The sequence below is a fragment of the Peromyscus leucopus genome, chromosome 8a (assembly GCF_004664715.2).
Source record: "Peromyscus leucopus breed LL Stock chromosome 8a, UCI_PerLeu_2.1, whole genome shotgun sequence".
Taxonomy (NCBI): Eukaryota; Metazoa; Chordata; class Mammalia; order Rodentia; family Cricetidae; genus Peromyscus; species Peromyscus leucopus.
The window spans coordinates 36,472,449-36,544,537 of NC_051085.1; the positions used below are offsets into that span (position 1 = coordinate 36,472,449).

At 37.9% G+C, this 72,089-nt stretch overlaps 2 protein-coding genes across 4 annotated transcripts; both read right to left on the reverse strand.

Moving 5' to 3' along the window:
• Nucleotides 1-1,967: 1,967 nt before the first annotated feature.
• Vta1 (vesicle trafficking 1) lies at nucleotides 1,968-60,213 on the reverse strand. 3 transcript variants are annotated; one of them, XM_028861526.2, is made up of 9 exons: nucleotides 60,035-60,094; nucleotides 55,266-55,367; nucleotides 39,356-39,450; nucleotides 37,268-37,395; nucleotides 36,456-36,531; nucleotides 24,512-24,620; nucleotides 16,715-16,891; nucleotides 9,526-9,603; nucleotides 1,968-2,534 (listed from the first exon to the last, which is right to left on the reverse strand). In XM_028861526.2, the coding sequence occupies exons 3-9, from the start codon at nucleotides 39,434-39,436 to the stop codon at nucleotides 2,389-2,391; spliced, it is 795 nt and encodes a 264-aa protein (XP_028717359.1). In that variant the 5' UTR covers nucleotides 39,437-39,450; nucleotides 55,266-55,367; nucleotides 60,035-60,094; the 3' UTR covers nucleotides 1,968-2,388. The 3 variants fall into 3 exon arrangements, with proteins under 3 accessions (XP_028717359.1, XP_028717353.1, XP_037056373.1); XM_028861520.2 differs by lacking the exon at nucleotides 55,266-55,367 and having other exon boundaries at nucleotides 60,035-60,212; XM_037200478.1 differs by lacking the exons at nucleotides 9,526-9,603; nucleotides 55,266-55,367 and having other exon boundaries at nucleotides 60,035-60,213.
• A 6,879-nt stretch (nucleotides 60,214-67,092) lies between these two features.
• Nucleotides 67,093-68,830, reverse strand: Gje1 (gap junction protein epsilon 1). Its single transcript, XM_037200438.1, has 2 exons — nucleotides 68,483-68,830; nucleotides 67,093-68,017 (listed from the first exon to the last, which is right to left on the reverse strand). The coding sequence occupies exons 1-2, from the start codon at nucleotides 68,816-68,818 to the stop codon at nucleotides 67,622-67,624; spliced, it is 732 nt and encodes a 243-aa protein (XP_037056333.1). The 5' UTR covers nucleotides 68,819-68,830; the 3' UTR covers nucleotides 67,093-67,621.
• Between the last annotated feature and the right edge of the window lie 3,259 nt (nucleotides 68,831-72,089).

Here is a 72,089-nt window from a genome sequence, read left to right on the forward strand (position 1 = left end):
CAATGAGGGAGAAATGGCTGAGATCTACATGAACAGCCTGGACATGAGTGGGAACAATGAACAGCGAGGGTCGAGGGAAAGAGAGCGGGAGATCCCACCTGGATCAAGAACAGAGAGGGAGAACAAGGAATAGGAGACCATGGTAAATGAAGACCACATGAGAAAAGGAAGAAACAAAGTGTTAAAGAGGCCCACAGAAATCCACAAAGATACCCCCACAAAAGACTGCTGGGAATGGTCGAGAGATAGCTGGGACTGACCTACTCTGGTGATGGGATGGCCAAACACCCTAATAGTTGTGCCATAAACCCCATCCAAGGACGGAGGAATCTGGATGCAGACATCTACGGCTAGGCCCCGGGTGGAGCACTGGGAGTCTAATTAGTGAGAAAGAGGAGGGTTTATATGAGCGAGAATTGTTGAAACCAAGGTTGGATAAAGCACAGGGACAAATAGCCAAACGAATGGAAACACATGAACTATGAACCAAAGGCTGAGGGGCCCCCAACTGGATCAGGCCCTCTGAATAGGTGAGACAGTTGATTGGCTTGATCTGCTTGGGAGGCATCTAGGCAGTGGTACCAGGTCCTGGGCTCGCTGCATGAGATAGCTGTTTGGAATCTGGGACTGATACAGGGACGCTTGGCTCAATCTTACAGAGAGGGGCTCTGGCTTGTACCAGTGTCCTTCTGTCACCTGGGAGTGAAACAGGAAGTGACAGTTTTACTTCCAATGTGCAAACATGTCTATGTTTTCATTAAAATTTGCTACATTATATTTTTGCCTGTTGAGAAGACCAATCATGCCAGAATTTTTTAACTCTGATGTTCAATAGAACCATACCAGAGCACTGGTTACCAGACGTAAATGCTGAGCCAGGGTAATGTTTACTTCATGAGAGATGTATTTCGTGGATTCTTTGTGATGATGTTGACAGTTGAGTCACTGTGTCTATCCATTCTACAAACTGTGCACAGTATGTACTACTGTGGAGGAAAACTGACACCAACAAGAACGAGTTGGTGATTCTTCTTCTCTCAAGCAGGTTAGAAGAGATTTTCAGTCCATTTTTTTTTCTTAAAGGGCTAGACAGTAAACATTCAGACTTACAAGCTATATAACTCGCAATTGTGAAAGCCATCAAGACAAAATATTAATGAATGGGTATGGTGTTATTCAAATAAGAGCTTGTATGACAGGGTTATATAACCTGCTGTCCTGTGTTAAACACATACTATGTGCCATGTCCTGATGTCCCTCTGTTAATAGAGTCTGTGGGCCATGTCCTGATGTCCCTCTGTTAAGAGAGTCTATGGGCCATGTCCTGCCCTCCCCTGTGATAAATGAGTCTATGTCCCCTACTTTAAAGAATTCTAATCCAAATAGCAAAATTGAAATGGACTAGATAAGTTTCAGGTGAATCAAATTCACCTTTTAATTAATAACATGTAATAAAAAAGATATTTCTATGGTGCAAATTCACAACATGGTTGCCTCTGCAATACACTGAAAAAAGTGAAAAGAACCCTTGTATCAATGTTCACAGAACGCACCTGCAGGTGGTGCAATATCAACTTAACCAGGACCCTCAAGTCCTCTGACCTGCTTTACTCCTTCTCTACAATTCCACGAGAGCAGAGAGCATCTTTAAAGCATTGTCCAGTTTGCAAGCATTTGGAGAAAATTCCTTTCTTCATTTCCTAATACATGAATCAAGTGCTACTGAAGGATACTAATCCATTGTACGTGTCATTGGGTAGGAGGAAGTCAGAGGAAGCCAGTGTCACTTTTCAGTAATAAAGTTATTTTTCTACCTCTCCACCTTGTATTTACTTCAATGACCTTGGTTTTTGCCCAATTATAGCTAAACATGAATATAAGCTGCATTTCATCTCTGTTATCATTTACCATTTGTAGATGTTCACAATTGCCTTACAAATTCTAAGGGAGTAAAAAAAGCCAGGATCTCCAATCCAGAATATTCTGGTAATCTTTATTAAAAGTTTAATTTAGAATATTATAGCAACATAATATGGTTTGTCCAAATATTACAGATTTTTCAAAAACTTCCTTTAGTGTATATAAATTAAGAAAGCTTATACCCGACATGATTTTCTACAGGGACATTTTCATTTTTTGAAGCAGGGTTCAATGCTAACATCAGCTCTTACATACTCGGAGATTACTGGACCCACTAAGTGGACAATGACAACTGGCTGAGGCAGCTGAAGAATGCTTCCCTAGGAATCGGAAGCACAAAGGAGTCATTCATTGTCTTACTCAGTGGAACTGCAGTCTTCTGTCAATCCATGCTCCTGGAAGGCTGAGGAAAGTGCGATGGACTGTTAGTTCTAGATGTTGACAGCAAATGCTTGCACACGCAGAGGTTTACTCCCTGCCCGTGGTCAGCAGCCTGAGAGCCTTCTGGAGGTTCTGCACCGCAGTGCCCACATCTTCATACTGCAGGGCACTGCCAGCGTATTTGCAGTACTTCTGAGCTCTAGCAAAATCCTCTGGGGTCAGGCGGACATCCCCTACAAGAAGCACATCCAGACACACCACAGATTACATCACACTGTGCTTACCTAAGTAGGTACCTATTCACACTCACGGTGAAGAACATATTCATGCTTATGTAGAAAGGCCAAGCTTCATTTTGCTACTTATATAAACCAGATAAATGGTAATAAAAATAATTCACATGCATACAATTTTCCATCAATAAATAACAAACCAGAAGTCTGTATTTTAGCAAATTAACTGTGAGGGGGAGAGAGACTGGCTGTGTGAAACAAGAAGAGCAGCTTAGTGTTTAGACTACACTGCTGAGGTTCTCTTCATGGAAGACCACAGACAGACTAAACCCTTTAGCCCTCATTTGAGCTGGAATATAAATACATCCTCCAATAAAAGGAGGGGGTGGGATGGCATACTCTAAGAAGAACATTATCATTTTTTAAGCATTAAAATATTCTACATTTTGCTTCATTCATATAAAAAACCTTTAGGCCATCCCCCCAAATTCTTATCATTAAAACACACAACTAAACATGAAAATAGTCATTACAAAACAATTCTCCAAAATTTAGTTCCAGCAGTTTCCTACTTACAGATGAGTAATATGCAAGAATACAACTAAATAATTTCGGTAAAAATACGTTATTCACTTAATCTAAGATACAATGTCTTTATATATGTGTATTTCTATGGTAAGAAAACACAGTGTTTTGTCTTTGGAAAAGAGATAAACAAATGGGCGTTTATTCACTTACTATTTTACTGTGGAAAATGTTGAGAATGGCAGCCTGACTAGAAGGCAGAAGCACAGGAAAATGAGCAGGCAGCACACTCAAATTGTTTTTAAGACTATACTGATACACAGATTCCTTTTAAGTGGTCTTAAATTTTTGCTTTTTGCCATTGATGGAAATAGCAAAATATGACAGTATCTTGTAAAGAGGTGGCAACTGTAGGTAGGCTGATACTAAATCCTAAGAATCTTCTCATCTTCCAAAGCAAGCACTGATACACTACATGTATTTCAGTGTGATTTTGTACAAGACTCCTAGTGGTGTGCAGCTCAGCGGCTCACTGAGTAAGTTGGCAAAGGCCACCTTCAGTGCCAGTGCCTTTATTTCTGAATTCTCAATACAGTTCACGAACAGTTAAACACTAATTAAGTCCCAGATTTTAAGATAGTGTGTTTACAAATTTACATACAGTAAACATGCAGGGTGCTACATGGAATAAGCCTTCAAATAATCATTGAATTAGTACAAGATTAAAGTGCTGTGGATATCGTTCTGTATAAATAAAACGCTGATTGGCCAGTGGCCAGGCAGGAAGTATAGGCGGGACAAAGAGAGAGGAGAATTCTAGGAAGTGGAAGGCTGAGTCAGGGAGACACTGCCAGCCGCATGACAAGCAACATGTAAAGATGTCGGTAAGCCACGAGCAATGTGGCAAGGTATAGATTTATAGAAATGGGTTAATTTAAGATATAAGAACAGTTAGCAAGAAGCCTGCCACAGCCATACAGTTTGTAAGCAATATAAGCATCTGTGTGTTTATAAGTGGGCTGTCAGACTGCCGGGGCTTGGTGGGACCTGGAGAGAAGCTCTCTAGCACATTAAAGTAATTAGACATTCTCACTTAACAAATTTTTTTAATTTCTTTGAATTTCTCTCTTACTTTACAAGTAACACAAATCAACAAATGAGTAAAACTACAATTGCATACGAAATATTCAAGCATAATTGACTACCATCTTCTAGTAGTTTAGTAAGTTGTTATTTACCACATCAACCAAACTTAAAGACATCAACTTCACTTCTGTTCACAATTTTGTCACATGCACTTCACTATTACGCTTTGCTTAAAAACATCTCCTAGATTCTCAATGGTTTTTCAAAATAACCGAGGCTCTGCCCACTTGGATAGACACCCTTAGAGCAGAACGCTGTGTAGACCCAGTGCACTTACTACTGCCCACTTGGGCTAGGACAGTCTCTTTCTCCTTCCATTGTAGTCAATGTTAATGCAAAGGCAAGTACCTGATAAACACCATACATGTTGGGAAAGAAGCTTCAATGCCCAGAACCTCATCTTTTCTACATTGAAGTTAGTTCTGTTTCTGATGCATCACTTACTCATTAGTAGGAGAAGTACATAAATAAATAGTTTTATTTTCATAAACTAAACTTAATCACTAACAATGAAACTATTTTAAAGTACAAACATCTTAGGTTTTTATGAAGTCATCTCAATATTAATAAAGTATAAATGAAATATCACTACCAAAAATGACATATAAAGCTTATGGACACACATAATTCATATATAAAAGATAGTAATTGAATGATAACAATCAATATGTAGAGTCAAGTCATCTCAATATTAATAAAGTATAAATGAAATATCACTACCAAAAATGACATATAAAGCTTATGGACACACATAATTCATATATAAAAGATAGTAATTGAATGATAACAATCAATATGTAGAGTCATATTCAAAATGTAATTTCTAGACACATAGAGCTGTTAGGCTTATTTTCAACACTTTAAAGAACTTAACTGAACCATGCAAAATAATTACTTTTGTCACACACCAGGCTTTCCTTCATTTAAGAAATATAATTAAGTCACCCATAATGAAATATAAGAACTTACCTTTTATTATGAATTAAACTCTGTCCCCTACTTAGGATTCTATGAAAACATAAAATTTCAATAGCGAAGGTAGAAGAAAGAAGAAAGGAGGCAGTTTAATTCGGTGTACCTAATCTTATACTCAGTGTCATACAAATGGTCTTACTGAACCAAGTAAAAGCGGTTTTCTCTACGGAGCACAGGTGAGAAAGCGCCACATGGTCCAGGTAGTGATGTCTAACCTGGCATCTCTCTCAGGCAGTCTGGGACTCTGTGAAGACGGCTTTGGACCAAGACCATCTTATATGAGGCTTCCACTCTTCAGAGCAGGGCCAGAACGGGCAGAGGACAGCTGCTTAGCTGCCAGTCTCTGCTGCTGTGGTAAGGACAGTGGGTCAAGCATGGCATCAAAGACATTTTCAGAGGGAAAGCGAAATCACTGAATACTACATTGACAAAAGCATCCTTCTGTCCCTAGGATTCATTTATCTAGTGTGACTACAGAGGGCAGGATGCATAACTGGAAATATTTCCAAGATGGGTCTTTCCAACTGATGTAAATTGTTCTAGAAATTAGAGGGCTTTGGCTAATATCACTGGAACCTATTCCATCATTGATTTGAACAGACCCACTCAAGACACAGGCAAACAGAAGCACAATTCTGAATTTTTATAAAAAGTCACTGTTCAAAAATGCCAATTATGGCAAGAGCAATAATGCATACTGGCACTTTTGTTGTTTTAGGTAATAACAACATTCAATATTTTTCAGATATTGTAACATGTTAAGACTCAAACAACAGAGGTAAGTTTTTATTCATATTCTAATAATATACAGGGTAAAAAAATACTTGACTTTGAAACTTTTTTCCTTTCCATTTTCCCCCCCTTGGGAGCAGTCACAAATTCATTACAACAGTATTTTATATACATTAGTATCAATGCATTTACATATTAGCACAACAGGTATGCTTCTGAAACATGGTAGTTATTAAACACTACTAAGGGGATATGTAGAGCAGGGAAAGGGCACAGGAAATACAGATGGTGGTGATGGCATGAGGAGCCAGTATAGAAATCTGTATTGCTTTTCTGAACATAGACAATTTTTAGAGTAGTTCTAAGTTCACAGCAAAATTGAGAGGCAGGCAGACTTTCTCATAATCCCTGCTGCAAACATGCGAAGCTCTTCCATTTGCAGCATCAGTAGTGATTTAAGTGATTAAACCTTCACTGACACACTGTGATCATCCTGAGGCCACTGTGTGGTTCCCTCTTGGTTTTGTGCATTCAGTGAGCTTGAACCAATGTATACAACACCTGTTACTAACAGAATCCTTCGTCACAGCAGGGAGATTCTTGTTCTCTATCCTATCCATGCCTGTTTTCCTCTCCATGACTGACAAATATCGACCTCTTCACTGCCTCCACTCTCCTGCCTCTTCTGTGTCATAGTTGGGATCACACAGTATGGAGTCCTTTTGTGTTTATTGTGTTCTTTTGTTCTCCAGGACCGGAAGCAAGCATTTTATTTAATATGAAAGCCACCAGGGAGAAGGTGCAATGACAAATTTCACCACAGAGGGAGTTCTAATTTCGGCCATCTGCTCATTCACTAAACTTTGCTCTGTCTTTAGTAAGACACGTCCCAGCTCCTGACAATGTGGGCTCACCTAAGTACACTAGCGCGGAGCTTTTAGCCTAATAAAACAAGTGACTAGTGAGCCAGTGGACTGGTTTTTCACTTAGTAATATATTCCACTTAGTAGTAGACATTTAAGTTTCCTTTCTTTTCCTTCAGTTAAAAGGCTGGACAACTCATTTGCATTTAACACAGGATGATGTTGTTTCATCTGTGTATTCTACACTTTATCCCTTTATCAAGGATAGAGATCTTAGTTGCTTCTCAGTTTTGGTAAAAATGAATAAAGATAGCACCAACACTTGGATGCAGTGTTCTGTGTGGACAGGTTCTCTACTTTGGAAAAGCACCAAGGGGTATTCTACTTTTAGGCATGTGGTCTGTTTTGGGAAATTTTTTTTTAAGTTTTTATTTTCAATTTCAATGACTTAACCCCTGCTTTATCCTAACTTAATTTAAATTTTGATTAACAAATGCTAGGTGCATCTACTAATAGGGTTCATATGTTATCTGAACACATGCAAATAGCATGCACAGACCATCACCTGCCACTTAAATGTTCAGCTTTATGTATGAGATAATACAGTGCTTGTCTTCCTATCCTGGCTTCTTTTGGTTCATGTCCTATAGTTCAATTGGTTCCATTTATTCGGCAGAAAACCATAGGATTTTACTCATCTTCATAGTTCAATAGCTTACATTTTGTTCTTACAATTTACATACTGTGCTGGCTAGTTTTATGATAACTTGATACAACAGTGTCATTATGGAAGAAGAAACCTCAACTAAAAAACTGCTCCCACCAGACTGGGCCATTGGCAAGCCTGGGGTACATCTTCTTGACAGATGGGGGAGGGCCCAGCTCACTGTGAGCGGCACTACTTCTGGGCTGCCAAGTGGTCCGGGGTGCTCTCAGAAAGCAAGCTCAGTAAGTCATGAGGAGAAGTCCAGTAAGCAGAATTCCTCCAGGGCTTTAGCTTCAGTTCTTGCCTCTAGGTCCCTTCCCTGACTTCCCTTGGCGATGGGCAATAGATAAGTGTAGTAAGAAAAGAACACTTTCCTCCCCAGTTTGATTTGGTTATGATGTTTTATCACAGCAACAGAAACCTAACCAAGACACAAATACCAGATTTTCTTTACTCGCTACTTTGCCGATGGCCATCCAGGATGATTCTATCTTAGCTACTGTGAATAGCAATATGTGAATACAGTGTACAATTCCCTTTTTAGTTTATGGATTTATTTCCTTTGAAAATATAGCGGGAAACCTGGAAGTAGGATAGCAGGATCCAAAGCTAGATCTGTTCTAGTGTCACCTCTGGACTATTATTCACAACCCACAATGACTGTCTTAACTAATCTCCTATAATAGTGTACAAAAGTTCCTTAATCTCCCTATCATTACTATTTATGTAGTTTTGATTTGCATTTCACAGATAGGTAAGGATATTAATCATTTATATATATATTTGTTGGCCATTTTAACTTCTTGCAAGTGTTTGTTTAGATCACTTAATTTTTTTTTTTTTTTTCTGAGACAGGGTTTGTGTGTGTAGCCCTGGTTGTCTTGGAACTCATTCTGTAGACCAGGCTGGCCTTGAACTCAGAGATTCACCTGCCTCTGCCTCCTGAGTGCTGGGATTACAGGCATTTGCCACCACTGCCCTACAATTTGCTAATTTTGAAATGAGTCTATTTTTGGTTACAGTTCTTAGTTTACTTAACTATTCTACATATTAGTCTTTCGTCAGTTGATGAGTTAGGAAATAATCCCCATCCTATGGGCTGTCTCTTCACGGTTCCCTGATTTACTTTGGGGTTAATACCATTTGTCAACTTCTGCCTTCATTTCCTGTCCTTTAAGAGTCATATACACATCAAGTCACTGGCCCATCAATATCTACTAGTATTTCATCTCTGCTTTTCTCCAGTAATTTCAAAGTGTGAGGTCTTGTCTTCAAAAGATTTTTGCTTGATTTCTGTTCAAGAGTTAGAAGAGGATAACATTAACCTTCTGCATGGAGATATCCAATTTCCCATCACCATTTACTCAAGAGGCTGTCTTTGGCCCCTTTGTCAAGAACAGGTTAACTGGAGATGCACAGGTCTAAGTTCATTCCCTGACATCCATTCTGTTACTCCGGTATATGGTTTATGCCAGTACCATGCTTTGTTTTTCCATGAGCAATAAGAAGACTTGAACTCTGAGTGAGAAATCAAAATATGCCTCAAAACCAACTAGAGGCAAAAAGTAGAGAGAAGTCAGAAAGGTAAAGAAGATTACACCAACCTATCATGAGTCAATCAAATACTGAACCACTGAATCGCAGATGGCTGATTTTCATCATGGTTAGCTCTTTCCTTTTTGGATAATGTAATAATGTAGTGCAGATAAGGCAAATCAAAATGACAATACATAGTGATTTTGAAATGAAGGAAAGTAACCGAGCATAAACTTTCACTGTAGTTGTGGCTAGACATCTGTGTCATTATATCTAGTACAGACCAAAGAGAAAAGAACAGCAAAGAAAAGAAAACAGAGTATCGTTGGATGTTGTTTCTCTGACCACCTTATAGGATGCTGGTTCACTTGACAATCTAGCAGACAGTGAAGAGATTCTTTTGAATATCCTCTATACTTAAATTTCTACGGTACACCCAAGGAACAGTTACAAACACCACTCCGAATAAGGAGACACAATGCAGCCTACAGAAAGCCAGATAACTCACCTTGGGAAGCTGTGTACAGGTCAGGATCGATGGCTGGAACAGTCTGTGGACTAGGTTGCACTGTATTACTCGTTACACCTGTGAATCAAAACCAGCGATAGGGAGAAAGTGCTTCATCCCCTAATAAAGTATTAGGAAAGAAGTCAAGGGTTGGGCATTACTTCACTATTTCAATATTTTCTTCATTCTGAGCCATTAATATGAACTTATTTTACAAACTGGAACAGAAAATATGCAGGAAAATATGAGTGTTGACCTTCATGACTAGTGCTTCAAATTGTTTTTTATTCTTTGAAATTAAGATATAATCACACCATTTCCCCCCTTCTCTTTTCTCCCTCCAACCAGTTTTATGTACCCCTCTTCTCTCTCTCAAATTCAATGCCTCATTTTCTTTAATTGTTGTTATACATTATATATGTATGTATTCATAAACATAGAACAGTGACCTGCTCATCCCATATCATATTACTTATATGTATATGACCAAGTGGTCACATTGCTTCTTAATTAAAGCTTGCCACATATCTTTATTTTTTTATTTTTTTTATTTTTTTGTTTTTTCGAGACAGGGTTTCTCTGTGTAGCTTTGCGCCTTTCCTGGAGCTCACTTGGTAGCCCAGGCTGGCCTCGAACTCACAGAGATCCACCTGGCTCTGCCTCCCGAGTGCTGGGATTAAAGGCGTGCGCCACCAACGCCCGGCTGCCACATATCTTTAAAGGAAGAGACTCCCTTTCCACCTTTTAATCTCTTAGCCTGATAAGTAGCCTTGAGGACAAAGTGAGACATAATTATGATTTATTTTAAGTTGGCAGAAGAGTACAGTTCATAACTGTGTGAAATGGAACATTGCAATTCTCCAGTTAATGTTTTAAAGATGGTATTTCTTATAGGTAAATGAGTGATTGTCTTGACTTCCTATTAACGCTGTCAATAACGCTTGTCAACGCTGTCATAATGAATGAATAACTAGCACTGTACACTAGATGTAGCCTATTACTCATCTAAAAAATTAGCAGAATGCACTGAAATTTTACAAAAGAAGACTACAATGATTCAGTCAGCAGGGAAAGTAAACAAAGACAAGCTGATTAATCCCAGAAGCCAAGTGATCTCTGAAAAAGCAATTCTGTATAGCATGTGTCTTGCAAATAGTAATTAGTTCTGCATAGCATACTGCTCGGTGTGCTTTGTAGTTCATACAGTTTAGCAGGTGTAATTCCAGATAAATACATACAATCCTTGCTTTCTTTTTAATGGTCCTACAACGCTCCTTTTCAATGCATAGATCATGATTTACAAAACAACTCATTACTAACAAAATCATGCTTTTACACTTTTCCTACTACACACAGTACTACAGTGGATGGACCTATCACTGCAAAGCCAGGAGACACATGAAATTTTCAGTGAACAATTCAGTGACATTTTGCTTAATTTTGGTGAGTGCTAACAAAGGATATTAAGCTAATAACATGTGACATATTTTTTTCCCACAAATATTTAAAGGCACATATAGAGTTAACAATAAAAAGAATGTTAGGAAGCTGAACATGGTGGTGCATGCCTTTAATTCCAGGACTTAGGAGGCAGAGGCAGGCAGATCTCTGAGTTCTAGGCCAGCCCGGGCGACACAATGACTGTCAGAAAGCTAGGAGTTTTGAGAGGCTGTTTGTCAAGTCTAGTGCTTTGCAGCAGTCATAGATGAAGTGCAATGGCTGTCCACATCCTTTAAGCAGGTAAGACATCCCTTCCCATGCAACTCATACTCTTCCACAGATTAAATCTTTCAATCAACTCCTTCATGGAAGCCCATACTCTCTGGCTGGCATCCTAGGATAACTTTCAAATAATGATGTGTATGTAACAAGCTGTAGTAAGAACACAGTAGGGTTCGTAGAGACTGCTTAGTTATGCAGGATTATTTCATGTGAATGTTTGAAAAGGCAGTGTGAATCTTACTAAGTTTTTGGTCAGTCATTCAGCTGCACATGCCTGAGGCACAACTGTCTGAACAGGTCTCTTCCTGTCTGCCTTGAAGCAGAGGCAGGTCTGCCCTTTTGCCGCCACCAAATACTGGATTGACGTAAACTCAAAAATACCTGGTAGGTTGGTAATGTTTTCAGGTTACTATTTATTCACTGCATGCTGTAGTCTGCTAATTTTTTTCTGTTTTGGATTTGGATAGGTCCCTCTTGAAATATGCACAATGGTTGCAATTTTTAGATTGCTGGAGTGAGGTGATCCTTTTAAAATCTACTCCCATAGGAAAGCAGTGAGCTTGGGTATTTACTCTTTTCTGCTACTCAATAAAATGCAAGTATTATGTCAGAAAGTAACTTCTAAGTTATGCTTAAGCAGCATATTAGAAAGCATCCATACATGTTCAAGAATATTGTAGCATTTTTAGTTAACTGACTTGTTTTATAGACTAAATGGCACAGAAAGAAACTCTTGAGAAGGGAGACACGAGAGGTGGTTAGGAAGCTAAAGAAGATAGATTCTCAAATTTAAATGGAGCCTTGCAATATACTGCAAAGGGAGGAAGACACTGCTGCTCTAACCTATGAATAAGAGAAGCAAAGGTAAGGAAGTAGGAGACCAGATGGAACAGACCCTCCATGCAACCAGGGGAAATAGCCCTGAGAGAAAAACACAGGGCAGGATGTCAACAAGCAAATGAAACATCACAGAACCCAAGAGCGTAACTTCTCCCTCCACAACTCCTGACAGAGCTCAGGTCTGCAGTAATTTGGTGAGAGGCAAAAAGGCTAGCACTGGCTGCATGTGGTGGAGCACACCTTTATTCCTACTACTCCTGAGACAAGGCTAGCACTGGCTGCATGTGGTGGAGCACGCCTTTAACCCTACTACTCCTGAGACAGAGGCAGGAGGACCTATGTGAGCTAGAGGCCAGCTTATCTACATAGAGAGCTCCAGGCCAGTCAGGGCTACATAGTGAGACCCTGTTTCAGAAAGAAAAAAAAGTTAGCAGCCTTAATACAATTCTATCTATCATACTTAGTAGTTTGACTTTCTGCTAAGGCCTTCTGTAACACAGACTGCAGAAACACAGGTTTTGAGAGATAAAGTGAACATTATTAGTGTCCCCAGGTGATGTTTGCTCAGTGGCTTGGGCACAGAGGAAACACCACTTACTAACCAACCTCTATTCCTGCCCTCCTTGCACCCACTGCTTTCTTGTGGAAGAACTAAGACTTGTAAATGAGTACATACTATTCTTCTCAGCTATCTGAAGGATTTCCCTTCCATAAAAGTGCATCCTGGACCCATTTCATGAGAGAAGGTAAATCACTCTTAAAGTGAGCAAGAGGGGAAACATCTGTTATGTTTATAAACTAAAAACGTTATTGCTTTCTTTTATTTGACAGTTATGAACTGAATTAAATGCCACAGAAAAAACCCTGGAGTTAAGAGGAGATCCAGCATCTAAACTTAATAACTAAATAGAGGCACATCAATGAGAAAGCAGCTTTGGATTTGAATAGCTTTTAGATCATTGTCTACCAAGGATCACAAAGGACAGAAAGGAGGTAGCAACTAACTAAATGAAGCCAGAGTCTTTAGTTCAAATTCTCGTTCTTCACTGAGTATGTTTCTCCAAAGTTTTACTTTCATTTCTTTCTCTGACGAATGAAAGAGGAGGATGGGGAAAGGGTAATTAGGATATATAAAATGCTATTTTTTTTATGTACATTTGTATGTATGTACATGGAAAGAGGGAGCGAGAACACACAACTACCACACGCCTTTGTTAACCAGACTAAAATGTACTGTGAACATTAGAATATTGTAGAATACTATTTTAACGTGTGTTACATTCGTTTATTCTGTGGAACATTTGTTAAAGAATGCAAGGATGTGTTGCATTCTTTTATGTTGCATTTGTTTAACTCCGTGAAGCTGTCTTACTTTGCCTATCTAAAACACCTGATGTCTAATAAAGAGCTGAATGGCCAATAGCTAAGCAGAGAAAGGATAGGAGGGTGTGGTGGTATTGTGTATTCTAATAAATTTATCTGGGGTCAGAGAACAGACAGCCACTAGATACAAAGGCTAGAAAATGGTGGCACTCACACCTTTAATCCTAGCATTCCAGAGATAGAAATCCCTCTGGATCTCTGTGAGTTCAAGGCCACATTGGAAATAGCCAAGCATGGTGACACGCCTTTAATCCCAGAAAGCCAGCCTTTAATCCCAGGGAGTGGTGGTAGAAAACAGGAAGATATATAAGGCGTGAGGACCAGAAACTAGCGGCATTTGGCTGGTTAAGTATTTGGCTGGTTAAGCATGTGGCTGGTTAAGCATTCAGGCTTTTGAGCAGTAATTCAGCTGAGACCCATTCCGGATGAGGACTCAGAGGCCTCCAGTCTGAGGAGACAAGACCAGCTGAGGATCCGGCGAGGTGAGATAGCTGTGGCTTGTCCTGTCTCTCTGATCTACCAGCATGGACCCCAATAACTTGCCTCAGGTTTGATTTTATTAATAAGAACTTTTAAGATTCCTGCTACAGGAGGGGCTGGCAGGCAAAGAGAATAAATAGGAGGAGAAATCAGGGAAGAGGCTGAGGCGCAGAGGAGAGAGAGAACTCCAGGGGTCAGCCACCCAGCTACACAGAAAGCCATGGAGTAAGAAGTGAAGGGAGGTATACAGAAAGATAAAAGCCCAGATTTTATATTTTTGAGAGATAAAGTGAACATTATTAGTGTCCCCAGGTGATGTTTGCTCAGTGGCTTGGGTACAGAGGCAACACCGCTTGCTAAGAAATTTAAGAAAAGCTGGCAAGAAACAAACCAGGTTAAGGCCGGGCATTTATAAGTAAGAAAAAGTCTCTGTGTGTGATTATTTGAGTCCCCCAGAGAGTCAAAGAGTGAAAAATAACCAACAACACTAGAATACTTCCTACATTTCACCTCCTAATATTATTGCCATGAATGTTCCCAACAATAAATGCTGACTATTAGTAGGACCATATGAAGCTATCAAGAATGTAATGTTTTCATTGTACAAAAATGGCAATTATATATAGGTCAATTAAGCAGTCCTCCTACAAAATGTATGGTTTGTTGTTTCACACACAAAGCAAGTCTATATTTTACCCAGGGTGAGTGACTTTACTACAGTGCTGTCCTCAGACCTGCTTCTACAGTAGCACTTTTCAGGTAATCTTTCTGTACATCCTACACTGACATATGACTTTTGTCTTGATTTACAAAATGATTTTGAATACCCATTAACTTGCCATTGAGAGTCCCATCTCCTTAGCATAGAGAAAGAAGGAAGATGAAAAAAGAAAAGGAAAAGAAGCTGATTTGTAGAATGCTTATTTATGTGTTATGGATAAGTATTAGTCAATTGTATGCTCCCCCCCCCCCCGTTAATAATTAAAATAAACACGAGGAATAAGTATGATACTAATTTCATCTTAGAAAGAAGAAAAACACAGGGTGAGAGAAGTAGATGCCAGTAGAGCTACTTCAAGTTTATGGTTTAGTGGGCAAAAACAGACATAGTGATTGATATGCCTTCAAATGCACGGCATGCTTCTTCTGTAAGAACGCTGTGTCTACTCTTTCAGGTACAGTCTGACCAGCATTCACCTATGGCGGACACACTGGGGTAGATGATTTTGAATAAGCACTCTAGGTTAGAATGATGTATTTAAAACAGCGTTTGTTCATGTGTACGTACAAAACAAATTCACACGGGCTGCACGAGCTATGTCATGATACACCCAATCAAGCCTTGAAAGCCGGGTGAACTATGCAAGTAGGGACATAAGAGAGACCAGTGATACAGTGATCAACTTCTTCAATAATAAAGTCAATGTATTAGCAATTAAACAGAAAACATGAGGTTTCAAAATAGGAAGAAAAATATAATTGCTATTTTAATGGGGAAAATAAATTTTAACTATTATGAAACCCATTCAAGATGACCTAAGTGGTACAGATAAAACGAGGCTGACAAAGAAAAGCCCATGAAGTAAGCAGTACAGTGTCCCAGAAATAGTACAATCCGGGCTCTTGGGTTGACTCTCATTCCAGTAACTAAAACTGGAGAGATACTGTACAGATCAACACCACAGGTTATTCTGGTGCTGAGATAAAAGCAAAATTTTATGAACAATTTTTAGGAAAAAAAAAATCAACGAACAAACCCAAATTATACCAGAGCTTAAATATTAGTTGTAAATGGCTCTCTGTTTGGAGATGTTCTGTCAATGATACAAGTGGATGGAAAAGTGCCTGTGCCTACGTGCAATAGTCTTCATCTACCAACACTGACATCACTGGACAGAAGTTTGTTACATCTTTATTTATAAAACACGTATAATGCACTGATGAATTCAAAGACAGTAGATATCTCTTCTTGTCATTTCTAAGTCATATTTTTGTTATGTTCACCTGTGATTCTATTGTCATACATATTCTCAAGCTATAGTGCGGGGGACAGACAGGGAAGACAAAAAGAAAAGAGCCATTTCTATAATGTACAGAAAACATTATTAGTAAATAAGAAGCAAACAGTAATCAATGCATATAAGTACCTGTCACTGCTCCAAAATTTAGACTGCAATAAATACTAAAACAAAAGTAAACAGAATTTAAGGATCAAACTCTAATATCATTATGTGGACCAAATATGAGTGCTGTTATTTCTAAAAAACATTTTGTGTGTGTATGCCTGAGTGTGGTGTATGTGCATGCATGAATGTGTGTCGCATGTGGGCATATACATTTCTGAGTGTGTGGTGCACGTGTATTGTGTGTGGAACATATGTACATGTGAGGGTGTGGTGCAAGTGCACGGTGCCTATGTATGTGTGGTCCAGGAGTGTGGTGTATGTGTATGTGTATGCGAATGAGTGTGCTGAGGCCAGGGGACACTGGGTATCCTCTGCTCTACTCCTCTCTGCCTTCCTTTAAGGTAGGGTCTCTTAAAAACACCTGGAGCTAAGCTAGTAGCAAGCCCTAGATATCCTCTTGTCTCCACTCTTTAATATTGGGCTATAGCTGTGTATGTGGCCATGGCCAATGTTTTCTGGGGTGCTGAGATCTGAACGAAGGTCCTCAGGTTTGTGCAGCTTGCTCTTACCCACTGAGCTATCTCCAGTTTCAGAACTCTAGGTTTTATGAAAATGAGGACACAGTACTGAGTTCATACCTGTGCTGTGTGGCACTTCTGCGGGCGTATTAGCTGGAGCATGTGCACCTGGAGGAATCTGTATCCCACTGTAGCTGCCTGGTGCCAAGTTGCTTGGGTCATATGTTGAAGATGATGATGGCTGAGGTGGCTGAGTTGGCAGAGAGGTGGCACCAACATCTTCATTTTCTTCAACATCTGTATATAATACATATACAATCTTGAAGCAGGCATTTGGAAATACAATTGCTAAGTATTTTTATTTTCCTCCACTCATGACAAACAAAACCTACAAACAAAATTCCACCTAATGCATCTAATAAGCAAGCTACTTCTTGAAATCATTGCTATACATTTTTAAAAAATTTTCTTAAACAGTTTTTGATGACAGTACCCACCAGGTCTACACTTTCTTCTTCTTCTTCTTTTTTTTTTTTTTTTTTTCTGAGACAGGGTTTCACTGTATAGTTTTGGTGCCTGTCCTGAATCTCGCTCTGTAGACCAGGCTGGCATCAAACTCAAAGGTATCTATCTGCCTGGCAATGTCTCCTGAGTGCTGGGATTAAAGGCGTGAGCCACCACTGCCTGGCTACACATTCTTTACACATGACATTTCTTTCTTTAAAACAAACTTCAAATGAAAAATAAGGACAATTTTGGGAAAATAGGTCACATCTGTGTTGTCCAAAATGGACCATTTTTTGACAGTTGTCTTTTATTTAATGTTTGCTATGTGCAGACTATTAAATGATTATCTATTACTATTCCTCAAAGATTAATAAAAATTAAAAAACGAAATTTCATATTCAGATATCTATATCATAATAGGTGTTTGGAGAAATGTGAACTTTCGGGTTAGAAAAGCAGTAGAATGACTTAAGTAGAGCTTAATGGGCCATCCTAGTAGCAACACGGAAGACAGTGGTGCTGAGGGGATTTGAACTGTTGGGGCCTGACTCAAGAGGTTCCAGATATGGCCTAGAGACCATTCTTGTGATATTTTGGCTAAGAATGTGGTTGGTCTTTTGCCCTTGTCCAAAAAGTCTGTCTGAAGCTAAACTGAAGAGTTTCAGTTTAATAGCATTGCAGAGGAAATTTCAAAACAGCCTAGTATTGATTCTGTCCTGTGGCTATTAGTGTTCACTCTTATGAAGAACTATGATGAAAAGAAGCAAATTGAGCAAGGGAAAATACAAAATGCACAGTTCAAGGAGCAAAGGGGCACTAGGACGTAGAACAGAGCTAAATCCCGCGCTCAAGGAGATAAACAGATTAAAGAAAAGCCTGATATTTGATGGAATAGAAGGAGTGGTGACCTCAGGGCAAGTGCCCATCCAGTTAGGGATTGGCACTATTAGGAGACCACTGGCCTTGTTGGAGGAAGTGTAACACTATAGAGACGGGCTTTGAGGTCTCAGATGCTCAAGCCTGGCCAGTGTGTCACAGTCTTTTCCTGTTGCCTGCAGATCCAGATGTAGATCTCTCAGCTCCTTCTCCAGTACCATGTCTACTTGCACACAGCCATGCTTCCTGCCATGATGGTAATAGACTAAACCTCTGAAACTGTAAGCCAGCTCTAATGAAATGTTTTCCTTTATAAGAGGGTCATGGTGTCTCTTTACAGCAATAGAAACCCCAACTAAGACAGACAAAAATATACATGATCATTTCATTATATACAAAAAAGATCTTTCACAAAATGCAACATCCCTTTATTATAAAAGCTCCAGTGAGGCTAGGGATACAAGGGACATTCCTCAACATAATAAAGGCAATTTACTGCAAGTCCACAGCCAACAACAACTTAAATGAAGAGAAACTTAAAGTATTTTCACTAAAATCAAGGATAAAACGAGGATATTCCCTCCATTCCCATTCGAAGACAAATGAAGGAGATCAAGAGAATGCAAACAGGGAAGAAGACAAAGGATCCTTATTTGCAGATGATATGATTTTATACATAAAAGACGCTAAAGACTCCAATGGGAAACTTCTACAGCTGATGAACATTTTCAGTAAAAGTAACAGTATTAAACACACACACACACACACAAAAACAACAACAACAACAAAAAAAAACACCTTCTTATATACAAATGACAAAGAGGATAAGAAAAAAATAAAGGTAATATATCTTTCACAACAGCACCCCAAAATGTACCGGGAAAACTCTAACTAAGCAAGTAAAAGACTCATATAAGAAAAACTTTAAGGCACTGAAGAAAGAAATTGAAGAAGACACCAGAAGATGGAAAGATCTCCAATATGCTCAAGAATCAGTAAGATTATTATGAATATGACTATCCTACCAAATGCAATCTACACATTCAAGATAATCTTCATCAAAATTCTAACATAATGTTTCATAGAAACTGCTGAAAACAATATTCAACTTCATATGGAAACACAAAAACCTCAGGATAGTTAAAATTATTCTGAAAAATAAACTGTATCACCATCCCACATTTCAAGCTGTATTATAGAGCTATAGTAATAAAACATTATATTGGGGGTGGAGGGACACGTTTGATCAATGGAATTGAATTGAAGACCCAGATACATGCCCAAATACCTAAAGACACCTGATTTTTTTTTTTTAACAAAGATGCTGAAAATATGCACTAGAGAAAAGACAGCTTCTTCAGCAAATGGTGCCAATAAACTGGGTTGCTGCACGTAGAATGAAGATAGATCTGTATTTATCACCCTGTATCAAACTCAACCAACTCCAAATGGATCAAGGACCTCAACATAAGACCAGATACCCAGAATATAATAGAAGAATAAGTGAGGAATAGGAGGAATTGGTACAGCCACTAAAGAAACTAGCATGGAGGTTCCTCAAAAGTTGAAATTCAATCTAACTTCAAGACCCAGCTTGAGATAATGCTGCACCTAAAGATAATGGGCTATTCAAAATAAATACCAATGTCAGGTGTGCGATACCCCCAATGAACTGTTTGTCCAGGAAGCCCTAAAGACTACCAAGTCAATACACAATCTTGCTACCAGACCCCGAGGAGAAGACTCCATTACTAACGACATTATACATGTTGATTCCAAGATACAGATAAATCAAGCTAGAACTGAATTGGATGTTTCTTTCTAACATAAACTATAACTATAAATAACCTTTATAGTACCTCCTGAAAGCTGAAAAACAGGCTGTTAGCACCAACGTCTTACTTGGCTCTAAGCCCTACAAACTACAATATCATAAACAAAAACATAAAGGCAATCAAGATGTACTGAGTGGTACAATAATGGCATGAGAGTTATGGGAGTAACTACCTGATCTCTAACTGGATACGAAGTCAGCTCCACAGCAGGGAACCCAGGCCTGGTAATGGAAAACCAATCAGAAACCTGTGGCTCAATTTCAGGCCCTGGGGAGAACTTACTACTGCTGATTAACTTAACTGTCATGGTACAAGGCCTCCTTCTAAATATCTATATTTATATGTGTCTTAGTTAGCCTTTATTGTCAACTTTATATAGCCTAGAGTCACTTGAGGGTCTCAATTGAAAGTTTGCTCAGATCAGATTGGCCTATAAGCATGTCTACAAAGGATTGCCTTGATTATTATTTATGTAGGAGAGTCCAGCCCACTGTGGGCAGGCAGCATTAATCCCTGGCCAAGGGGCCCTGGGCTAGATAAAAAAGCAAGCAAAGTATAAGTTTCCAAGTAACCCAGCAAGCAGTGTTCTCCCATGGCTTCTGCTTTCAAGCCCCTGTTGAGCTCCTGATTTTCCTCAATGATGGACTATTGCAGAAATACAACTTTTCCTACGTTACAGAAATGAAAGTAGAGACACTCAAAGAAAAATACTACTCTCAGCCTAGCTCAAAGATGGTTCTCCTTACAACGAATGGTGGTGAATATGAGACTCATTGCTACTCAAGGTGCTAACTGAGTGGTTGGCCCCAAATAGGACATTTATATCACCCCCTGAAAACTCAGGGACCATCATGAAGAGCAGAAGAAGACTAACATCAGGAAAATAGGGAGGAGGTCTGGGAAATGCTAACTTCAGAGAATGACATAGCTAATGTGATCACAATCTCACAGCACCAGAGCCACCAATAACGGGCCTGGAGATGACTGGGCCTGTCCAGAGTTAATCATGGGGGAGAAGGGGCTCCCACCATCCTTCGGAATGATGGACTACTGACAGACTCTGGGGAGAAGACACATTCTCACTGATGAGCTGACCGCGTCCTGATGACTGGTTCCAAATCCATGGTTACACAAATGGCCCTTGTTCAAATTAGCCAGTCACAAAACAAACAAAAACAGACCAATGTAGAAGAGATTTGTAGAGAGAATGAAGGCAAAAGGGATCTGGAGGTGTTTAGAGAGTATGGGCAATAATAAAGCATCAGGAGACATTATGAGCATCAGATCACTAAGTACATGTATGAAACTGTCAAAGAAAACAACTAATGAAAGTTAAAAAAGCAGTGGTATACAACTACAAGGACGTTCCATAGCCAATGTGTTCAAAAACTAGTATTATTGAGTTATTTCTAGATTTTAGGTAATTATAAAGTTCTTACAAACATTCACATACAGTCCTTTGTGTAAACATATCTTTGTCTTTCTTTTGGGCAGCGGGTTTAATACAGTTCCTTATGTTGTGGTAACCCCTCAAGCATAAAATGATTTTGTTGCTACACTTCCCAACTGTAATTTTGCTACTGATATGAACTGTAATGTAAATATCTGTTATTTTTCTGATATTTCTTAGGCAACCCTATGAAAGAGTCATTTGACCCCAGAGGGGTCTGACTCACAGGTTGAGAACACCTGCTCTAGGGGAAATAACTAGACTGCTAGGCTTCATGTTAAGCGTATACGCAATTTAGTACCTTTGCTTTCCTTTTCTTGTAGCCATCTATGAGTAACAGCTGATCAGCATCCTTGACAGCACTAACAGGTCATTCAGTAAATTAGAGCTCTAGCTTTTAGTAAGTACACAGTTATCTTTTGGTTTGTTTTGTCCCACTAATTAATGATTTCAGCATTCTTCCTAGTGCTTATGTGGCACCTGTTAACTCTTCTCTTATTTTTTTAAATGTTTTTAACTGAAATAGAATTATATCACTTCCTCCTTCTTACCTCCAGCCCCTCTCAGCTAGCCTCACTTGAGTCCTTTCCATACACCTCAGGATCCTCAAGCTGATCACCTCTGTTCAATTAGTCTCACACTCATGTGTGTGCATGCACACACAGATGTATGCACATGTGTGTGTGTGTATATATATATGTCATATATATATATGTATATATGTGTAAGTGCAACCTGCTGAGTCTGTTTCTGTAGTTCTTTGTCTTGGGGTGAGACCCTGCAAAGTTTTCCTTTTTCCTTATTAACATGTTCCCTGATATTGCCATGTTCTGGTCTTCTTTACAGAGCCATTTCTAGGAGAGACTGTTTCATAGAACACTTCCTAGTATTCTGGCTCATACAATATTTCCGCCCCCTTTTCCACAATGGTCCCTGAGCCAGATACTCAGCATCATTGTTACATTTGACAGTGGATGCACGCAATCTTGTATATAGGTCTATATCAAACTGTAACTCAGAGCTAATGGGAAGGACCATATTCACACCTAGAGGTTACTAAAATGGGTTGAGAGAAGTACTTGCCTCATTAGTGTAAATTCATTTAGTGGGTGGACACAGATTAAGAATTATGCCTAAGAATGTTTCACAACAGCTGACTCCCCCCCCCCCCCCCCCGTTCGTTCTTCTAATTTTCTTCAGGTAATGTCTGGTTACATAAACCTGTCTGTCTGTCTGCTCAGAGAAATCCTTCTGCCTCAGTCTTCTTGTGGGCTAGAATTATAGGCATAGACCTATACATAGAACATTTCTACTAAGTATTAAAAGAGCAGATAATTTTCAACCTATTTAAAACAAGGAACAGAAATGGACCATAAATTTTCAAATTTTATTTATGAAGTATAACATTTGTTTATGTGTATCTTGTCAGATATGTCCAAGTGAGTGCAGATACCCATAGAAGCTGGTAGCTGGGTCCCTTGAAGGAGACACAGGTGTTTATGAGCTGCCCCGTGAGTATAACAATTTAATCCTCCCCACAAAAAATTCTAGAACAATTTGAGTTATGAATATCATCAACACAAAAATTCTCATTACCATAGTAGCAATGAATGGAATTCATCTGTGTAAGAAAAAAATAACACATCATGGCCAAGTGAGGTTTATTCACAATGTAAAGTTATTTCAAAGTTGGACACTCTCGTCACTTTATTCAACACAATAAGAAAACGAGTTAGACTGTAGTTGGCCAACTCTGACAAACACAATATTGAACATAACTATGTACACCTGTATGCCCACTGCCCACAGTCATTTCTGCATTGTAACAGCAGAACTGAACATCTGCACTAAGGCTATGTGTGGTGGTATTGTGTTCCCCCAAATATTGTGCACCCTAATAAACTCATCTCGGGTCACAGACAGAACAGCCACTAGATACAAAGGCTAGAAAATGGTGGCACTCACACCTTTAATCCTAGCACTCCAGAGGTAGAAATCTCTCTGGATCTCTGTGAGTTTAAGGCCACATTGGAAAAGGTCAGGCATGGTGACACACGCCTTTAATCCCAGGAAGTGAGGCAGAAAGCAGAAAGACATATAAGGCGTGAGGACCAGAAACTAGAAGCATTTGGTCTGGTTAAGCATTTGGGCTTTTGAGAAGCAGTTCAGCTGAGACCCATTCTGGATGAGGACTCAGAGGCCTCCAATCTGAGGAAACAAGACCGCTGAGGATCTGGCGAGGTGAGGTAGCTGTGGCTTGCTCTGGTTCTCTGATCTTCCAGTTCACCCCAATACCTGGCTCAGGTTTGATTTTATTAATAAGACCATCTAAGATTTCTGCTACAGATATGTGGTTCATATCCTTATACACTTATATATACACTTATATCCTTTATATATACTTCCTGATCCATTAAGAAAGCTTAGTGACTCCTACTGTAAATAATCACCTCCACAAATGCCCCCAAATCATCTCATAAAATGGAAGCATCATCTGGATTATTCTCACTTCAGCGAAAATGGTATATTAACTATATTTCTAGTAACTGTTTTTAAAAAAGGGAGAAACATTTTTCCCTTCCATATTAACTACAGGTCAGATAGAAATAACAAGATTTTCATATTTTTCATGATTAAATTGTATAAACCCACTTACTATGTAATAATATTAAAATTCTCCTGTACAAAGATTTTCTTTTGTAAGTCAAGGGCAAAACACTGTATTATAAATTGTGTGGAAAAGAGACTATCTATATATGAGTACCCTTCCTTCCTTCTATAAAAAATAATCTCTCTAAAGTATTTACTATCTGAGCTTTGGTAGGATCTAGGAAGATGAGTATATGGAAATTAAAAATTCACTTTCCACTTTTGTATGATCTGTAATTTTTGGAGCCATGTAAAGTATTACCCTGTTCCTGGCCAATACAGAACAACTAAAAATAACACACAAAAACATCACAGCACTAATACAATATTCACTGGGGTTTGGGAACACTTCTAGGTCACACCAAAAGCGGACTGACTTTCCTATGCAGAGATGAAATCTGGGCAGATATAGGAGACAGTGAAGACACTTGGCTGAAATGGACAGACAGCACCTGTATGGCTTTAATCTCAAATGTCCCTAAGTTCCTGGTTTTATAATTACTGTAGATGAAATAGTCACCAGTATCATCTGAAAACCTTGAAATCTGAAAACTCAAGATTCTACAGAAACATTTCTACTTAGGACTCATAAGTACATACCGTTATCTTCGTCTATTCCAACAGGGCCTGCTTGAGGAGTCTCCCCATTCTTTAAGCAGTTATGGATATACGTTGCCTTCCACCTTGCATACTTTCTGTGTTTCACATTCTAAAAGGGAATATATTTGTAGCACCATCAGAGCATGATAAAATACAAACGAGAAGTACTAACATGGGCTAAGTCACATTCCTGAGATGCAATCTCTATTTGTGGGGTGCAGTGCTGAGAGTCTGACCATCTCTACATTCTACTGCTGATTCTTCCAGTGGTCAGGGCTGGCAAACTCCACGAGGTCTTTTCATTAGAACACTATGGCATCACATCACAAAAAAAGGCCGCAAGGGAAGTGTCTGTGTGTCTTGCCAGCAAAATTTCTATCTGTTGGGTTCCTAGAGAAATAGGTTAAATGGAATTTTAAGCTAAAATAAACAAGACAGAGACAATAGATAACTTTTTTCTATAGAGATACATACAAAGCCATGAAAATAAAACTAAGATGATAAAAGTGATATGTGGTTAATTTTCACTTCTAAGTTGTCATATGCTGCTACCTAAATGCTTGATCTGACCACCTGAGTTCTCAAGTGGGGAGGGAGGGTTTTATTCTGTTGTCTAAAGAGGAACTGCAAATGTCTCTCACTAAGGAGCCTGAACTTTCCTGGGTCAGCCCCAAGGCCTCCTTCCTGTCCCCTCATTCAGGTTTGACTGTATTTTGTTCCATTTCAACAAGTTCTCAAAACAACTGTCCACACTTGGGTCTTCCTGGTTTTACTGTTCAGCTCATTGGCACGTGTGCTTGTTTTATTTCCTTTCAGTTCACTTGGGTCACACACTAAGTCAGACAACTTGAATGTACCCACCTCTTTAGTGGCATGGGTCTGTATATCACCGAAGAGGAGCTTCTCTTGCTAATGTCACCAATAACCTATTTCTCTTGGGCAAGCCCAGTGGACATTTCTAGCCTTCCCTTGTCAAACCTGACAGCAGCATATTAAACCCTGGGCCATTTCTGTTTGTGAAACAGTCAGTCCCATTTTGGGACTATTTTTTTCCTTCCTTCATTTTTTGCTACCTAAGCCCCTATCCAGGTTCCAAATAGTCTGAAGGCTCCTATTCTAGCAGAGACTGAAAACTAGTGGAGCAGTCAATGTGACTCATATAGGACCTTAAACATCGCTTATGTTTGCCACAGTATCAGCAAAGTTACAGAAACCCATTATTTCTAACTTCTTTAAACATAGAGGCTTTGGACCACTGGGATTACCTTTATTTGGCAGTGTACCTGAGCTGGGTGGCAGTTCCTTCAAATGATGCATTCATGCAGATCCATTAACCCGACATCTCTCGCCTGCTCTTCCACTGCCCTGTCCCTGTATTCCCCGCTTCACACCATCTTAGCATTTATTCTCAGGTACACTGGGGTTAACTCATAGCAGCCCATCTTGCTTCCCTATACTACTTACACAATTCCCACAAGCATCAGGACGGCCGTCATTCAACTTGTTTGTATTTATATAGCTTCTGTTGTCTTTATTCATCTTAAACGTATGTAACTAGCCTAAATTTGCTTCTGACAAGTATCTGATAATGCGGTTATTTCTACTATGAAGTCACATATACAACTAAAATTAATCTGCCCCAAATTGCTTTCTTGATTCTCCCCAGTCTCTTCTTCTCAGTTAACTTGATTCATTGAAGACAGGTATCTGTGGGAGTCATTTTTAGCACCCCTACCTTATCTCTGCCCACTTCCATCTAGTTCACCTGATTTTGCTTTTGAAAATCATAATGTTCTTTACTCCACATTTCTAAGATTCCCTTAACCTCCTAATATGTCTCTATATTTTTAACCTATCTTCCCCTGTATTTTCCCCATCAAGTGCTCAGATCAATCTTCTAAAACATAAACCCATTCATAGCAATCTTTTCAGTGGCTTCCCCATGCACTTGGGCTATATATAAAAGTCTTTCCTACTTGGTTCATAACTGTCTAAGCTCCTCAGTCTTCCATATCCTCTTCACTCTATCATGCAGCTTTCTGGACAGTTTCTATCTCTAAACATGTCCAGGCCCACATATGCTGCTATCTCTGGCTGTTTCTACTTTTTCTCACAAGGTATATTTACTTACTACCTACTCATTTCTTATGGAGTGCATCAAATATTAATTCCTCACAAAGGTTTTCCTGCCCTACCCAATCTAAACTAAGTAATTAATTTTTTAACAATTGCCATAATTTATAATTACCTATTTATATTTATAAAACATTTTCTCATCTATAAAAACACATCACCAAAGGCAGTCTACTGTTTGCCTTCTGTACATGTCTCTGGTTTTGTTCTAATACACAGCAGCTGCTTAACAACATCTCCTATCAGATGAATGTGTGCTAACAGAAATGATCACTTTCTCCAGTAACGGAATTGCTTGGCTATGTATGCATTATTCAGGTTAGGAACTTCAAATGAATTGATTATATAGTTATATAGGACAATTTGAAATTTCCAAAGTTTGACTGCTGAACTTCTGAAACAGGGTATCATTCCAAGGCCTAGGCTGGCTGTCTAGGCTCGTGAGTGCTGTATAATCCAGGCTGGTCTTAAACTTGGGGCAATTCTCTTGCTTCAGCCTCCCAAGTGCTGGGATTATAGCACCAAGTACCACACCACACTAGTAGTTTCTGACCTACACAAACAGCATTAGCATATGGGTTGCTGTTTTTTCCCTTCTCTTTCACTGCCTTTAATAAAAACAAAGTAAAACCAAACAAAAATGTCAAAGCACTGAGTTTCTATTAGTTTTGTTTTCAAAATCCCATACAAACTGGGATTGATGGTGTACAAACACTAAATTATCTAACTCAAGAGTTTCTGGGTTTACATGTACACTTGAATCCCATATCTACAAATGACATTATTTTAAAATGCTCATTATCCTATCCTCTAGTTGTAAAATTGAAGTTATTACTTATTTTAAATATGCAGTTACTATGGATATTTTTGTAGTTTAATAAACATTTGCTATTAAGACTTTAAATTAGCAAGTAAGAGATATAAAGTAAGCCTGTGTTCTATTTGCCCCTTGGAGCTAATCATCCAACCACGAACACAGGAAACATATTACATCAGCTACAAGTAGGGAACATTAAACTTGTCTCTTGTGGTAAGTGTTTAAATACTTCTGTCTTAGTTAGGGTTTCTATTGCTGTAAGAGAATCCATGACCATGGCAACTCTTACAAAGAAAACACTTAATTGAGGTGGCTAGCTTACAGTTTCAGAGTTTCAGTGCATTACCATCATGTTGGGGAGCATGGCAGATGCGGTATTGGAGCTGAAGTGCTACATCTTGCAGGTGACAGGAAATCGACTAACAGTCACATTGAGGGAAGCTTGAGCAAAAGAGACCTCAAAGCCTGTCCCCACAGTGAGATACTTCCTCCATCAAAGCCACACCTACTTCAACAAGCCACGTTCTAATAGTGCCACTTCTTTTGGGGACCATTCTTTGAAATCACCACAAATTCAGAAAGAAAAAAGTATGCTAAAGATCCCTGGGAGGAGAAATGGTATTTTTGGTTTGGTCTTTTTAAGACAAACATGATGTGAAAAGGTGGAGAGAAGGGCAAGGCCAGGCTAGAGAGAAAGAAAGGTCTATGCAGTCAGAAAGTCGGAAATAAAGAGAAGTTAAAATGAATGGAAACTCAATCTGGATGGGTAAGAAGATTATGGGTGAGTTGAATAAGAGAAATCCAAAACAAGATTAAAGTTTTAGCCAACAACTTTTTATCACCCTCCAGGTTATAAAGCACTTTTATACACTTTCCTATTTGGCCCTCCACAATCATCTTGAAGTGCAAGCAAGTTATATTTTACTTCCTTTACAGGTGAACAAAACCCCACTTTGGTCTGGCATTCAAAGCCTTCCACATTAATGATTCTGCTTTAGTCCCAGTCATGCCATTTCCTGCATGCTATTTCCTCATGCTATTCTCCCTTTTCTACCATGGTCAGCTTGTGGTCAAATGTCTCCTCTTCTTCAAGGCTCAGCTCAAATATTTATTCCCAAATAGCCCCCTGGGCTTGCAGGAAGTTAGTAATTACTTGTTATTTCCTTAAGGCAGACACTACGCTAACTGCTGAGGGAGACAAGATGAAGGAGACAGCACAAATATTCCATACAGTCCAACATGAAGGCCCACCAGTAACTGCCATCTCTAAATGTGAGCCCTTTCATCCAAAGTTCTGCTCTCAGCTTCTGCTGGAGAAGAAAACACACACTTTACTTCCAAGAAATAAGAAAAAAGGCCTGGGTCTCACGGTATCCCTGGTGGGCATGTTGTCAATGGTCAGAGATTTCTACAAGGTCCTACCATTTCCATGCAGGGGATCCAAGGAAATAAGCATCTAACACCCAGCTATTTGGAGAGACCATATTCAAACCACAGTAGTAAGATATTACTTCTTCATCCTCTTCACTTAGAGCTGATCAATCTCATTATTACTTAGCTATCAATGGTCATATTTTAGTAATAAAACCAGGCACACTTTGGCAAGCTGCAACGATCATGATACAACTTGTAATTCAGATGGAAATATATGAACCAAGGGGGAATAACTTTAGAAGGTCAATTACTTAATGTGTATTTAGGATGCATCTAGTAAAAAGAGGATACTTCTGTACACAAATGAACTGCATCTTTATGTAAGTTAACCTCGTCCGCAGATTGACTGCCTAAGATCCACTCCTGGTTTCACATTGTGAGAAGTTTAAAGTGCCCTCAGCACCATTACTAAGGATGTAAAGTTTTAAGAGAATAGTAGTTTAAGTTAGAGGGTCTATATTAGTAAACACATGAAAAAATATTTCCAACAACAAAGCAAACTTTGTTTTTAGTCCCTATTTTCCAAAACCCTGCATGAATAATATATAGCAGAAATTTCTGACAGTTTTAACTTGAGTTAACAGACATCTGAATGCTGTTGTAAAAATAGAGAATGTTTGATGATGCACAGTATTTTAAGAGGAAAATTTCAAGATGTCAATATTTGTAAAATCCATTCACTCTTTTGGCTGATTAAGACATCCTTTCTGGGAAACAGGAATTGTTAAAGGAGCTTTTACTTCTGTCCCTGGCCCCAAGTTCCTGTTTTGTAACTAAACTGATGAAAATCACTGACGATGGCAAATTTCACCTGGTAGAGTCAGCAGGGGATATGAAGCTCTCCACTGAATTCTCAATGCACTGCCTGGCCTAGCCCTCAGAGCTGCTCGACTGGTAGGAGAACACAAAGCTGGATCAGGTGTTCTCTAACTAAGTGCACACAGGGATGAAAGGAGATTTAATTACAAACAAAAACAAATTCGCCCCAAGCTTGCAGACTTAGAAAAGCCAATATAACCAGTTTCTGGCACACAGACTTCACTTTCAGGAGAGCCCTAGTGACCTTTAGTTCTTCCTCCCTGACTTTTTGTCTTAAACTACCTAGATTCAACATCACAAATATCCTCATCACTCACGTTGACTGTGTTAATCAATGTTAGTATTTCTGAACACTTCAGTACTCTCCCTATACTACATGGCACTTTCTACTCATTCTGCACTTTCTGGACCCTGAGACCTTGTATCACTCCCATTGCTTTAATCTCCATTTGTATTTGGTTTACGGGCTCTGCAGGTCTCGTGATTTTCTTTTTTCCTTGATGACATTGCAATCAATCCTTTATACGGGCTTGTTCTTGTTATACATGGCCTGGACTTCTACCAATTAGTCCTTAGATACCTCTTCTTCCCCACTTAACCTTGATTCTCTGTTCCAGGGTGATGGTTTGAATCAAAATGGCACTCATAGACTCATATGTTTGCTAGTTCCTAGTTGATGAACTGCTTGGATTAGGAGGTGTGCCCTTGTTGGAGGAGGTGGGTAGCTGGAGGTGGGCTTTGAGGTTTTAAAAGCCCAGGCCAGGCCAAATTTTGCACTCTGTGGATCATGATGCAAAGCTCTGAGCTCCAGCACCATGCTTGTCTGCTTCCAGCCATCATAATAATGGACTAACCCTCTGAAATTGAGTAAGCCCCCATTGAAGTACTTTCTTTTATAAAATTTGCCTTGGTCATGTTGGCTTTAAACAACATATATAAAAAAGTCCCAAATTTACGCCTTCTTTTAGATTCTTTCAAACCTCAAAACCAACACATCTAATTAAACACTTCACTTCTAGGCTTGGTAGCCTCCCCCTCCCCCATCCTCCATATAATTTTCTTACTTAGAGGCAATATATGAGGGGCAGCCACGTTTTAAAACCTAGTAAAAAGGATCAGATTTGGGGGAAATATTCTTTTTATTAGGAAATATTTTCCTATTAGAAGAAATAAATTCCTAATAAACGTATAATGATCTTGTAGACCTCAGTGTTATCTTTCAACTGACAATAAGCCATTGATCCCTTCACTAAATTTGTTTCTTTTCATGTCAATTCTGACATGTCTGAATGGCAGTTCTCTTTTTTATTATTTGCTATTGCTCTGAGGTACTAACTAGGCTAGGCTTAAACTAGGTTGGCCTGGAACTCATGATCCTCTGTGGCCTTTGCCTCCTGAGTGCTGGGATTACAGTACGCTACCATATATGGCTTGCAACACCATTCTCAACAGCTGCTCAAGGCCATGCTCTCAGTCATGCTCTTATCATCTACTTCTATCAGTGATATGACAGACACACACTCAGAATCCAACTACTTGTCGTCATGACCTCCACTGCAAAGTCAGGTCTGAACAAGCAATATCTTTCATATTGATTATTTAATGTCTGTAGCATGAATCTTAAATGTTCTTATTAATAAAATCAAACCCGAGGCCAGTCTGTCAGATACACTAAGCCTATAGGCTGAAGATGATGCCCCAACACTGTGGAGAAACCTCAGGTGACTGCCCAGGCAGCTGGCTGTTTCTGTCAACTCACAAATTTTTTGGAAGTTGCTTGCATGTACTTCCTGTTTTTTATTTTTGTTAGCGAATATTATTTCCTTCTTGGGTCTCTGAGGGAGTTGAAGATTAGTTAGTTATGGTTGAAGATTAGTTACTTATAGTTGAAAAATTAATTAGGATAGAAAGTGCATTAGATACATCTTGGATTTACCAAAATAGGATAGATAATGGAATTATTTTCTCTGATTTGTCCAATACCTGTTTAGGTATTTATTATTTGTATATATTGTATATAGTTATTGTACTTTTGTATATAGTTTTTCTTTTGTTAGTTATAACCTTTTGCTTTTTTTTATTAAAATAGAAAAGGGGAAATGTGGTGGTAATCTAATTGTACTGAAATGTGATTTTGATTGTATGTTAATAAATAAAGTTGCCCGGGGGTCAGAGCTATTAGAGCCATAGCAAGAGTGTGGCGGTGGTGGTACACGCCTTTAATCCCATAGATATCTGTGTGTTCAGGGATATAGCCAGCATTGGAGACATATGCCTTTAAGACCTAGGGGGCTGTACATTCAGACAGTGACGAGGCAGTCACGTGCTCGGGTTTGCAACCAATGAGAAGGCAGAACAAAATACTTTAAATAGATGAACCGACAGGAAAGAGAGTCTCCTTCGGGAAGCTGGGACACCACAGGCGGAAGGGTGAGATTTTAGCTCTGAGCTCTGACCTCTCGGCTTTCTCTTTTGCATTATTTCTGTGTTTCTTATTTAATAAGACGGTTGGTTACATCTATAAATGTCCTTGTCTACTGCCCTGAAAATAGTAACTGTTTAGATAAAGACAATTCTTAGCCACTATGCTTGAATTCTCCCTCCTCATCTTAATCTCTATTATTCTCCCTGCTATTTTCCATTCAGTCACAGAATTCCCCTTGCTACCCAGCCTTGATGAGTAGTTCATATTATCTTCAGAATCATTATGGTACTTGATAAAGAGTATGAATTCCATATAAAACTGCCTCCTCCTGGACTATCTGTGTGGTTTTTTCCCCTCATCATCTTTAAGGTTTTGCTAAAATGTTGCCTGATTCTCAGCAAGGCCTTTCCAAATCAACTTACTTACAAATTCTTATTTCTACCTTCGATTTGCCAATTACAGCTATTGAAATATAGCAATAAACTTTTTTTTTTTTGTTAAACTTGAATATACAATGACTTGGGGTTCAGTGGATAATGCTGAGGATATTGATAAAATCCCCAAGTTATAAAAAGAAGTGGAAAAAAAATTCCTGAGAGGGAATTTACAGCTTTCAGAAAATTTTCAAAGCAACCGGAAAAAAAAAAAAACAAAAAACTAAAAAACAAACAAACAAACAAAAAACCAAAAAACAAAACAAAACAAAACAAAAGGCTAGCAATCTCTTAGTGCTTACAGCACATTTACTTCTGGTCCCTAAATTATATCATACAAACAAATGATGGTCTATGTAGTGCCTGGAACAATGAAATATAGTAAGAAATACTTGAGAAACAAGCAATAAAAATTGTTATAATAGTGACTATATACTGAAGTACTTGTAATTACTTATTACATACACTTTCTGACAGGTTTAGACAAGAGTTTTATAGGTGCATAATTTTCAAAGCAACCATAATCTCACAAAACAAGATTTTAAAGAGGAGAGCAAACTTTTACTTCAAAAATTAATTAAAATTAAATCCACATATTAGAATTTATCTATTCTATTATCATAACATTGGTATCTATGTTCAAATATTTAATAATATAGTTTCATTAAACTTATGAGGAAGTTTTAACAACAGTATGCTGTGGGATGTTCTGTATGGCAAATGTGTTGCTCTGATTGGTCAATAAATAAAACACTGATTGGCCAGCGACTAGGCAGGAAGTATAGGCGGGACTAACAGAGAGGAGAAAAGAAAGAACAGGAAGGCAGAAGGAGTCAATGCCAGCTGCCGCCAGGCAGCATGTGAAGATGCCGGTAAGCCACGAGCCATGTGGCAAGGTATAGATTTATGGAAATGGATTAATTTAAGCTATAAGAACAGTTAGCAAGAAACCTGCCATGGACATACAGTTTGTAAGCAATATAAGTCTCTGTGTTTACTTGGTTGGGTCTGAGCGGCTGTGGGACTGGTGGATGAGAGAGATTTGTCCTGACTATGGGCCAGGCAGGAAAACTCTAGCTACAACAGTATATATTATATTACATATAGGTAGATATATTACATCTGGTCAAGCTATTCCACACATCTTGCAATCATTTTTCTCAGAGGGAAGACAATCTCATACACAACAGAATCAAGATCAGGAATATTCACACACAGGAGTACTATCTGCTTCACAACCATAACATTCTGTCAACTGCACCAGTAATGTCCTCTGCATTTCCTTCTCCCAAGGCAGAGAGCTAGTCTAAGAGACGCATGCATTATTTAGTCATACTGAGTAATCATGGCTATTTAATTTCAATCTGATAAAGACTGTTTCTCCTGACCCTGACATAAAAAAATGCTAGCATAGTTATAAAATGTCTATTGATTAGATCTGTTGGATGTTTCTTCATGTTTGGTTCACATTATATATTTTGAACAGCACTGCCACAGACTACTTAATATTGAATAGGTAATGGTGATGTTGGCTTTCTCCAATACTAGTGATGCCAGGTTTCCCAACCTGCTTAAAGAGGTCCATGTTTTTCTCTTATAAATTCACGGTTTCTCTCATTGAAGCTATTAAGTAATGTGAGGGGAGATAGTTAATAGACTTCAATGCTATAAAGAGTTTTTCTGTTCTTCCATCACTTACTCATTTTATTACATTTAACACTATGGCCCCACTGATTTATAAACTTAGGTTATTGTCAACTGTTATCAGACTTGTACTGATGCTCAAATTTTTCCTCTTTTCCTTCCACCCCCTTATTTACTTACTCATCCATCCATCCATCCATCCATCCATCCATCCATCCATCCATCCATCCATCCATCCACCCACCCACCCACCTACCTAGAGGTAGGGTCTCAACATAGCTTAGGCTGGCCTTCAACTTAAATCTTCCTATCTCAATTTTCCAAGTGTAAAATACCATACTATGATTTTTTGGCACAAGAAGGTCCAACCTAATGCACTGCTTTCCTGACCCGAACTACAATGCAGTCTTTTTTTTTTTTTTTTTTTTTTTTTTTACAAGAGTTCCTGTTACAAAAGACAGGTGCTGAGAATCAAATCAGGTACCCAGGCTGTTCTCTGTTGCTGGGCTCCATTGTTTTTAGATTGTCTTGGTATAGAGAAACAGTAACTAGGCTGTATATGCTTTTTACAGATATTACATACACACTGTAAGTACATATTCATGAAAACATGTACATTATACACATTAAAATAGCACATATCCATATGCATAAATGTGTACATATAAACCAATGTCTTCAGAAGCATGAATTAAGATCCTCTAATTTTGCAACACAATGTACATCTCTACATCTCTCTTTCTCTCCTTGTACTTAGTTCCTACCAAAGTGCCCTCTGTATTTGCCCATCCGCCTTATCCCAGAGTAGAGTAAGCCACTTTTTTAGAGTCAGCTCACCCTAAAGAAGCCTAGAAGTAGTGCAATACTGACATTTTTTTCAATAAAACTGATATATCATTTGAGATGTATAAACATTAAATATATAAATTATTATTTTGATAAATAGATGTTGGTGTAAATATACAATATATGTAATTTCTAACTAATCGAAATGTTTCTTTATAGCACTTTCAGATCCATTTTCCCTTGCCCCCATAAAAAACCCTTCAAAGTATTTTTCATTTTTTTGTATTAGAATGAATTTTGTATTAGAATGAATATTATTTACAGGCAAACATGAACAGTGTACCATTAGATTCTTCTTTTGATCAGCATTTCTACAAAATTCACCCATATTCTAGGCTACATCATTTGTCAATTCCATATGATACTGAATAACACCACAATTTTGTTTATCAATTGCTCAGATGTACATATCTGAGTTGTTTCCAGATTTTGGCTGTTATGAATAAATTTCCAACAAGCAAGCTCTTTTTCTAGACATATGTTTTTGTTTCTCTTGGGTAAGTACCAGAAAAGGAAGTGCTGGGTAAAAAAGGTGTGAGTATGTTTAATTTTATAAAACCTGCCAATTCTTTCCACTCAGCACTTATAACATCTAACATTTTCTCCAAAAAAAGATCTGGTTTTTCTTCATTCTAAACATTTCAGGGGCCAGTCTTTATTTGCTTGGTTAATTTTACTAAATGTTAAAGCTACTGGTTTTGTTTTGTGATTTTTCTTTTTTTCAAGTAGATCTTTAAAATCTCTAACTATAATTATAAATTTTTAAAGATTTTGTGCTAAGTATTTCATATTTGAAAATCTTGTTATGGGGTATACTGACATTTGAAAATGTACCATTTTCTTTATGACCTGACTCCTGACCACTATGAAATGTCTCATGTAATATGAGACAATAATATGTTCTAAAAGCTTACTTGGCTTGCCATTGCTCCTTGGCTTTTGGCAACTAAGTCTCTGACATGAATATCTTTTTCTATACTTTTACTCTAGAAAGAGCATCAGTGCTCCTAACTGCTAGGCTGTCTCTCCTGCCCCATCTTTATCTTTTTCAAGTGAATATTGTTATCAACAGGATTCTGATAAACAACTTTTTATTTCTGCTTTTCCCCTCTATTCTTCTTTGTTATGCACTTGTATTTACAATCACATAACTTTCTAGCTTCTTTGTCTTTTCTTTTTTTAAATGAGAAATCAAATATCTCCCAAAGCATTGCTATCCTGTGTGTAAAGTGTTGTTTCATTTGACTTTCAAAATGTAGCTAGAAATATTTTTTTATCATTTTTGCTTCCATTATACTTTGGACAGACATGGTCTGAGTAAATAATGCAATAGAAACCTAATAAAAAGCACCATTATTCATCTTCAGCTGAGACAGTAAGGTGCACACTCACTTCATCTGTCAGCTCACCAAACACTGTTATGACATCTATTAAGAGGCTTGCAGTGTAGAAGGACTTGATCATGTTTCTGGAAGAGAAAAGGGGATCGAATTAAACAAACAAACAAACATTGAAATGTAGTCATGTACTTATAAGAAAAAAAAAAAAAGTTTAAAAACACTGAAATTAATGCTTGAAATAAAATCAATTCCAAGAACACAAATGGGAGTCCATTGCTAACATCATCAGAAGAAACTGTAAGTAAGTGCTACAAGGTTTTATCACGGAGTTTGATTTAGCAATGCCAACTACTGCCTGGATCTTTATCAAAGAATAATACATCTCTGTGGTTTTAAATACTGTAATAATGACCGATCAGTCCTCTACTGGCTGGTATTCTTCCTTGTTTTTGTATCATTTGTTTTTAGAGACAGTGTCTTGCATGTAGCCTCTGTTGGCCTTGAATGTTTTCTTATCTCGAAATAGCTATGTGCCACCACACCCAGCTTGGCTGGTATCCTTTTAAAATTGACACCATCAGAACAAATTTGTTTTGACTAAAATCAACTCAGATTTTTACTAAATGTAAAGACTGGCTAATTGGGATAAATTTACTGAGAAACGAGTTGGACATAAATCATTTCTAAAGCTACTCTCTTCAAATAGAAAAGCCCCTATTTGTAACCTAGAAAACACCCTGGATTACAATTCCAAAATACATAAACCATTACTCAGGTGGTCAGAAAGTATTCAAATGGACACTAGGTAATTCTGGTCAGAAAGAAGCCAATCTTTAAAAGTTTTTATTTTCCTTCCTCACTTACTTGTGAAATCGTCCAGCTCGATCTTCATTGTCTGCATACAAGAACATTTTCAAAGCATAATTTTCCAAATGGGCACAACCAACTATTTCTTGAGTAACAGCTTCATTATCCCCCAACTGTTTCTTAAGCTAAAATAAAATCAGACACATAGCTCATGATTCTGTATTCTCAGAAGGGTCTGTTTAAGCACAAGTAATCTAATAATTACTTTAAGTAAATTACATTCATTTCAATAAAAACTGCAAGAGCAAATCTTCTAAAATGGCTGGCTCTACCCCAGCCTCCTATATTCAAACAAAAGCCCCCCCCAACTCTCTCACAGGGATGAAAATGTAGAGGTATAATGGAGCTTTATGGATGAAAACAACCCAAAATAAAAGACAACATTGCCAAGTGTTGAAGAACCAAATCCTGCTAAATATTACCCGGCCACTAACAACTACCCTAAAATGGAACTAGAAATTTCTCAAGCACATAATTTAAAATTTAATTTTGACCGATTTCAGTTTGCATCGAATATAAAAGAATAAGACTAGAAGCACCACTGTGTCCTAAAATAGTGCCTCTAGAACACAGTTTAAAGGAGAGCTCACACTAGACTATGAGAGGTGTAAAGTGATAAATTCATTTCCAGATTATTTCAAACTTAGACACATATAGCCCAAGTCAACACAACTTACAACTATGCAGATTTTCAGTTTGCATATCCCTCTACTACACATACAGTAACTTGAAATATTTTAAAACCAAAGCAGTTCCTGTTCTGCTTGTCTAGGACCATTAACTGAAAATAATTTTCAGGAGCATCATATTTAGGCAACTATAATTGCTTTTACTAGAGGCTGGCTGGAAAGAGCTCAGGAGCACTTGCAGAGGACATGGGTTCAGTGTTCAGCACCCACATAGTGGCTTACAAAAATCTTGTCATTCAAGTACCAGGGAAAATCTGATGGCCTCTGCTGGCTTCTGCAGGCACTGAACATGTGGGGAACACTTGTATACATTCAGACAAACACGCACACACGCAAAAAAAATCTCAGGATTGCCTAAAAAGTCAGCTGAAGTAAAAACTCTAAAAATTAAAACAGAATAATTTAATCTCTAGAAGAGATGTATGTAATGTTGACATTTAAGGTAATTTTGCCTAGCCTTATTCTAACCACTCAAATCCCCATATAACACAATTTACTGTGTTTAACCTGCAAACTGATTTGTAAAAGCAGATTTAATCCTAAAAAATTAGTGAAAATGTCACTTCATCTTATGTTCATGCAAAAATATCTGATAAAATCAAGACATTTTGAATGCTATAAAGTCTAATGCAAACACTGTATCACAGAGATAAGCACTCATGTGAACGAACTTACCTCACTGTTTGTGTTGTACACATTGCAAAGAACTGAGTTCTGCTCAGTCTGAAGCTTTACCTTAGCTGTTATTACCAATGTGAAAGACCATAAATCTGTATAAATGTCAGTGAAAGGTAAGACTTTCCAAGTTCACTGCGATGTGTGAAAGGCACTGTCCATCTTCCCCAGCGGCATCTCATGCAATGGCACTATAATTCATCTTATATCCATGGAAGCAACATTAGAAACCGGGGACTTTGGGTCAGTAGACAGGGACAAGAAGTCACAGAGGACACTTTATCTATGTTTGCCAATTACAACTAGGCTCTAAGTTCTACGGTGGACTGGTCCTTTGATCTGAATAGTAACTCTGGAATAATAAAGCAAAACAATAAAAACCTTAAAAGGTTCTGGGCTAACATAAATTGTTTACTTCGGTATGTATTACTTTTGTTTTTTTAAGACAAATAATGCAAGTGATGCAATTAACAAATACCTAAACAGACAGAAAGTAAGCCCACAGCTGTAAAGGATGCAACAATAAAAGAGCCTACTTCACACTTGAAACTTCCCTGGCTAGAGTGTGTGTTTTTAAGACTCCTCCTTTTTCTTCAGGTGTAATGACATTGCTAAGTGTGGCTAGGGGAAGAACTGAAATGACAGAAAGCACAGGTACAAACACACAAAATGAAATGCCATATAAAACAGTCAGATAGTAAGTTAATGGTGGTTAACTTACCGCTTCTAACTGGTCCATTAGCTTTGATAAAAATTTACGACACTCGGGAGTTTTACTATCAATCTTCATTCCAGTTTGCATAGCATATAAACGACCTACACAGAAAAGAAAAATATGTTGGTTTTAAATTTCTATACATTTAAAAAATGCTCATCAGTTATTTAACTACGTTCATGGTTAAGAACTTTATAGCACCCATTTGTGAGGATAAATTCCACTTGTTAGGATGAAACTGAAAGGCATGCAGACCTGGAGTGGGGGTCTAATCAACCTTAGCTGTTCTATAATCTGGTATTTTCCTTTTTCCATAACGTTGATCTCATTGGCCTTATGTACAGGCTTCCACGGTTGCTGCTCTTGAGGTAAGCACTGCTGACTAGACACCAGGTGTGTGTGCTCATTGTAGGTCTTTCCCCTGAGGCTCAAGAGCTTTTACATCATATCTTGAGTAGAACATCTCATCATTCTGCTAAGATACAAACTAAGGAAGCACTATTCTTGTTCCCATTGAGTGGTTTGTGAACAGTCTTATTCTTCACAACCTTGGACTTAACAGCTGAGTATGTCTTCTCCTACCATGCCTTTTCTAGAACACCCAGAAAGTTGAGGAACATCTGTCAATTCTCTAAACAAGACAAGGTTTCCCATTCCTGAGTTTCTGTCTTATGCTGACCCTGATGAAATGTTCTACCACTGCTGTCTTGGCTCTAGGCTTCACCTTTGGTCTAACTTCCTGGCTTTTTAAGCATCATCTTATGAGCTGGGAAGCAGATGACCTTTTATACTTTAAATTTTTCTTTTAAGTGACTGAATATTTAAAATATTTTACCTAGTAAGAAATTAAGAATTTATATAAATTTTTACAAATTAAAATTAGATTTATTATGGATTTTATTTATAAAAACCACAAAAATCTCACCTAAACAATGCAAGAGAGCCACCACGCTAGCACATTTTTACAAGTAAGACCTTCTTTTGCTGTCATGTTAAAAACAAATCAAAAACTAGGTAGGCCCTTTGTTGTCAAAGGATGTACAATTTAACCGATGAGACAAGCATTAAAAGACAAGACAAGACAAGACAAGACAAAATACAACCCCATGTAAAGAGTGCCCAACAAGTGCCAGCTTAGTGGTGCTGAGAGACAACTCGGGCTAGGATGGTGCCAACATGGGCTTGAGATGAAGATTATAGGGAGAACTGTTCCAGGCATTTCAATAGACACGCTTCCTTTAAATAAATAAACCTCTTCAAAAACTAATAGAACATCTGAGATACGGCCAAAGCTGAAGAGCTCTTTAACACACATCCTAGCTCCCCAGTTTTCCAATGCTGACAACTAGAAATGTTTATGGTGGTAACTTTACAGAATGAACATACACACAATGTCTGTAATTCCCTTCTGAAACTCGGCAGATCCTGGAGAGGGCAGCACTGGAGTTTCACAGCACACATGGGTTCTTCTAGCAAAGGCACACTGGGGCAATTCTCAAATTTCACCGTTATACTTGTTCTTGTGTTGTGGCACCTCCTAGTGGACATATTTACAAGCTGGGTTGGAAAACCGAGAGGTATCATTTCCTAGTGCCATTTTCACTTGGAGAGCTACTTTAAGGTATGCTTTAAAACCAAGTATCATTATACAGTTACTTCTGCACTTATAATCTATGCAACAGCCTGGATTTCACAAAAGCCGATATTAAACATTAACCTGTGTCAATCTGGGGACTGAAAGTGGCATCTCACTGCATTTCCTAAAGACATTACAATTTCCTAGGTATCTTGGTACTCTACTTTATGAATTAGGACCGCTATCAAAATTAAAATCTTCTACTAAACTGATTTTCTTTGTAACAAACTGGCTTAAAGAACTATTGTTTTTGGTTTTTCTTCAGGGTAGGGAGGAAGTGTTTGAGACTAAAACCAAGGTATCATGTTAGATGAACATGGTATCAATGAACTATAATCCCAGTCTATATAGTTCTTTACTTGAGATCAGATAGACAGAATTCTTTCTCACCCAAAGACCCAATACTCCCTCCCCCTGAATCAGCCGTATTCTTTAGAAACTTGTCCAGGACTTTATCCAGGATGAACTTGAAAGAATTATGACCACTTCTTTGATGAGCTAGTCCATATCTTGCTCCAGGGTTTGTTTACATTTCTTCTTAAAAGTCTATGACACAAGCTCTTCAGATAGAAATATGTTAGCTACAAATACTATGGGCACTTTTAAATTTTTGGAATGTTTCAAAATAGAAGTGAAAGATACTTATATTTGTGACATTTCCCCACCAAATGAACCTAAGCATGGGAAATTTTTATCTATAAACACTCAAAATTCACCTAGATGATTATTCTGGTTTTCTTTTGGCTTAATTTTTCAGATTTAACTCTGTCTTGTATGTCTTGTATCCCATCTTCAAGTAACATACTTAAAAATCACTTAACACATCATCTTTTCTTTTTCTAGTGTTTTGTGATTTTTTTAAATATACTTTACTTTGTATACTTTCTGCCTATTTGACTTTGTTGAAATCTTGAATGAAATGCCAAGGCAAATATTACATGATAATATCTTCAAATGACATCTGTTTTTTTGTCTCTTAAATTTAGTCTGTGTTTTACATTATTTCCAAACTTTCCCAAAGTACATTAAGTATTCTTGCTCTTATTTTTAAGAGAAAGGCTTCCGAAAGGGAAGAAAGCGGTTCCACGCAAGGGCCCACACAAGGCTGCTCACACCTCTCCCAACACTCACCACCCTCAGCTATACTAAGATGGAAGCATTTCATATGCACGTGAGCCTGGGTCAGCAAAACAGCTGGATGGACTGTGGAAGATAATATAAGCATATCTAATGACATTTTAATCTCAATCTTCTAAAATATCTACTTTTATATAGTTTACACAAAATTAGCACAACAATATGTAGTTAATAAATTATAGATTTAATATATTGGAGATTGGTGTTCAACACATAGTTTTAGTTCACAAGGACAGAGGAAAAAAGCATCAAACTGAACTCCAATTCTTTCAGCTATCAAATATTTCCTGCCCCCATCTAGACAAGCTCTTCTCCACATGCTGCAGCACCTACCCAGTGTTCCCTTGGTCCCCTGCTGTGTCCTAACCCAAACCTGCCCTCACTTCAGGAGGTCAGGACTGCAGTCCTCAGGGAATCTTTTGTTTGTTTTCCTCACAGCCCACCTATCTTGGGATTTACAAGTCACCTTGATGAGTTCTGCTGTTATCTAACTGTAATGGTTTTCCAGCATCTTCCCAATGCTCTCAGGCTGCTTGTGTCCTCTGCCACCCAAAGTCATAGTACCTGCAATGGCCTGTGGATCTCAGGGTCTTTCCTTGTCTATCTCTCATACTTCTGAAACTCTCTTGGTTACATGAATAGTACTGTAGCAGAGAATGCTAGGGGCCTTCTCATATGCCTGTTTTAAATCTTTTTGCTATCCAGATATGTGTACAAAGATTACATTTTTGCAACATTCAAAACCAAAGAATGGCCTTGCATAATAACTAACACTAACTTTGCAGAACCAGAAACTGCTGGGAGAGACTTTAGTAAAGTCTCCTTACAACCATCAATGGCAGGGAACAATCTCACCTTCTTCATCTCGTCCTTGCCATCTAGAACACTGCTACTCGGTAACTCAACTCTAGAATTCACCTTGGACTATATGCAACCTTTGCGGTGTGCTGGTTGTTAGCTCTGAAACTCCATGCGCTTGGGGTCCTGTAATTTCAGAGAGATGTCCACTGACATGTGTACTGCTAACAAGCCTTTCTTTTAAACAGGGGAGCAAATCCTGGATTATTAGTTTGGATTTTCGGCAATAAGCAAGCGAATCTAAATCTAATGTAAATAAAGGGACAAGCTTACTGACCTCTAAAATGTTATGTGTTCTGCTCACACACTGCCATTCTACAAATGAATCACCAGTGCAAGCTAAGGTACAGCGGAAGTAAGTCGATTAAGCACTAACTCTGTGAATGCAACAGTCTGTTCTTCTAACATTTAACCACATGCACAACTCCAAGCTTCTAGGTCATAAATTTAATGTCATCTTTCAGCTATCCCTATAACCAGATTTATTTTACAATGTATTTTCTTTTTGCTTTTTGAGATAAGAGTACTGCTATGAATCTCAGGCTGGCCTGGGACTCACTATGTAGTCTAATGCTAGCTTTATGCTTGCAAGTATCTGCTATGTTTCAGCCTCCCAACTGCTGGGGCTAGACAGTTAGCTGTATCACCATGTCTGTTGTGGTGGTTTGAATGAGAATGTTTCCATAGGCTAAAGTATTTTAATATGTGGTCCTCATTTGGTGGACTGTTTGGGAAGGATGAAGAGGTATAACGTTGTTGGAGAAGTTGTGGCCTTGTTGGAGAAAGTATGTCACTGGGGGCAGTCTTTAAGGTTTCAAAAGCTAACACCATTCCCAATTTTTCTCTCTGCCTCCAACTTGCTAATAAGATGTAAGCTCTCAGCTATTACTTCATCACCATGCTTACATGTCTGCTGCACCACCTCCCCGCCCCCGCCACCGCCATGCTGGTGTTCATGGATTTACCTTCTGAAACTGTTAAGTAAGCTCTCAATTAAATGCTTTCTAAGTTGCTTCGTCGTAGTATCTCTTCACAGCAATAGAACAGTAACTCAGATCTACTGTCTATAATATATTTTTCTACGTGACTGTACTTCTACCTGTAAGTCTTTTTATTATAGCCCTCAGATATAAATTTAACTACCCTTTTTCTCTATGTCTGCATCTAAGCAGCACAGACTGCTGGCAAACTGTCATAATTATGAATACAATTATTAGTCTCGAATAAACTTAATATGTATTTTCCCAAAATGCCAAGTTTTATTTTAAACATACTTCAATCTCTTTACAACAAGTCTATCTACAAGTATACACAAAAATTAGCACACATTAATTAACTGATCACTATGGAAACACTGGGCAATATAACATGATAATGTGAGACAAGACACATTTCTGTTTGCCTTTTCATATCTTCTCTCACAGTAATGGACAGTGGACATTATCTTAGGTCTACCATTCAAGAACAGTTAGCTATTTAGAAGACCAACTTGGGGGACAAGTGGCTATTTGACATAGTTAAAAGCCCAGGTAGAGAAGGAGTGAGGTTGATTGCTAGACTTACTTTGTCTTCTATAACAGCCTCAGAGCAACTACTGGAAAATTAAACCAGCACTTTCTTGCTACCATATGTGATTTCTTGTCATGTAAAACATTTTAGCCCCTTATGAGTTTCTTCAGTTTCTGCTGTTTACAGTCTATAGATAAATGTATATCTATTTTCTCTGAAGCAAAGGTAAAATTGTTTACACTTCAGTGTAGTCACAACCACTATCATCCTCATTCTTATTCTTCAGAAACACTTGAAAGACAGTGTAATAATGTTCATGGACATGACCTAAATTCTGTCTCCTTCATTTGTATATAAATTACTCTATATTAGAAAGACATTATTATATAGTAAGATCCTTAACAAGAATTAGATCTTCTCAGATTCTGATTTGACATTTATGTATTGGTTATGTGTTGGGAGATAGAGAGATGCACAGGAAGTAGTAGGGAGGGACTTTGAGTGTGGCTGTCCTTTTTGGTTTGGAGACAGAAGAGATGCTCTCTTTCTGAGACACCAGCAAAGAGGGAAGGTCAGATAGTTGCTCCTCAACTTCTCTGAGCTAAGAGGTTTTCACCCCAGCCTCTGACTCCTGAGTCTTTACTGGTAAATAGAATGACAGAGATTTAGTTAAAAACTACATTTGGTGGTGGCAGCAGGGATAGAAGCCCTGCCCAGCTACTGCCTGAGAAGCCAGCCAATAGCTGCGGAGCTGTAGCTACTGGCTGAAACAGCAGTAGATTCAGGAGCAGCCACAGTACTGGTGATAAAACAACAGTTATGTGGCTTACAATTTCAAGTTTGGAAAGTGTAATAGAAGATACATTCCCTAATACTAATAAAAAATAAGACCTTAAATCTCTTTATGAAAATTAGAAAAATACCTTTTGTCATATGGATGGGGAAAAAAAGGATCACTTTCATACAGAGCTTTTTGAGACAAGCAATTCATTATAGAAACAGAAATATGATGAAAATTAGTACGTAACACAGCAAATGTCTATTGAGGTCTATTAAACAAATGCATGTGTAGCTAAAGTTACCTACAAGAAAATATTTATTTCATATTGGAATTTATTTTAGGAATGGAATGGACAGTTTTTAATTTTTTTGAGATTATAATATAATTACACCATTTTCCCACTTCCATGTACACCTCCACCCCAAATCTTTTTCAAATTCATGGTCTCTTTTTGTTTGTTTTTATGAATAAATATTATTTGATGATGAGTAATGAGGTATATTTGTAAAAGGATTAAGTACTTTCCAAACCAACTTGAATTTAATGTGAGGCATTCAGGAAACAAACATTCACTAATCATGAAGGTATGCATTATTCAAAGTTCCACAGACTATGAAAATAAATGTTTTTAACAGATCTTGCTTATCCAAGAGAAATGTAAAAATGTCTAACATGTAAATACAAAATTTTACACACACACACCCCAGAGGTTTTATTATATTAAAAGAGCACAGCATTGAAATACTATGTATACATTGATGTTTAAAAGTAAAACTTATTTCAAAAGATAAAACTGAAAATACTACACTGTTTTAAGTATGTTATAAATACCTGCTATATGGTCAGTATTATCCTTTGTGAAGCAACTTCTGAGTCAAATACTGAATTACACTGCACAGGTATATTTTATATTTAATATAAATATAGCAGGTATATGTTACTACTTTCCAAAGTAAAACAACAGTAACAATCTCCTCCCCTGCCACTATACACAGGTTGACCACAGATCAAATCAAAACAAAACAAGGAACAAGGAAGGCAGAATAAATGAATGTCTACTAAAAGGTATGCATTCACCCTTTATCAAACAAGCATTCTGGAGCTCCTGTCATGATACAACTACTTTAAGAAAAAATTACTCTTACTTCCTACTAAAAGATGAAATGAAAATTGACCTACGAATCAGTATCTCTAGGTTTTTTAATATTTATAAGTCAGTCAATACTCCCACTTCCACTATGGACACTAGCATTGTGTTGATACACAGCAGGCACTACATGACAACTGGTTGTTAAAATGAACCATAAGCTGGGCCAGGTGGAGCAGGTCAGTACTCTATGATACTTTTAAAGCTGGAGCAAGAGGACTGTCAGGTCCAAGGCTGGCCTCTGAAACCGAGTGATTTCAAGGCCTTCTTAGGCAATTTAGGAAAAAATCTTGAACAAAGTACATGAAGCAAGTTTCCTCCATGATATCTAGAGAAAAGACCCAAGCATGGAACACCTAAGATCAGCCCAGCATTCTGCATGGAAACACACTCTAAACTCAGGGGAAGGACAACAGTTCCAAGCAAGGACAATATGTTCTCTGGTTGAATTAGAAAAATAAAAGTTTTTTTTAAATTATTTGTTTATCATTTTATTTATTTATCTATTATTTGTTTTTACTTATTATCTCTCCTCAGAGAGAACAAGGCAGTTATAAGGTGAAGGCTAGGGTCATGACTGGGAGGAAGCTAAGAGAAAGAAGTCCACTGATCTGCATAGGCAAACACAGCTGAAGTCTGATCAAACACTACTACAGGTATGTGCATGGGAAAACTCCACAAGGCCAAAGAATGCACAAGGGCTATGTGTCTATCTCTTCCTAAGCATACACACAGTGCTAGAATACATTCATGTTCCAAAAAGGACATGGAGAGTCCTGGCTATTTACGCAGGATATTCAGTAGACTCCCAAACCATACTTTAACAGTGAGACTAACCTGTTCCTAGAGAAAGGCTCTTTTAAGCATACTCTCCAAAGGCTATTTTATCCATGCTCCCCAAAGCGCTAGAAGTAATAATGGCGACAAACAACACCGGAAAACAAACCAAAGAACAAAGCACAAAGGGTTCCAAAGAACCACTAATACCTTGAATGCTGTCCAGATTAAATCTTTTCAAAGTGTCCTATGTCCAAGCAAAAGTTACTAACCATGTTGGTGTGAAAGTGTGATGCATAAAGCAATAAGCCAACAATTCAAGCAGATCAAGCAATGATAAAAGGATGTGAATATCAGATGACAGTCAAATACCAGGAAACTAATTAATATAAAAGTATTTACAGAAAACTGGGTAAAAAGAGAAAGGAAAAATGTACTTAAAGGGACTCAAATGTAACACCTAGAAATAATCATCCAAAGTGAAAAATTCACTTGATGAATAATAGTACAGTATAAACATAGAAGGAGGAGGAGGAGGAGGAGAAGGAGAAAGAAGAAGAAGAAGAAGAAGAAGAAGAAGAAGAAGAAGAAGAAGAAGAAGAAGAAGAAGAAGAAGAAGAAGAAGAAGAAGAAGAAGAAATGGTTAGTGAGCTTCAGAAATAGCCATAGAAACCACTCAAAATAAACCTGGGGGAAAACAATCTCAAGAAAAGAAGAAAAATAAACAACTTAAAAACCAGCCTCTAGAGGTCCAGGAAAATGTCAAGTGTCTAGCTTACATGTGACCAGATTTCCAAATGAAAGGAGCTAGCCAGAAAGGTGTCAAAAAACAAGGTGAAGAAAAAAACAAACTGTCAAGTTCAGTGTACAGCAAGTGCAAATGCATCTTTCAAAAGGAAAGCCCAAGATAAAAGCCTATCTCCTCACAGCAGAGGCTGAGACAATCTCAGCATCAAACTGAGTAAGAAATGACAAAGTTCTCAGAGAGAAAAGACAATACCATCAGATTTAAAGCTTAGGCTACAAAGGAAAGAAAAATTATGAAAATGATATTCATGTGGTCAAACATATGAGAGATTAGTTTCTCATTTTATAAAAATTTAAAACAGAATAATTAAAGAGTAAAAATATATTAGAAGGTATATGACATATATATGAACACAATACATACCAACTATAGGCAAAAGGCAGGAAAAAACAATAAATACTTTATGTGTGAAGTTTTATATCTATGACAGCGGATTTTGATGCCTTAATGCAAACTTTACAATAACAATAATAAATTAGAGAATTATTAATCTCACATTGGAAACATTGGAAGAATGACAGAATCCTTAAACAAACAAATACACAAAAACAAATTCTTGAGGGCACTAGGAGATGGCTTAGTGGTTAAGAGCACTCTAGCTGTTCTTGCAGAGCATCTGGGTTCTACACCAGCACCTACATGGAAGATCACAATTCTCTGTCATTTCCATTTTAAGTGAATCAATACCCTCTTCTGGCCTCTGCAGGGACTGCATGCATATGGTGCACAGACAAATATGCAGGTAAAAACACTCAGACAGACAGACAGACACACACACACACACACACACACACACCAATTATCTACCAAAGAGGCAGAAAAGGAAACAAAAACCAGAAAAATCAAATACAACACTCATAGTATGGATTTCTCTGGGAAGGGGAAATATAAGAGATCTGGGTAAACTAGAGGTGGGGGTGGGGGGGATGGGAAATGAGGGATCTGGTTAGGCAGGTTGGGGGTGAGACAAAGCAGGAGAGTAATGAAAGACATGTCTGCAGGGGTGGGAGTATTTCCAGGGTTAGGGAGAAACCTGGTGCCAGGAATCCACAAGGATGATCCCAGCTAAGATGCCTAGCAATAGTGGAAAGGGTGTCTGAACTGGCCTTCCCTGTAATCAGATTGGTGATTACCCTAAGTACCATTAGAGAGCTTTCATCCAGTAACTGGTGGAAACAAATGCAAAGATCCACAGCCACGCACTGGGCCAAGCTTGGGGAATCCTGTTGACAAGAGGGAGGAAGGACTGTACAAACCAGGGGGATCAATGCACAAGGGAACCCACAAAACCAACTAACCTGGGCCCATAGGAGCTCACAGACTCTGGACTGAAAATTAGGGAGCCTGCATGGGACCAGCCTAGGCCATCTACATATGTGTGACAGTTGTGTAGCTTGGTCTATTTAAGGAACTCCTAGCAGTGGGATCAGAGCCTGTCCCTAAATGCCTAAGCTGGCTTTTGGGAAACTATTCCCCATACTGGGTTGCCTAGCCCAGCCTTAATACTCAGTTTTACTCAACTTGACATGGCATGCTTTGTTGATACCCTGCTCCTTTATGAAACAGGAGGAGGAGCGGATGGGGGTGGGGGGGAGGGTAAGCAGAGAGAGTGAACTGGAGGAAAGGAGGGAAGGGAAACTGTGGTCGGGATATAAAATAAATGAAAAAATTGAATTAATTCAAACAAAAAGAGTAACTTGAGCTATATTCTTTGGGACGGACAACCCCCCCCCCCAAAAAAAAGAAAAAAAAGGAGAAAAAAAAGATTAACTTAAATTTAAGCACATTAATAATCACATTAAACAAACAATTTACTCCAATTAAAAGGCTAAGATTGTTGTCTGAGTAAAAATATAGGACTCAAGAATATACTGTCTTCAGGACTCTGCAGAACATGAGATAATCTTTGCTATCTATATATCCAGGGAATTAATATTCAGGATATACAGATCATTACTACAAAACAAAATAATAATCTAAGAAATAAATGAACAAATGTGTATTATTCAAAATAACACAAGTCAATGAATACATGAAAAAAAAATTTCAGCATGTTTAGCCATTATGGAAATGCAAATCCAAACTACATTGAGATTTCATCTTAAACCAATCAGAATGGCTAAAACAAAAATCAATAAAGGCTGGTATGTATGAGAGGCACATTCATACATTGTTGAGTGGGTATGTAAATTAGTATAACCATCATAAAAATCAGGATGGAGCTTCCTCAAAACCCAGAACTACCATGTGATCTACCTACACCATTCTCAACTACACACTCAAGCAATAAGACCAGCTTAGTAGAGAGATACCTATATATGTGTATTTAGACACTATTCATAATAGGCAAGTGCTGTGGGTATCGTTCTATATAAATAAAACAGTGAAAATGTGATCTCTTTCTAAAAAAAGAAAAGGGGATATGATATAGATATATAGGATATAGAGATGATAAAAGGGTAGATTAAGAAATCTACTTTTAAAGAACTTGTTTAAAATGTTTTACATTGGTATAGATTTTAGTTCATGTTTAAAATGTTTTACATTGGTATAAATTTTAGTTTATTGATACAAACTTAAAGTTAATTTTGTTATACTATATATATATATATATTTCTATTCTTGTTTGAGGTATTATGTTTATGTAACTCATTTAAAATTGGAATGGATAATTAAAAAATAGATTAATAATTAGTCATCTATGATAATCATATCTGTAGCCATGTTAGTTAAGTCTTCTAGGTATACATAGATATATTTCAGATAGATAGGTAATCTTCAAACACTTCATAGACCTAGAGAATATGGCATTTAAATAACTTAAAATTCTGTTGACGTGAGACACAATTGCTCCTGGTTGCACCAATTGATCCCGAGAGAATGTTGGGCTTCTAAGACATTTCCATTTGGAAGTTTGTCTTTTTGGCACAAAATGGCCTACTGGGCAAAGAACTGCCCTTGCCTTGACTGCTGACAGTACAAATATAATGCTGTCCTTTCTGGACAAGCGGGACACAAGGAAAGCGACCACTGTACTCTGCCAAGACAGGGTAAGATGGTCTTTCAGAATTCCTGCTTCTGAAAATGGTCTGTCAGATACTCTAGGCCTGTAGCCAATTTGAATACACCAACAATGCTGAAAAACATTAGGTGACTGTCCAGGCTGCCAGCTGTCTTGGTCTACTCTTGCAAGATTCCCGAAAGTTGCTTGCATCCATCTACCATTTCTCAGGTACCATTATATTCCTTCTCAGGTCTTTGATGTGGTTGAAGACTAGATAGTTGTAATTTCCTCAGTTATGATAAAAGATAAGTTAGATATAAAACCTTAAACTCACAAATATAAGATAGATAGGACATCTTCTTTAATATTGTAACTGTAATTCTTGCTTGATAATTGTTTTGTTATATGTAATTTTACCATGTTAAAGTTAAAACCTTCCTTTTTAAAAAAAGAAGAAAAGGGGAAGTGCTGTGGATATCGTTCTATATAAATAAAACACTGATGGCCAGTGACCAGGCAGGAAGTAGGTGGCCAGGCAGGAAGTAGGTGGGACAAGGAGAGAGGAGAATTCTGGGAAGCGGAAGGCTGAGGCAGAGAGACACTGCCAGCTGCCGCCATGACCAGCAGCATGTGAAGACACCGGTAAGCCACCAGCCACATGGCAATGTATAGATTCATAGAAATGGGTTAATTTAAGCTATAAGAACAGTTAGCAAGAAGCCTGCCACGGCCATACAGTTTGTATGCAATATAAGTCTCTGTGTTTACTTGGTTGGGTCTGAGCAGCTGTGGAATTGGCGGGTAACAAAGATTTGTCCTGACTGTGGGCAAGGCAGGAAAACTCAAGCTACAGGCAAGTTATATGACGAACAGGTATCATCAACAAGTAGGTAAAATGTGTCATACACACACAAAATGGAGTTTTATCCATCCATAAAGAAGGAAATCATATCATTGGAAGAAAAATGGAAAGCCAGTGAAGCAAGCCAACTCAGAAGGGCAAATAGCACATTTTCTCTGTGGAAGCCGGGGGGGGGGGGGGGGGGGGGGGGGGGATGAGAAAGACGATATTAAAGGGGAAAAAAGACTACTGTGAAAGTGTGAAAGAGAAAGGGGAGGAGGGAGAAGAGGGAAGGAAAGGTGATGGGGTGGGTACCATCAACTACATAATGTATGCAAACGTCACAACAGCCCACTATTCATACAACATTAAAAATAAATTTCACAAGTGAAGCAATTTGTCCAAGGTCACGTAACCAAATAACAGGTTAGGATTTTACTTAGGTACAGTCCGGCTGGAGTCTCCTAACCTTGAATCTCTCTAGCTCTCACAGCACACAGGTACACATCATTGTATATGTGCTATGTATATGCAACCACAAATTATATATACTAGAGTATATATTTCTTCATACTTACTTCTTTTTTACAGTATGTTGTGGGTATTTTCTGTAATAAATGTAACTATCATTTCCACAGTGATATAACATTCTATCAGCCCACCATAAAGGACTTAAATGATAAATACTAGATTTATCCTTTGAGCATATCATAAAAATCACTGCTAAAAATAGCTTATGTTGGACACTTTTATACTACCATTGTCTCCTTTATGCACATTTTACTCAACTGGACTACCATGTTAAAAATGTATTATTTGTTCTCTTCACATAGTGACTATTTCATTATAAAATCTTAATCTGGTAGGAATCCTTGATATATCATGGATCATCATCATCATCATTGGCATAATCAAGCATTTTTCCCCTCAAAAGAACTGAAGCCTAAAAAGGTAAGGTGGCAAGCTACAGAAGATAGCAGGTGTGAATCAGAACACAGCTTTACATTTTAGTTACTTCAGGCAGGTGTTACCTGTAATTAGTATAAGTGGGAAGCCATGTGATTCGTTATTCTTTCGTATGTATTCCAAATTGTCTAACATAAACATGCCATTCTGACTGTTTCTCAAAGGTGACAAAACAATACTGTACTGCTTCCAGAGGGAGCAGGAAAAATGGGTGTGGGGTTATTGTGAATGCATGTGCACATGAACACCAGAGGTCAATACTGGGTGTCTTCCTCACTTTAGAGCCAGTGTCTCTAACTGAACCTGGAACTTGCTGATTAGCTAGACTGGCTAGCCAACCAGCTTCAGAGAACAACCTGTTGCTGCATTCTGAGAGCGGGGATTACAGAGGAATGGTGTCATGTCTGACTTTTACATAGGTGTTGGGAATCAAAATCAGGTGGTCATGTTTGATGGTAATAAGCACTTGATGACTGAGCCATCTTCCCAACATCAGTTTTACTCTAAAAATTTGTATTTGTTGATGCAGTGTCTGGGGGACCTGTTGCCACTTACAACAGTGCTTTTCTAAAATGCCCTGCACAGTCCTGACAACAAAGATTTGCCCTTCCATGATTTCCAGCATTGTTTCCAAAAGGAAACAATAATAAATCGAGTCTTAATAAACAAAGCTTCCCCTCCAAAAAACAAACAAAAAACTAAACAACAAAAACACCTGTTAAGGCCTAGGATAGAAAACAAAACTAATCCTAACAGCTAAATGAAGCTTTTGAGTGAAGGCAGGAACTTCGCAAACATGCTATGGAGAACTATTATATATAATCTTGTTCTATTAAAAAAGGATGCGGGCTTTCACCTTTGAGCAGTCAAATGTAACTATTTTGAAAAGCAAGCTTAACAAAGAGTCTTAAATTATCTGGGCTAGCAAAGAAGGAAATGAAAGGTAAGGGGTGCTATTTGGTTGCACAGCTCCATTCAAGAGATCACAGATTCTTTTTTGTTGTTGTTGTTTTCTGAAGAGTTTTATAAAACCAAAGAAGAGCATTCAAATGACTATATTAATAAAACAAAATATGGATGTCCATATACTTTCACAAACAAAAGTAGTGGGATTCTAATGCATAAAGTGAAAATTGATCATTCTGTGTATTACTGCTAACCTGTCATGTCAGTACAGTATCCTGAGTTGGCCTATAATAATAATAATAAAAAAAATTCAGACAAAATCATGCCCCCAATTTATCATTTAAGTTCTGAAACCATAAAGATAACGATATTCTTCCCACTGGTTTAAACTTATCTAACTAAAAATCCCTTTTTCTGTGTGATTAAGAACAAATTAATAGTAGGCAATGTATCTTTAATGCTAATTTCCAGGTACTTTATCATCATTAGCAAAGAAAACTAACATTTTTGGTATTTAAGTTAAACATTTCTGCTTTTATGTGCTATATCATATCGGACAGAAACAGTTACATGTATTCACAACTTCCTGAGGAACTACTTAATCTTTCTGTGATCACATAAACAAACAAGGTCTCAAGAACATGTTTTCATGGTCACTAAAGGTCTATGGCTTTACAATGCCACCCCCTAGAGGAATCTTTAAAAGCCAAATTGGAAAGTTTATATTTCAGTTACAGTGAACTTAAAAAAAAAAAAATGATCTTTCTGAATTTAGCCTATAGCACCAAATCTGGCACTGTCAAAAATTGTTATCATATAGTTTTGTTAGAGGGGACTAAAATATTTTCTGGCTTTATTAAAGAAAAGGGGGAATGTAGTCAGACTTGCTCATTGGGACTGCCAGTCTGCAAATAATGACATGGAGACTTATTAATGATGAAAGCTTGGCCTTTAGCTTAGGTTTCTTTCCAACTAGCTCTTATAACTTAAATCAACCCATGTTTTTAATCTACATTCTTCTGCGTGGCCGGTTACCTCATCTCCATACTGTATGTCCCGCTACCCCTGAGTCTCACTGGCGAATCCACCTTTCTTCTTCCCAGAGTCCTCTCTAGCAGGAAGTCACGCCTATTCTCTCCTGCCTAGCTATGGGTTGTTCAGCTCTTTATTACACCAACCACAATAATACATCTTCACACAGTGTACTAATATCTCCAAACATCCCAAAACAGGGGAGGAGCTTAGAAAACAGGTTTAGGAGCAGAAAGCCTAACCTTCATTTCCTTTCTACTTATGTTTCTCCCCAGATTATGTCCTTACCTTTTTGCTAATTACTTATCACTGACAACTTTTTCATTCAACATTTCTCCTCTCCACCTGTCCTTCAGGTGTTGGTTCTAGCAACAGAGGACCACAAATGGCTGCAAGAGCAAATGCCCCTAAAGAAAGATTATTATAAATGCCAAGAGTTACATAAGCTTTAGTTGTCTGTCAATTTCTGTGATTAACTGTGTGGTCATAGTTCTCCTCTAAGGACCACTGTTACCTTAATATTCAAGTCAATCCAGTAAATGCTCTTTTGGTATCAAATTATCTCTGGTGGCACAGTAACTGAATGAAGAAAAGCAAGCCTCCCCGAGTCCACAGTCTAGAAGAGAAGACAGGCAAATGAGCAGGTAGCCAGAAGAAAGCCACAGAAAACACAAGGAGGACTAAGATGAACCTAAAACCAAGGGCCCAATGGCTACCAGGAACAACACTGACATTTAAGCTACGACCTTAAGGATAAGAATGGAGTGTGGCTGGGCGGTGAGCACTGGGAGGCAGAGCCAGGCAGATCTCTGTGAGTTCAGGGCCAGCCTGGGCTACAGAGTGAGTTCCAGGAAAGGCGCAAAGCTACACAGAGAAACCTGTCTCAAACAACAACAACAAAAACAAACAACCAACCAAACAAAAAACAAAAAACCCCAAAACAAAACAACAACAAAAGAATGGAGTGTGTAATGAGAGAAGTCGTGGAGCAGAACAGAGGCTGCAAGGCATAGAGACAAGAGCAAGTCAGTTAAGCTCCAGGAATCGAAGGCAACTCAGTTTCATCAGAACTACAAAATATGACTCGAAATCCAATCTGGAAACACCAAGCCATTGAAGACACTGCTATTTTCTCTGAACAACTTTTGAACTTCCTGTGCCTTTTAATTGTTTTTGGTTTTTGTTTTTAATGGCTTTATTTGTTACAATACTAAAAAAACGGCAACTTACACAAAGGGGAAAAGCAATCAAAAGGAAAAACACCACACACATACAAACACTCCGTTGCTTATGAATACATACAAAATTTTTTTTTTTTTTTCTGAGACAGGGTTTCTCTGTGTAGCCCAGACTGTCCTGGAACACACTCTGCAGACCAGGCTGCCCTCAAACTCACAGACATCTGCCTGCTTTGCCTTCCAAGTGCTGGGATTAAAGGTGTGCACCACCATTGACTGGTTCAAGATAGTCCTACATTTTTGTATAACTATTCAGCTTATAAAATGTACTTTGTAATTTTTGAACAATTATATAATTTTCTACCAGTGAAGACACTTAACCATTTTCATAGTATCTATTTGTATATTTGTGATACATTTACATACACACACACAATTTGTGCTTTGAAATTTTACATCTCTCATTTATAGCAAAATGTGTGTAGTATTTGGGCCCCATACATGCTAGGCAAGTACTCTAACATGAGGTATTTCCCTAGCACTATTTCTGAGACAGGTTCTCATGTAGCCCAGGTTGGCCTTGGACTCTTGATCCTCTTGCTTCTACTTTCTGAATACTAGGATTACAGATGTAAGCCATGATGCTCAGCAAACTTGAGAATGGAAAGATCTTCCTGCATTTTGCATTAAGTACAGGACCAGAGCTAGCAGTGTCTAGAATACTTCACACAGTGTCTGTTATTTGTAGGGACTTACACATTTTCTGCCTTTATTAAAGAAAAAAAAATCTACATCATACATACTTCATGGAATTCTGCTTAAAGTTCTTACAATATTTGTGATTATTTCCTAAACACAAGTTTCCCCAAACTGGAACCACTCCACTATATATATTAACATTTTCCCAAAGTGCTTTCTAAAACTTTGTGCCAAATCTCTCAGCTGTGTCAGTCAAGATTTTGGTACACTCATCTATACTAAATTCAATTTTTACATTAAAAAATAACATATTTTGGATTTCATATTCTTAGAAACTCCTACCTACAATGATATCTGTACTAGGGATTGGATCCAAGTAAAGACAGAGAGTTTCGTTTAATAAATATTTTGTACACAGAGACCACAGATAATCTTTTGTGTGTGTGTGTGTGTGTGTGTGTGTGTGTGTGTGTGTGCGCGCACATATCTGCTTCTCTATGCAGTCATGTATGGAAGCAGGGATCAATGTTGGGTGTTTTCCTCTGTTGCTTTCCACCTTATTTTCTGAGACAAGGTCTCTCATTAACCTGAAGTTCATCCCCACTGGCTAGGCTGGCTGGCAGTAAGCTGCTGGTATCTACCTGTCTGACCTCTCCAGACTCGTGCTATTGTGACCTCTCATGTGGGCGCTGTGAACTCAGTTTTCCTGTCTGGAGAGCACGCGTTTCACCTACTGAGTGATCTCTCCAGCACTCGTCTCTCCAGCCTGGAGATAAATTTATATATTCCAATAGCTTGAAGCACGAAACAATGTTTCTCAGTATGCAATTTTCTACTCGTGCCATCATGATGGCAGTAAAAGCCTTTTGAATTATAGAGCATACAGGGTGTGTGTGTGTGGGGGGGTAATAAATCTAATTTAAAATATTTAAAGATAAACTCAGTAATAAGAAACTACCAGAAATGGCAAAGCAGAATTAAAAACAAACAATACCCAGAAATAAGAAATAAAAGTTGAAGTCGACTCAATGGATGTGTTAAGCAGCGGAACACCTGGAGGCTAAGACAGGCCTTATGGAGTTACACAACACAACAGAGATAAGATAGCTGAAAGAATTAAGAGAAGAAAGTTAAAGGGAAAAGAATAACATATATGTAACAAAAACTTCACAATAGCTATAACAAGGAAGCAGCAACAAGGTAATTTTCTATAATTGTTAAAAGATTCATTTACAGTCTTAATCCCAAATTAAAACCAAATCCCAAGTGAGTACACAGAAGAAATCAAGGCCTAGAAAACTAGAATGTATCCTAGAAACTGGACAATTTACATTAAGCAGTTTGGAAAAAGAACTTCTTGAAGAAGAAACAGACCATGAACTGGAGAAAATACCTGCAATACATGCAACAAAGGATTAGTATATATTATTAGAAAAAAGACAGTTCAATAGAAGCATGGGCAAAACAACAAAAGGTCAGTTCAAAAGGAAACCACATGTTTAATTAACATATGAATAGCTGTTGACCTTCATTAAAACTCAGAGAACTGCAAATATCACTTCAAAGAGACAGCATCCACAGTCACCAAATTAAAACTAAAAACTTTAGTAACACCAAATGTGAGTACATTAGTATGTTCCCATCATTCCTTAAACTCTGTATTGACATCATTTACAATCTTATATACAGGTCTCATAACAAAAAACTGTATTACAGCCAAATGAACTTGTCATAAAATGCCTATTCATGACTCTAGGGAGAAGGATTCCACTTAAATTGAAATAGGCATGAAAACCAGATGGCAGCAGGGTCAAAGGTTCCCACCAGTGAAGGGTGAGGACAAGAGTGGACTCCCACTTCAAGTTCACCTCAAAGGTGGAGTGATGAGGCTCAATTTTAGGGGTCTGTCATGGGAAACACTTCTCTTAGTTTTGTTTTTTTTTTCTTTTTAATTTTGTATGTTTAAACAAAGGAAATGGGGACAATTTTAGACACAAAGGGAAGGAAAGGATCCTGGGTAGTCACAAAGGTGCACAGTTAATAGGTGCATGAATAAAGATTCGCTCAGAGGGGGAACAAAGGGCCCTATTTCAGTTCCGAGACATTGCTTCTTTGTTCATGTACCAGCTTCTCTCTGGCTCTACACCCAGTATCCTAGCTCCTCTTTTAAACTTGCTTCTGGACCTTCAGACTTTTATTCCATCTGGAGGTATATTCTTCCCCAAATATGCATGAACTAATGGCTTCGACTGTCAATTCAGCCAAGTACCCTCTGAACAAAGGAAAATGAAACCCCCTCTACCCTGTTCTGGTACTTCTATTCCCTTTCCCGATTTACTTTATAGATTTTGCATGAGTACTGTCTCAGCAACCTCCTCTCATTAGTACTACGAACGGCTTTTGGCAGTACCTAGGAAAGCCCAGCACCAGGTAAAAAGGCTCAATGATTACATGCTGCACGAGTGATTATTAGGGCTTGGTTGAGGAAGTTAAAAGAGCAAGCACGATGAAAACAATACTCTTCAGTTTTGACAAAGATGAAGTGCAGTCATCTCATGGCTTGCAGGAGAGGTTACATTTCAAATCTTAAATCACGAGGAGTTTGGCAGCTATGGCGGAAGGTGTGTGATGACACCCATGCACACTGGAGAAATGAGGCACACGGAGAGAAGGGAAGGGATGAGCTGGTGCAGACTTTTGCTAACAACGTCCCTGCAATGTTCACAGCAGAGGACGAATCATACCGAGTTTCTCTATTCTGAAAGTTCTTCAGGGGCTCAGAGTAGTACAGTCATTTCTTGCAACAAAGATACGAGCATAAAGTTCAAAACACAGTTTCCATAAAACTACTACTAGCCCTCACCCGCTTTACCAACTCTAAAAGCCTGAACCAAGTCAGACCCGTTTTCCCTTTGGCGGTGGGGCACAGACGATCGCAAACCGCGAAAACTGTCAACTAAACTTCTCAACTTTCCGTCATCTCCGGACGACAAAGGAACAGAAGGGCATGGAACACCGACGTCAAGAGCAGTCGAACTCAAGTGCTGAGCAGCCAATACACTACGAAGTCCACCTTCCTTCCCATCGCGGGGGGGACGGGGGACGGACGGACACCCACCCCATCTCTAAGGCTCGACTGACTCCCTAGGAAGCTTTCGTGGCTACCCAGAAGACCCGGGAGGAGTGTGCAGACCACTCAGGAGCACGTGGGGGTCAGTTCCGAGGCTTAGCAGAGGTGGGGGACACTCGGGTGCTTGGGGTGTCCCCCGGGCGGGCCAGAGGTCAAGCAAGGCTCGGGGCTTAAAGCCAGGGGGCGGGGCGGGGCGTGGGCTCCGGCGCGGAGGGCGGCGCCTGGGCTCGGGCAGCCAGCGCAGGGGAGGGCGGGCGGCGGCTCGGAGGGACTCACAGTAGTAGGCCACCACGGGGTCCCGCTTGTCGTGCTCCTGCGCCGTTCTCAAGTGATGCTGTATGCTCTTAAACTGCGCGGGCAGCGGCGGCAGCGGGGCCAGCGCGGCCATCTCCCCTCGCGGAAGCACCACCACTTCCTACTCGCTGGCCACAAACACGCTTCCGCTTCCGCCTCCGAGCGCGGCCACGCCCGCCCGCGCTTCCGTTGCTCAGCCGCTTGGTCGGCTTGGCGGCGGCGACGGATGCCGGGAAGAGTCAGACTTAGCTGCCTGGGTCGAGGCGGTGGGGAACGCAGATCACGTGAAGGCTCCCGCGTCGCACGCGGCACCAGCGCTCTCTGCTGGTAAGAAAAGGAGAAGCGTCTTTATTTAACTTTTTGCTTTTCTTTTCTTTTTCTTTTTTTTTGTATGGAATAGAAGGAAGGAGGAGAAAGGCGAAAAAATAAGAAAGTAGAGTTCATGGACTGGGCGAAAGGAAAATATAACTTCCAGTTCCCCAATCTTAATTTTGAATATATTAACCATTCCATCTAGCACTCCCAAACACGCCCCCCATTTCTGCCTGTCCTGTGTGTGTGTCCTTTGTTGGGAACATTCTAGGCAAGCATTGTTTACCACTAAGCTAGATTCTCAGCTTTCAACTCTCTCCCATTTTCCCTGCCCCCACTCCTTCTGTGTGTGTGTGTGTGTGTGTGTGTGTGTGTGTGTGTGTGTGTGACTAAGTTGCCAAAGCAGGCTTTGAACTTAATATCCATTACCTAGAGCTTTCCAGTTAGTAGAGATGACAGCCGTATGCTTGCTGATAGCTCACAGAGCTTTTTTTGGGGGGAGGGGGGAGGGGTTAAATAATTTTAATCAAACAAATGATCACAAAATAAAATTTTATAAGCACTCACACACAAAAAAGTACACGTTGCAGCCCTTCTAGAAACTGTAGAGAGAGAGAGTGGAAACATGTATGTGGAGGAAGTCTGAACTGTAAAGAGTCACTACTTTTTGGCTTAGAGGCTTTAAATTCTTGCCTGAGAAGTGCTATGTTTAAGTCTTAAATTAAAAATTTGCAAGTTCACATACTGGACTAAATAGCCAGCCCTTTTCAAACTTGAAAGCTAAATATGTGGAAATTAATGAAAATCGAACTAATATTATGTAAGTTTATTATTCAAGGAAGATGATGAACATTTGGGAAGTTTTATCCTATTTTAATACTTATCAAGATAGAGTCCTGGATATTTATTCAACACTTTTGACTCAGGTCGTTTTACAGCATACCCCACCTTTTCTTTCTACGAGTTGATGTTTTTTTGTGCCTCCTTTCCATTCCATGGTAGCATCCTTAAGGAATTACATTTCATTTGTCCCGTTCAGTAATCTCTTCCCCGCCCCCGCTGCTCGCCCTAGTTCTCAATTTTGAGGTTTTACTTTTTTTTTTTTTCTTCTGAGAGAAGGTATCTCTGTGTAACTTTGGCACCTTTCCTAGGACTCATTCTGTAGTCCAGGCTGGCCTCAAACTCACAGAGATCCTCCTGCCTCTGCTTTCCAAGAGTGCTGGGATTAAAGGCATGCGCCACCACCACCTGGCGAGGCTTTATCTTTTTTTTTTTTTTTTTTTTTTTTTAATTTAAATCCCAGTACTACCGAGAACTAAAATCTGAAGCTATTGAATTTCCTAAACCTAAAATTTTGTGATCATTCTCCTCCCAATGACATTGTAGTAGACCTCTCTAGATACTTTATGTGTGTTTTCTACACTTTGTGCTTATATTTATTTTTATATAATTTAATAAATTTAAAGTTAATATATAAAGTAAGGGCCTTAGGGATTTGTCATGGCATTTTCATATATATATGATACATACACACACATATATATATATATGAATCATATATAAATAATGTAATGATATGTATGTATGTAATAAAGCAATGTTAGACTTTGTCAAAAGTCTTTTCTGCATCTATTGAGATGATCTTGTGATTTCTGTCCTTAAGTATATTTATATGGTATATAGTTTTTATTGATTTGCACATGTTGAACCAACATTCTTTTTGGAGATAAAATCATCTTGGCCTTTGTTTATGATCTTCTTCATGTGTTCTTGAATTGTGGCTGAAAGTATTTTTATTAGAATTTCTGTAGCTATGTCTATTGCCAATATTGATACATAGTGTTCTTTAGCCTAACCTCATTCTGTACAGGGTAACAGTGCTGCCCCAGAACGGGTTTGGTAGTGTTGCTTCTCTTCTTATACATGGAAGAGTTTGAGAAGTACTGCTGCTGGCTCTTCTGTAAAGTGTCATTAGAATTCAACAATGCCAGGCACAGTGGTGCACACCGTTAATCTCAGAATTCCGGAAGCAGAGGAAAGTGGACCTCTGAGTTCAGGGATAATCTGTCCACAGAGGGAGTTCTAGCACTACACAGAGAAACCCTGTTGTGGGGCGGGGGGATTGAATAGTGAATATGACCAGTCCTTTATCTTTATTTGTTCATTTATTTATTTTTGCTTTGTGGAGAAACTTTTAAAAAACGATTGCTTCATTTTTATTCCTAGCTATGAGTCCTTTTAAGTTGCTTATATCCTTTTTATTTAATTTTGGTAAATTATGTATGTCTAGGAAATTCTTTCCCTTAGATTTTTCTAGTCATTTTCTTTTAATATAAGTTTTTGACGTATTCTCTAATGATTTTGTGGGTTTCACTGGAATCTTCTATAACAACCTTTTCTGCATCTCAATTTTTATTAATTCTAGTTCTCTCTCTCTCTCTCTCTCTCTCTCTCTCTCTCTCTCTCTCTCTCTCTCTCTCTGATTAGTTTTACTAGGAATTTCTCAGTCTTGCGCATCTTTTCGAAGAACCATGTTTTTTTTTTTTTGGGGGGGGGGGTTGATATGATGGTACTCCTTTAGCCTCTGGTTCACAACCTTCTGCCTTCTCCTTCATTAGTTCTTGCTGACTACTTCTTTGGGGTTTGGCAGGTTTCTGTTTTCCCCAAAATGTTTGAAGGATACTGCTGGCTTTTTTAAAATTATTATTATTATTAGCAATCTCCTTGATTTTTTTTTTTTTTGTTTTTTTTTTTGTTTTTCGAGACAGGGTTTCTCTTGTGTAGCTTTGCGCCTTTCCTGGAACTCACTTGGTAGTCCAGGCTGGCCTCGAACTCACAGAGATCCGCCTGCCTCTGCCTCCCGAGTGCTGGGATTAAAGGCGTGCGCCACCACCGCCCGGCTCTCCTTGATTTTTTTAATGAAGCCACTTATGAGCTTTACATTTCCCAGTAACAATTGTCTTTGTTGTATGCCAGAGTTATGATAAGTTGTGAATTAATTTTCATTTCATTCCAGTAATTTTAAAATTTTTTCCTTGGTTTGTATAATGATCCACTGCTTCTTCTCAAGCGTATTGTTCAGTCTGTAAATATTTATGCTATTTCTATGGTTTCTTTTGCTATTGTTTGTAGTTTTATTCTATTATTGTCTTACTAGATACAATGAATTATTTCAATTCTCTAATTTTATTTAGACTTGCTTTAGGGCCTATAATATGTTCTATGATAGATACAGCATTAGATAAAATTTTTTGTGGATGTCTCTTAAGGCCAACTGGTCTGTGATGTGGTTTAACTGTGAATTTTCTTTGTTAATGTTTACTTTGAATGACTTTTCTGAGGATAAAAACAGGGTATTGAGCCGGGCGATGGTGGCACATGCCTTTAATCCCAGCACTCGGGAGGCAGAGCCAGGCGGATCTCTGTGAGTTCGAGGCCAGCCTGGACTACCAAGTGAGTTCCAGGAAAGGCGCAAAGCTACACAGAGAAACCCTGTCTCAAAAAAAAAAAAAAACCAAAAAAAAAAAAAAAAAAAAAAAACAGGGTATTGATATCTGGGGTGTTGCACATGTCTGACCCTTAATGTACATTACTGTTTAATTTATGAAATTAGGTACCCAAGTATTCATCGAAATGCCTTGATACATTTACATTTGTTATATCATATTGACTATGTCACTCGACTAGTAGATTATAGTGGTCTTCTTTATTAATTATGGCCTGATGTCTATTAGATATCAGAATAGCTACACCAGCCTCGTTTGTTTCGATTTGATAGTTAGACTCTGATTCTTTGAGGCTCAGTCTCAATTTCTGCGACTTTGCCAGACGTGTGCTTCTTAGACGGACTACATAGTTGTTAGAGTTCTTTTTAAAAGAATTTTTAAAAAAGAAGTCTGTGTATGTGTGTTTGTTTAGTAACTCAGAGTGCGTGCGTGCGTGCGTGCGTGCGTGCGTGCGTGCGTGCGTGCGTGCGTGTGTGCGTGCGTGCGTGTGTGTGTGTGTGTGTGTGTTTTGACCACGGAGGTGAGAAGAGTGCAGAGTGCATTGGATCCCCTGGAATTAGAGATACAGGTAGCTGTAAACTGCCTGAAACTTGTGCTTGGAACTAAACTCAGATCTTCTGGAAGAGCTACTTGTAACTACTGAGTGATCTTGGCAAATCTTTGATTTTATGCTTTAGTCCAGGCAGCTAGTCTCACCTTTTTAAATGAGTTGAGGTCAGTTGTGTTTCAGTTTGTTCATGAGGATTTGCTAACTTCTATGTTTTTGTTTATCATTTTTCCTGTTAGTTAGGTTATTTTTATTTTCTTCCTCCCATATTAGAAATAGAGTTTGGTTTGTTTGTTTTTGGATTACTGTATTTAAATAATGGAATTTTTCCTTTTGTGAAATTTATGTAGTTATGTGTTTTCTTTTGTGTTTCCTTATAACGTTTAGATGCCACCTGCAGATATTTACAAAAATTTGCTGAGATTACATTGAATTTATAGATCTATGTGAGGTACCAGAAGTTCTAAGTGATTAAGGCTACCAACACAGTTATGGCTAAGACATGCTTTATTTATTTTTCAGGACTTCCACATTATTTTTATTGTACTTGTCTAGCAAATATTGTGTGAATTTTTTCTATGTATTTCCTGATTTTTTTTAGTCTGTTGTAAATGACAATACTTTCACAAATTTAAATATTTTATTGCTTTAAAGCTATGTTTTTTTATGAATTTCATTATTCTTTTAGGTTTTCTTTTATGTTTTAGAATTGTCTATGTACTTTTGTATGAGTACAGATGGCATTTTTTCTTTTCCAATCTGCCTATCTTTTATTTGGTTTTATTGAATTTACTGAAGAGATCATTCAGCATTAATACTTTTTTGTTTGCTCTCTAAATGAACTGCAGTTCAAATTAAGCCAAAACAGTTAAAGTGGAAATGCTTCTCTTTGTCCAGATCATAGAGAAAATTGTTCTTTCTTTTCAATATTACAGGGTATTTTTCAAGATTATTTTATATCCTTTTTTTTCATCAAATTTAGATAATTCCCTCATTAAGTGAAAAGTTTGTTTTTGTTTATTTCATCAAAAATGACTATTAAATTTAACCAAATACTTTTATTTGCATCTGTTATGATGACTATGTGATTTCTTCTTTTAATATAGTTCAATTATATTAATTGTCTTTTAAGTGTTTAAAAAAAATCTGTCACTGCCAGGAAAAATCCAACCTGGACATCTTCTACCTGTGTAATCATAGCTGGATTACATTTGCTAATATCTTTTTTTAGAAAGCTTCAATAACAAAATTATGCTATGGTTCTCTCTTTAAACAAAATGGGAAATATTTTCTTCTTGTTCCAACACGATCTTGCCTAGAAAACTGGGAGCTTCTTTTGTCTTTCTTCCTAAAGAGATTTTGTAATGTTATCTCTTCCTTAAATATTTGGTGAATTTGACCAGAGAGGCCATCTGGATATGGAGTTTTCTTTAAGAAAAGGGTTTGAATTTTAATTCATCTAACAGATTTAAGAATATTTATGTTTGCTGTGTATTTTATCAGTTTCTCTTGTCTTAGTAATATGGGTTTCAAAGAATTTCTTCATTCCATCAAACTTTTTGTTACATTGTTCAAGTATCCCTATGATCATCTTAATGTCACTTTTCATTTATCATAAAGGTGATGTCCTTTTTTTCTTTATCATCTAAAACTGTGTAACTGAAGTAATCACCACTTGTTTAATGCATTTTCATTTAACTATCAATTTTATATTATTTTATTCTTATCCTATTTAATGATTTTTATCTAGTTATTTTGCTAATTTCTTGAAGTGTGAAGATAAATTTATAATTTTCATGACATAACATACAACCTCTATAGACAGCCAAACAGTGTTTTAATTCTTTCAACAAATTTCAATAAATTGCTTTAATTATCATTTAATTTATAGTACATTTTAATTTCTGATGCCACTTCTTCCTAAGTGCATGAATTAATAGAAATTTATGAGTGATTTTTTTCAAGTATTTGGACATTTGCTCAATGTCTTATTTTTTATTTTATTTACAATTTACTTTCATAAATCACCACTCTCTTGACTTATCACTTGATCATTCAACAGAATAGGATCTCCTTTTGGTGCTGAGTTTTTTTGTTTCTAAATTTGACCTAGCAGTATAGTATATATTAAATAATAGGTCCTCAGAAGCTATTTATTGAGTGAAACTAAGTTGGATTTTCTTCGTTGCTTTTATGTTGGGCAAGATCCGTGAGTTAAAATCCTAATACAGAATTTATAATATCAAATATAGGCTTAAGAAAATTCCAAAATTTCAGTATTTTACTATGTGTGGTTCTCTACTAAAATACCGGCATAAAACAGTAGGACATAAATAATTTTAAATGGCATAAATGAGGATGATTGTTGAAAGTACAGACAAATAGAAATAAGTGCACTGATTTTCTATAAGATTACCTACGGGATGGTTTCAAAATTATTGAGGAATTGTAGCTTAATGTAAACAAAATTTTCCATTCAAATAATTTTAAATATGGAAGTTATGCAAAAACAGAGCTTATATAGGCACAAAAAAAAATAAAAAAACAAGGAAGCCACTCACAGTGTTATTCATAGCAATTCTAATTTATTTCTTAACTATTTCCAGGATCACTTAATATTGAAATTTCGGGAAAACAATATGGACTTAATATTAAAGATGCAATTGCTCATTTTCTCTAAGTTAGTGATAAAATTATATAATGACTTTTAGTTAATTTATGTTTTGTGTTTACCATTATATTTTACACAAAGGCAAAGATAATTATGTCCTCAAAGTTAAAGCTACATGGTTCAGTGGATAGGAAAGACCCAGATTCTGGTTTGGTTGTGTGACTTACTGCATATAACATAATGTCTCTGAACATCAATTTCCTAGTGTCTAACAGTGGTAAGTTTCTCTGGTCACAAAATAATGTGGTAACCTAAAGTGTTGTATATTAGAGACACCTAAAATTTACTATTTTAAAAAATGAGTTATCATTAGTCTTATGTGTACATTATCATAGAATAAGTGGTAAAATAAAAATAGGAGGAAATATTTGCTCAAAAACAATTAGTTTAAAACTTGGTATCCTATTTTCTAATATACATAAATTACGGACACACCAAAATTTAAAGAACATATGGAATTGAAGTATTTGATCAAAAAACTAAACATAAATGATTGATAGGAACTATATCATGACAATAGGTAATCAACCCTGTCATTGTTTAAAGAGGAAACACGACCTTCTAAATATTATCTCAAAAATCTCAGCAACACATAATACCATGGTGATTACAGTAAAAGTGTACATTGCAATGAGAAAAATAGTCTTTTCAAAATGTTCTGGAACCATGCATTTTAGAACGTTCATTTTTTTACCAAGGGATTCGGCATCACACAAGTATAGAGGTTTCACCTGGAAGCCAAAGAGATGAATCTGAAGCCAAAATGCTGCCACCTCCAAGCTGATTCTTAACAAGACAGAGAGGATGTAAATCACAGTATACATGGGCTTTTGAAGAATGCATTCTTGGTTGATGCTTTTACATGCAGCATAAAGGTGGAATATTGCTCCAGGAAGCAGGACAACCACGAGTTGTAATGCCCAGAACACCTAGAGTATATCAAAACTATTTTAGTCAAGTCAAATAAACAACATGTCACCAAAAAAACACATGAAAAATTCATGGATTCAGCAAGGGCAACTTAAGAATTCTAAGTTTCACAAATGCCTTAAAAATATGAAAATATGATGAACAAGTGTAGACGTGCTGACATATGTCATTTATTTTCTAAGATTTTAGAACTTTAAACATATGGCAGTTGGAAAACATAATCATAATTTACTATCACTGCCTATCCGCTAATGATAATGATGAATTACTTGATTTTAATAGCTGCTTAATGTCTCTATGCTAAATATACCAATAGATAATAGAATACTGGATTTGAAAGAAATTTTTGAGGAACTCAAGTTAAAATTTCTGCAATATTCAGCCAATTAAAGAGAAATACAGTTCTCAAAATTATAGGAGAAAAAAAAAAAACTACTCGTGTTGGGGAGTCAGTGTTTGCATACACACCGGAAACTTACTTGGGGAGTTATTGGCCTGAACTGATTGTAACAGAACAGATTTATCTCTCTTTTGTCTGGGTCACAGCTGAAATGCAAAGCCTCGTTCCCATAAACCGCAAAGCCCAGCACTCCAAGAAAGAACATCCTCACAGACCCGAAGAAGAGGGTGTGGAACTGGCCGATCACGGTTGGAGGTTTCACCTGTTGGTTTTTGGAGGGGAGGGGGAAATTGGGTCGGAAAGGAACATTTAGAAAGGACACTTTGAAGGATGTTTTTATGATCACATTCAAACAAGATTTAAACATGTTAAGATTTGAGAAGTTTGGAAGAAATATCATATTCACTGTAAACCCTGCAAGAGTGTTGTGTCACTTTACTCTTTATAGAATGCAGTCATCAAGCTGATATCTATTGCCAATCAAATGGGTAAGTTTGGAAATACTTTGAACAGCTTTGAATTCCATATTTCTTTCTCATGTAATCTCTTTGAAATAAAGCCATAAATATCTTAGAATATCTGTTTGCCTCTTTTGGAAGATTAGATGACAAATGCAACATTTATTAAGCTTAGGACAGGTACTATCAAAAGGACAGAACAGTATTTATTTAGTGTTGGCAAAATTTTTCCCATACTTAACATTGAATTATGAGTGTGACCTACTTTAAAGCATCAATGGATGAAAGTACCTCCAGAATTAATCTATCAATAATTTTAAATTCAGACTATTTTACAGCACATGATTGTTATATATGTTATTTTTCTTTGTAAGTGTACAATAATTGTGCCTATCAACACACATGCCAACGAAGTTAAAAAATACACAGACAAAAATTTACGCAATCGATGTTCTTGTTTGCTACTTACACATCCTTCGTAGAAGTTCTTGATGTAGTTTAGAGACATCTTTCAGGAGATGTTATCTTGGCATCCCTGTGGGCTATTGTTAAACTATGTTCTCAGTTTGCTTCTACTAGAATCAAACCCTTACATCCTCTCTTGACTTGCACAACAGAAACCACCTATCGCTGCAAATTTCTCTCCCCTCCTCCTTTTCCTTTCTTTTTTCCTCATAGATCTCTGGGGCCCTAGTCAACTTTCCTATCTCCATCTCAAAACAAAACAAAAAACAAAGAAACAAAAGCAGAGGGCATGTGGTCAATCTAATAATCCCTTGGCTTGCAAGATCAGCAAAGCCAGCCAGTCAGCCAGGAGTGCCAGCAAAGCAGGCCAGCAGACAGATTCTCTGAGCACCCAGGGGCCCTGCAATCTCTTGAGAATTGCTTAGATATAAATCGGAACACTGTGTACTCTGCAGTGTTATTTGGCATGTCCTAAAGTACATGGAAACATTGCTGATATTTTCTGATATCCTTCCATAACCTATTGCTAATTTCTAAGAGGTCTAAGAAGTTATATACGTGGGTGTATGATGAGTATTCCAACACTGAATATTATTGGTGTGTTGTGATATGTATCTCTTTGCTGAATACTTGAAACAGATGTGGGAAAAGATGCAATTAGGTGTACTAAGGATACATATGAGGGACGATAATCAAGATAAGACTAACGTCTAGCATGAATCATAACAGCCTATCTTTTCCTTTCTTCCTTAGTAGATAAATTATCCACTAGATATTGTTATGGGTACTGAGGCCCAATGGATCTAGAAAGGTGAATAACTTCTCTACCTAAACCAATTGGTACTATTTTCTATAGACCATTTATAGCACACAGAGAATGGAAGATTATATCTATTTCCTTTACTCATCTTTCTTTCTCTTGTGATATCTTGAAGACTAACTCCAGACTGTTTTTTTTTTCAACAGTAAAGAAGTAATAGCGTTATATATAATTGTAACCATTGGGCAAAGGCAGTGACATTCTTGAATAAGAGTGCTGTTTTAATAGGAACAACCAAAATGAACAATTTAATACTCTCTTAAAAAATTAGCTTTTATTCTTATCTCTTCAGAAACAGAATATAGATATACTTTAATTCCTTCCTAGAAAGAGAAGTGTAAAAGCTCTTACAATTACTTATGTGAAAGGAATCATATTTTGGATTCTATCTGTGTGCAATAATAAATAATGCTTAGTTAAAAATATGCAGTGAATCATAGCATCCTTCTGTGGGCTACTTGCTTACAAGGAGAAAGTCTTGGTCAATAAATGTTATATATTCACTCTTACCTTCCAAAGGTATGGTAAACTCACCAAGTAAGAGCACTTCTTGGGAGAGGGGGCCTCACACATGCAACAATTGCTAGGGTGATTTCTTGGGTCATCATCTGGGTTTCTTTACATGCAGGTTCTTACAAACACAGGTTAAGTAGTGCTTTGGCATCTACTGAGGGCATGTTTGCTAAAGTGACATTAAGTAACACAAGTTGCTTATTCAGCATTTTTTCATTCATTCACTCAATAAACATGGAGCACTTATAGTATCAGCTGAATTGCCAGGTGTCTGGAATGTATGAGAACCTGGTAGTCCTTGAATTCAAAGAACTTATAAGGATAAAAGCTTGTGTGGATCAGGCATGAAGAGATGGCTAAGTGGTTAAGAACAACTTGCTGCTCTTGCAGAGGACCCCATTTCAATTCTTAGCACCCCAACTCAAGCTCCAGGGTATCTGATACCCTCTTATGGTCTTTATGGGCATTGCATTCATGTGGTGCACATATACACATACAGGCAAAACACTCAAATACATAAAACAAAATCTTAAAAGCTGAGTGGTGGTGGCGCACGCCTTTAATCCCAGCACTTGTGAGTCACAGCCGGGCAGATCTCTATAAGTTCGAGGCCAGCCTGGTCTACAGAGTGAGATCCAGGACAAGCACCATAATTACACAGAGAAATCCTGTCTCGGAAAACCAAAATAGATGATAGATAAATAAATAAATCTTGAATGAGAATATATGGATATGTATATATAGCTGTGTGTGTGTGTGTGTGTGTGTGTGTGTGTGTGTGTGTGTGTATAAAAATGTGGTGCTGAGGGTTTGCTTAAAATGGGACATGATTTGTATTTAATCTTTCAGAGTATCATTATGAACTATCTGGTCTAATTTTGTTTCTATCAAACAAGGGGAGATGATCTCAATATAAATTTCCTCTTTAACATCTTTTGACTTTGAGTATTTGCACTGTGTCTTAGTAATTTACCCTTCCCTTCATGTGATAGCCACTGACTGTTGAATGGAGTAAAGCAGAGATCAATTTAGGTAGTCACAATAGTGTGCTTCCCAGAAGGACAGCCGAGATAAGGCAATCTGGATGGCTGCCTAGATTCATAAATCACGGTCCTTAACCAATTCATATCTCACTGAAATCTCTGACCTGCCAAAATTGGGTTTGTCTTTCTACATGAATAATTTATATTTTCTGGAACGGAATTTGGGATGGTTTAATAGAAAGGTCAATAACCAGCAATGTTATTTTGGGTAAATGATTTAACCTTCTGAAGTATACCTCCATTTTTCCAAAAAGATGGGACTGGATACTACAATATGTAAGTAATTTCACAATTCTGTGGTTTTATGAGTCTAAGTATTTATTACCATACTTGCAATGATTGCTCTACTTTTGAGATTTATTGACAGTTATT

What these genes read in the sequence shown, in the direction of transcription:
- Vta1 (XM_028861520.2), bottom strand. Translation starts at nt 60,146, where the DNA reads ATGGCCGCGCTGGCCCCGCTGCCGCCGCTGCCCGCGCAGTTTAAGAGC. An exon ending in CCCCGTGGTGGCCTACTACT is followed by an intron (nt 39,451 to 60,034) that starts GTGAGTCCCTCC and finishes TTTTCTGTGTAG; the next exon opens with GTCGTTTATATGCTATGCAA. An exon ending in TGGAATAGACGAAGATAACG is followed by an intron (nt 16,892 to 24,511) that starts GTATGTACTTAT and finishes TATTATATACAG; the next exon opens with ATGTTGAAGAAAATGAAGAT.
- Gje1 (XM_037200438.1), bottom strand. Translation starts at nt 68,818, where the DNA reads ATGATATTTCTTCCAAACTTCTCAAATCTTAACATGTTTAAATCTTGT. An exon ending in CCCAAGTAAGTTTCCGGTGT is followed by an intron (nt 68,018 to 68,482) that starts GTATGCAAACAC and finishes GATATACTCTAG; the next exon opens with GTGTTCTGGGCATTACAACT.